The sequence below is a fragment of the Solanum dulcamara genome, chromosome 11, assembly GCF_947179165.1.
Source record: "Solanum dulcamara chromosome 11, daSolDulc1.2, whole genome shotgun sequence".
NCBI classification, from domain to species: domain Eukaryota; kingdom Viridiplantae; phylum Streptophyta; class Magnoliopsida; order Solanales; family Solanaceae; genus Solanum; species Solanum dulcamara.
Genome location: NC_077247.1, coordinates 51,811,822 through 51,870,201, shown reverse-complemented (window position 1 = coordinate 51,870,201; position 58,380 = coordinate 51,811,822). Strand labels below are relative to the sequence as shown.

Genomic DNA, 58,380 nt, shown 5'->3' with positions numbered 1-58,380 from the left:
CTTAATCTGATAAAGTTATTTTGTGTTTTCTTGAATATCTTATGGTGACTGGTTTGTTCTTAATGTTACTTGTAGGATTGGCCCGTCCTTCTCTTTATTGAGGATACTGTCGCGAATCTCTGGACTGGAAGTAACTCTGTCGGTGAGAGCAATTTTACTCAACATATTTATGCAACATCACTTAGGATTCATTGTATTTGATGTTATTTGTAAATGTAGCTTTGTCCACTTCACATTCTCTTTCTGTAGGCTGTAGCCACCCACCTGCCTCCCTGGGGGAACAAATTATGGAAGGTTGGTTTGGAAGAGAGAGTTGTTTATGCATCAGATGGTGCAACCAATTAATGTTCTTTTCCACTGTGCAGAAACTAGAGCTGCACGGAGACTGCAGCATTCTGCAAAAGCTACTCAGACTTCCACAGCAATCGTCCCATCAGTGTGATCAATCTTCTACTCAAAGTTGTGCTGACAGTGTATTAACTGATGAAAGGTAAAGTTATCAAATTTCTTGGGAGGATTAGCTCACTTTCCGATGTTATCTCAATCAAATATGTTAGTAACTCACACGACCTGATGTTTCTCTCTTCAGGTTACAAGCTCTAGTGGAGTGCACAAGTACACACGATGGGGTGTCAAAAGAAGGTAAACCATTCCTGCCATTTGTTCCTGACGTGAATAAGAGCTGAATTTTTCTACTGCATGTTTCAGTTAATTAGCCTCATTTCTCTCACCCACTTTTCAAGATTATCTTAGACTGCATTCTTATTAATCCTGAAAGCATTAGAGATTACAATGTCTCTTTCTAAGTCTCCTTGACCACATAGTCTCTTTCAAATTCCATCTTGTAATAGAATTGTCATGTCTGACATTTTTTTATTAAAAATTTCAGAATTTGCACCAACAAAAACTCAGTTTTTTAATTCTAGGATACAATGGAGGGACTTCCATCCAGAGATCACAGTTGAGTACCTTAGATATATCTCGGATGTTTTTGCAACTTCTCTATCTTGTTAAGATGATGGACTTTTACCCCTTCCAGTATGGACTTCACTTATTGCATCTTGCATTTTGTCGGTGGCGGGCGCAACACTTGCTATAATTAATCAGGACTATTCTTGCCTCAACATAGTCCATTATGGCCATTCATGGTTTCTCATGAATTCCTTATAATGCATTTATTTTAAACAATTGTTTCTCTTAGGGATGGTTTGGTTGGACTCGGTAGCAAATATAAATCAGCATAAACTTCGGCTTAAATAGTATAATATTTGTTGGCCACGTAAGAAAAAGTAATTTCTGCATAACTATGTAGCACTCAGTTATCTGCATTATATAGTCAAGGACAATGATATTTTGTTTGATTCTAGCATTTATCTTCATTAGACATTATGCTAATTGTAATGTTCTACAGCATGTTGCAGATGAGCAAATTTGTTTGGAAGAACAGTGTGAGAAGGTAATGATTGTCTAAAAACTCATTGACGTGTTATTTCAACTTGGAGTATGTAACAACAACAACATACCCAGTGAAATCCCACAAGTACTTGGAGTCTGTAACTTATTGAATTATCAGGTCCTATCTGGAAAAATGAGGACAACAACCTATCTTGATTCCGAGCAAGAATTGGTATGTTGATTTTGGTAATAGGTAACATTGAATTTGAGTCTTGTGGGACTCTTTATAATAGGTAACATTGATATTGAGTCTTTGACTATGCTTTTGCAGGTCATGCCTGAAATTGGTTACCAATTACTTCACAACTATGCTGACCAAATGCTGGGAGCTTTGTAAAGCTAGAGTTCACTTTCTCTGTAACATGTTTTTAATGGTGGCCAGCATTCCTAATGCTGAAGAATACAACAGTACTAATTTCTCAAAAAAACTATGCTGACCAAATTCAAAACTGGGGTTGGATCTGCAACATTCATTCACAAGCTTCAAGATCATTTGCCAGGTAAGTTACTATCTTTGTTTAGATTTTCATTACACAACCAGTCTGTGGAAGAAGGGGAGCCTTGGAGTAACTGGTAAAGTTGCTGCCATGTGACCAGGAGGTCACGGGTTCAAGCCTTGGAAACAGCCTCTGGCAGAAATGCAAGGTAAGGCTGCGTACAATAGACCCTTGTGGTCAGGCCCTTCCCCGGACCCTGCGCATAGCGGGAGCCTTAGTGCACCGGGCTGCCCTTTTTAACCAGTCTGTGGAACTTAATAAAATTGCCATTTACCAGAATCCATTGCACTAAATTTTGCAACATTCATTAAAGTTGAACCTAACTCTGAGCATGAAGTTTTATGTTTTGGTTAAAGCAGGAACTTAAATCTGATTCACAAGCAACCAACATATGTCACACTTCTTGCGGTAACATTCTCTAATATTTGTCTCTGTCATATATTCATTAAAATGGTTAAGTACATGTAAACCATTTGCAAATGAGTCTTAGTATTATAGTATTGATTGTAGTTGTTAATACAGGATTTAGGAAGTCACGTTAACTATTAGGAAATAAGAATTGGGATTAGGAATTATTGGGAATAAAGCTACGCTGAGTAGTATAAACACACAAGGGCTGGGAGAGATTGCTCACCTACATTCTTAAACCCTTTACTACACTTTATAACTTATCCTCTTCAACATTCATATTCCTTCCTCTGAAGGATATATGCCTGTCTAAATGTAGAAAACAAAACATGACAAGCACTTTTTCTCGGGCTAGTTATTCCATTCTGAGGTATCAATAGCACAGTTATCAGTTCTGTGCTCCATCTTGTTGAAAAGCAAGAAGGATTTTTGAGGGTTTAAGCTTTTCAAGTGTCATTTGTGCGCATTGTCTTATGTTTTAATTGGGTTAATTATAGAAAGTGAATTACGAATTGTAACGTCTAAAGGAAGAGCTTTTTTGTTCTAATACCATCACTAACAAGACAACGCTAGAGATTCTCTCTTTGAATTATAAGGCATTGAAGCTTGAATAGCTTCCAACTTAATTTGGAAAATCATTCATGACATCATTCTTGTTTTAGGAAATACTCCACTAGTTAACAAAATTCTCTTGCATGTGTTTCATAAGAAAATGATTGTTTTATTTATAATACATATTCCGTATATTTTGAGAGTTAATCTAACTGATGTGGATCTGTGTATTTTGGGAGTTAATCTAACTGATGTGGATCTGTTAGAATTTATTCAACAGGTTAGTCCATCGACACTAACTAGCTCTCATATTTTACTCCTCCATTTAACTCTAATCTTACTCATGGAATCTTGCTTATGTTCTTGCTTAAATGTCATGTCATGTTCTCTGAATAATGTATTTGCAACTCACAGCTTGCTGATACTGATGTATCATCAATAGTGCCCTCATCAGTGAATCGGCTCCTGAATAACAAGGCTTGCGAGAGTAAGTTATTATTTAATTTATGAATTTGGAGCTATCTTGATGCTCTCTCGCCTCACCCCCCACATAAGAGAAAGTGTAAGAATAGGGATATTAGAATCAAAAGTGATTTACGATATTTTTCGTTATTCCTGATGTCTTTGTTTTCATTTGTGTTGGGAACAATAACTCCGATCTTGATAGAGTGGAACAGATACAGAGCTGTGTTGGAACTATATTTGATGGTATGTTTAAGAGAGGAATTTCATATTATTAATGACTGCAATATCTTTTCATTTGTTAGTGTGCTCATGGACAATCAACTTTTGTCCCTCTTTTGCCAACTTGGGTGCTATGTATGGATCAAATTATTGACGGCAAGAGCTTTTTAGATCAAACTATTAATTGGGGGTATTTATGTTCAATTTTGTATAGTTCAAGGATATTTTTGACCTTTTTGGAATATAATTTTATTTTATTTTTGTGAAATCTACTTCAGTAGCTTGTAGGATATTGATGATGCAAGAACAGAATAACTTAGGGTGGCCTCATTTCAATAAAATCTAGGATATAATTATGAATAGAGGTCTAGATCATTTGTATTAGACAAAATTTAATCTGTAGGTGCTAAGATGAGTTATTTAAAAACGTTTGAGGATTAGAGAGACAAAAGTATATTTGTTCTACATATAAAGATGAAGCTTTTCAAAAAAAATAATTATGGGACAAAATTAAGACCACACTTTGGGGAACATCTTGTGTAATTTCCTGTAACATAGTTACGAAGCAGTTCGTGATAAAAGCTAACCCAAAAATCAATCCATGAAGCAGTCCAATCCAATAATTATTCAAACATGCATAGCAACATGTTGGACAATTAATAATCTATTTATTAACTCACTTCATCGTTATGACGGTTGAGTTTGCATATACTCTACCTTTTTCAATGGATGACTCTGTACAATTTTATCTTATTTCATCATGCATTTGTCACCTTTGATTTTACTAGACGTATGTGAATGGACTAAATTCCTAAGATATCGTGTCTGTCTTAATTTTAGGAATGCGTCTAATTATGAATTAAAATTCATGATCTTTTGTCTTATATTTGATTTTCTTGAAAAATAAATTAAATTACTTTATTGACCGATTCTTTCAATTTGTGTCAAAAAGAAAAGAACAAAAAGGGAAATACATGAGGAACATTATAGTTTTGACCTGTTATTTCATCCATATTATATTACCGACAAAACGTATACTAAATTAAATAAGGAAACAAAACAAACTATCTTCCAAGTTTCTATGCTCATGCATGCATCATTTACTATTCCAATCATACCGTGTTTTCATATATTCTCTTCATTTTTCAATTTATGTAGCGATATTTGATTCAGCGTAAAAAGTAAAAAAAAAAAGTTTTAAAATTTATATGATTTTAAATCTGTCATAATTAATATTTAAAAAAGAGATTTAAAATTTATATGATTTTAAATCTGTCATAATTAATATTTTTGTGGCCGCAAAAATAAAACGTTTAGGGTAAAATAAGAATTTCAAATTAAAATAATTTCCAAATGTAAGAAATTATAAAAAGAACTAACGAAAAATAATATCTACATAAAATACATCGTACGAAGAGATCCAGTTAATCATATTCTTGACTGGTTCACCTGATGACGATTAATATAATCACTTGAGACTTCTTTTTTGTCTTATAAATACAAAGTTTTAACTGATTAATTAATTTTTACAATTAATTTATCTTTTTTTCCTTAATAATAAATAAATTGGCAACTAGATTCTCTACCAAGTCAAAGTCCACAAGAAGAATAAGAATCAAGAGAATTATTAGATGTCTACTAAAAATATATAAACAATAAAGTAATAGTTATCGATATTTGACTATATATTTAAAAAGCCTTTTCATAAAATAGTCCATACCTAAATGAAAAGGCAAATAATTGCTACTCTTTCTTTACTCAATCAAATTCAAGTCTCCACCTTTGGTGAAAAGGCAACATTAATTGTCAACATATACTATAAAGTTTAAAACAACTATATATAGTCAAATCTTATTGTCCCAAGCAAGTAATATAGCCTAAAGCACACATATATGATAACTTAGCAATTACCCTAAATTTCGTAAATAAAAATGTCTTATGATCGATGTTTAACTTTCGTGCACTAACAATTTTTTCAAAAAAAATAATGAAATGCAATATCAAACAATTAAATATAAGAAAGAAAGTGTCGAGCTCAACTTTTAGTGTCACCCGAATATTCTTTTTGATGTCTTAGGGCAAAAATAATTAAATAATTTATCATTTTTCCTTACCATTAATTACCATTTCGATAAGTCAAATTTATACTATCCTTCTGTAATAAGCAAAATGGTGGAGATCGGAGTACGGTATACATAGTCAATTCATTTATTATTTTAATTTTAACTTGAAGTCGCAAGTCAATTACTAATTAATCTATTTTTAAATAAGTATATGAATAATAACTGTATACATTACAATCCTCCTCTATTCTTCAAAAATTAAGAAAAAATATCTAAAAGATCGTAGTTGAAGAGAAACTGATCATCAATTTTTAGAAAATGTAGCGTCAAATAAAGATGTCAAATTACTTTAGAGGATATTTGTTCAATAATGCACAATACCATCATAAAGACAAGATAAAAAAAGGGCAGTTCGGTGCACTAAATTTTTTGCTATGCGCGAAGTCCGAGAAAAAATCTGACCACAAAGGTCTATTGTACGCAGCCTTACATTGCATTTCTGAGATTAATAAAAAAAAACATGTAGATGTTATGAAGGACACATGGCATACTTCTTAGAGAGAATTCGTGCTCTATACAAAAATAAAATAAAATATTGGGGGTGATCCATTTGGTTAGTTTCATAGTTGCTTATGGCAGACAAAAGATTTCACTTGTCTACAAATTATTTATTGATAGAATAATAAATCTGTTGGCTAAATTTTTTTTCGTATACAGTGATATGATTCATGCAACTTGAAATTAACAACGTAAAAAATAAAATAAGTGTACCTTTTAACAACATGCATTTCACTAATTAATATTCTTGTTTATGTTAATGGTTTACTATTATTAAGAACATGTCAAAATCTAAATTAAGTAGAGGATAAAAATTACAAATTAGAGGATAATATCGACAAACTTTAAAAGAAAAAGACTTGGGGTAAGAGCTTATCCATTTAAACTTATATATATGCCGCCTTTTTTGTATAATAAAACGAAAAATATAACATTCCACGTTACAAGTTGGCCATGTCTTGTAATTTTGAAAAGGTCAAATAGGACTCACTTTTATTTTCATTTTTCCATATTAATAATTTGATGAAGTATGTCAGCTACCATGTGCAATTACATCCATTTAATTCTCTCACGTTTTCATCAACATAAAAAAATCGACTTCCAAAAATAGAATGGAATATCATCCATCTTACAAAGTTACACTATCCCAATATGTTATAATCTGTTTTTCAAACTTCAAATGAAATTTGAAATTTTTATGATTAATCACTAATTTTTATATAAAATTAAAAATTATCATGAAATAAAATACAAATAATTCTTATGATTAAACGGTACTACTCTGATAAGTACGTATTAAATTCTCCGTTGACGCCACTAATTAGGCTTTGCCAAGTGGAGCATTAAACATTCACGTTCACGAGACAAATTGTGGAGATCTTCACTTCCTATAATAAACTAAGGTAAGTCAAGTCAACAACTAACAAGTAGTAAATGCCTCTTTCATAGTAGCTTGTTTGGTGTAATAAGATATAATTACATTGTCTGACATATTTGATTAGTCATTTAAATTATTTGATCAACAAGTAATTAGGTATAACCGACATAAGTTAATTATACTTTTCAATAAACAAGGGAAGACCGTGAATTATTGATAATTATATGGTGTAATTATAATTTGGTTATTTTTTATTTTCTTTCTTTTATTTCATTTTCATTTTAATTTATTTTTTACTTTTACTATTTTTTTATTATTTTAAATAATTAACATTTATTTTTAATATTACCTTATGATTACACGTTTGCAACCAAACAATACATTTGTAATTATATTGTGACAAAAAAAGTCATCATAATTACTAAGTTCTATAATTATTAAGCTGATAATAATTACAATTACAATTATCAAGTGCCTTTTCAAACAGATCGTACGAGTTATGATTATGTTTTTTAATTTCATGTCAATTTATGACTAATTAGCCCCCTTAATAGGGGAGATTAAGTATTCGGGGGTGAATCTAAAAGAGAGCAAGAGTATTTATTCGAATTCCTTTGATAAAAAATTATATTATATATATAAAGTATATAAAAAAGAATTTAACGCATGTAATTTAAGGTATTAAAAATTGATTGTGAGCTATGAAATTCACATCTCATACAATTTTTAATTCCCTCTTTAAGTTCTACCGTCGCAAAGATTTAATAAAATGGTGGACTTATTCTATTGTCCTCTCAACGACGTGAGAAATTATACCAACTTGTCTAAAGATTATCTGTGAAATTCGTGTTTCTTTCTTTATGCTTGATGGTCAGATACTACCTACCAAGTCATAACTACTAGCAATTCTATAAACTTCCCTTTCACCTCCATAATTTATACGACTGCTTACAACTCAGTTTTCTTATCTATAAATGCATGTCTTTTTGCAATTTCTTGATTCTTGAGAGTCCAAAGTCAGAATCTTTTGTGGATTTTAGCAGGAACCCATTTGTTTTCTTGAGTTTTTTCATACATCTAAAGCTGAAATTCTGTGTTTCGGATAGTGAAATTTTGTTGTATTGAGGGTTAGTAATGGCAGGTGGGGGTGATGGTACATCAAGGCAACTTGGTCAAACACCAACTTGGGCTGTGGCTGGTGTTTGTGCAGTTATTATCCTCATATCTATTGCCTTAGAGAAGATTCTCCACAAACTTGGCGTGGTATGTTTTGATAAAAACTGTCTTTCTTTCTTTCTTTCTTTCTTTACCCCTGTTCGTTGACCCTCTTGTTTTGCTCTAAGGAACAGCAATTCTTGAATTTTGTGTTTCTATTTCTGCGAAAGATCCTGGTTTTAGTGAAAAGATGTTATCTTTAATTAGTTGTTACTTTTTCACCCTTAATTTGTTGTTCTTTATTGAGAGCTTTTATTGAAGTGGGACCTGTAGTAGTTCTCTTTCTTATTTCCTTGTTTTGGAAATCAAGGGTTTAATTTTCAGCTGTATATGTTGATAATTGACTTCTTAATTTGCAACCTAAAGCAACATCATTTGTCTGTGGAAGTCTTGCCTTGCCAAATTGGAAGTGAAATCTTGTTCTTGCTCCAACTATAAACTCTACAACCTACAAACTGTTCTTGATTGCTCAGATGCTTGTTGCCAAATATTGTGTCCTCTTTATAATGATGGTGGCCGAACCTGTTTGCGCGCATCTTGACTATCACACCGTGTATTGGCTATTAAGAAAATTCACGATGGAGTTATCACGAGCGTGAGAATTATGGGAGTATATACTCACTCCTTCGCGGTAATCATGGGATTACAATGGATATTCACGTTGAGCTCGTGTTTGTTTGCGAGTTAGCCATTAGTGAATCCTTAATTTGTCATAAAAGATATATGATTGAACAAAGGAGTGAGTGGATCCAAATGAAGCGGCATTGATACTGACGATTCATATAGCCAAACCAGTCTAGAGAGGTGGTAATTATTGTGTTTATGTTATTTTATCTGCTGGTGTAATAGTAACTATCGAATCTATTGCTTTTAAGAAAGATTTGGTCTTTATATGTGTGTTGCCGAGATAATTTGCTTTAGTACTATTGCTTCCTCTGTTGCATATCCAAAAAGAATGAAGAATACGGTTTTCTCACTTGGTTGGAATTATTTGTGCACCTTTAAGTTGTTTTACGCATATTGGTTCCTTGGACAACTTCGCTTTCTGATTGTTGTAATTGGATGGTCTTTTTCCTTGCATTTATCTTAAAGTGAAAAATGTCTTATTTAATTTTGACCAATAAACGAGGGACAAGAGTGACAAATAGTTCAATGTTTGTGTTATGCCTTCTGAACTTATTCATTTGTGCTGCAGAAAATATCAATGATATTGACTTCGGATTCATTTTTCGTCCTTTCATTTAATTGTAATAACTTGCTCCTTTTTCTTCTTTTTCCCTTTTTGGGCTTTTGGACAGCATTTTATAACCAAATTTGCTCTGATATTACACTGATATTGAAGTTTGTTGTCTAAAGTTTTTTACTTTTCACAACTTATTTTGATTGCATGAGTTGATGTGGTATCTCAGCTCATTTGTTGGTTCCTTGAATGACTACTGCTCTAGAAAATATTAATATTGACACAATGAAATCTTTGCTCAGTGGTTGACTGACAGGCATAAAAAAGCTCTCTTTGAGGCCTTGGAGAAGGTTAAGGCCGGTAAGATTTTTTGTTCTCTTCTTATCATTTTTTTTGAGGGTTGACTTGGTTCCATTTTGATTGAATCCTCTAATTATTGCAGAGTTGATGATTCTCGGTTTCATCTCGTTAACCCTTGTATTTAGTCAATATTACATTGCTGGAATTTGTATCCCCCCAAGTGTAGCTGATACAATGCTTCCATGCCCTGCTGTGCACAAAAATGCTGAAAAGGAGGAGGAACACCGTAGGAAGCTTTTATGGTATGAGCGTAGAATTTTGGCTGGTGCAGAGCCTAAATGCAAAGAGGTAATGTGTACATGACCCTTTATAATATGGGTAAAACTTCACTTATGTATTTAGTTGTATTAATGAGTGCTGATGGCAAAAATGGCTCTGGCAGAGTTGTGCTTTTGGTAATTTACTAATACTTTTCTTGAATTAGATATGGTGACATTACTAAATGTTTTTCACTTCTATCAATTCACCTAGACAATGATATAGTTTGAGCAAACCTACTAAAAGTTCTTGTGAACTGCCTTGGGATTTTTGAAGCTTCAATTCAAATAAATGGACATTTCAAATAAGATGGTGTCGTCACTAAAAGGAACTGCAAAGAAATTTTACACGAAGCATCTTCATTCTGTTAGGTTGTATGACAAGTGATGGACTCATGTAGCCTAATTGAAGATGAGGAAGCATTTATCTTTTTCCCATCACTGTTTTATTCTTAGGTTGTCCTGTCTGACATAGGAAGAAAGAATTGAGATAACTAGCTGATATAGGTAAGATCCATCTTGAAACAACCTAAATGGTTCATTAAAATATTGAATGTCCATCACTTCAATGATGAAATGCTTGGGCTAGTCATATGAGTAGCTATATCTTGCGTATAGATAAGCTAAGGAGAGTTTGTTCTGGACGAAAATAAGAATTCTGTTCATCCCATCAAATTGAACGGGTGTGACTTGCAGTGGATATAACAAGAGTGGACGACTAAATCGTGTCTTCATAGATCAGTTGTAGCTTCCACCAAAACAGCATCATGTATGTGCTTCAAATGTCTTAGACTACAAGCTTCTAAAAGTTGTTAGGTCAGCTTAGGTTTTGGGTAAATCTTTCATGTAAAATTAATATTTGAAGTTAAAGTTGTTGTTCTACCAGATGCAGAATCCTTGCATTCTATTAGCACTGTGTTCTGGCCCTTCTTTTTCAGCGTTATTTTGGACCTTTTATGTGGTACTTCATTTTAGCATTAACAGCATGATTTCCTTTCTTCGCTAAACTAATCTAATGTATTCCTAACAGGGACGTGTACCTCTCGTTACTGTTGAAGCACTGCATCAAATACACATCCTTATTTTCTTTTTGGCAGTCCTTCATGTCTTATACAGTGCGATTACCATGTGGTTGGGAAGACTTAAGGTAATTCATTATATACTTTATTTAGTTAGTCGTCTACTATGCTTTAGTTGCCATCTATACTTCTTCTTAGGTAATCCGGGAATGTATTGACTGCGTTTTTAGTAGGTTTTCAATTAACTCACAAGATCAATCAAATTTTCATGGTGATTCAATACCCGGTGGTATTAATGGAAGGATGCTAAAAGCTATATGTTTTCTGCTTCATATCGGATCGTTTCTCTAATCTTACTTGGTTGACACATTCAAACATGATAGGAAACTAAGTTGCATGACAAATTGGTCTTGGTATGATAAGAAGTGTTCAACTTCAAATAATTTATGGCAGTTAATTGTTTGGATCATTCGAACTATTTCCCCCTAAAATTGCTGCTGTTATACTCCTAGCTATAATTGACCAGCTACCAAGGCTCAAAATTGTTGCTGGGACTGACCACTTGTCTAGAGTGATTAACTATTTTAGGATGCTTTTATGGTATAAATCCATTTGCTAAATGCCTGAAACTTTGTTCTCCAGATTCGTGGCTGGAAAGGTTGGGAGCAAGAGACTTCAACGCATAGTTACGAGTTTTCAAATGGTATACATTTGCTTGTTGTGTAAAGTCAGAACTTTGGATTGTTATTTGCTCTCTGTGTTTATTGCTCATTTGGTTTTGAATCTGTCACTATGTTTTCAACTTGGGACTTGCAGATCCTTCAAGATTTAGACTTACTCATGAGACATCTTTTGTCAGAGCGCATACTAGTTTCTGGACAAGGATACCAATCTTCTTTTACATTGTGAGAAATTAATACAATGTGAATTCATAGTTTTATAGCACAAGGCCAAACTAGTGCTAAGGAGACTGATTGTTGCAACTTAATTCATGCAGGGATGCTTCTTCAGACAATTTTTCAAGTCTGTCAGTAAGTCAGACTACTTGGCCCTGCGCAATGGTTTCATCAGTGTGAGCGTTCTTTGTGCTTTGTTCTGCATTGGTAATTCTTTGTTTCCAATGAAACTGAAAATCCTCCTTGTGCAGGTTCATCTAGCTCCTGGAAGTAAATTTAACTTCCAAAAGTATATCAAGAGGTCTTTAGAGGATGACTTCAAGGTAGTTGTCGGTGTCAGGTAGCTAGATGTTCTATTTGCTCTCTCAATTTTTTCAGCGTATTTATGTGTGCATGTGCGTAATTAGCATAAATCTCCTTGCTCACTGATTGGCTTTTTACTTGTTTTTTTTTTCCGGCAGTCCAGTTTTATGGGGAACATTTGTGCTTTTCTTGCTTCTGAATGTTAGTGGTAAGTCATGTTCTGTGGCCGGATCCATTTCTGGAAATTGTTTAGTTCTTCCGTTTTAGTCGCTACCTACTACAGTTTTCATAGTCTGAATTATCTGACCCATTGCAGGGTGGCAAGCATTGTTCTGGGCATCCTTAATTCCTCTGATTGTAAGATTCTTTTCCATCGTTCATCTTCCTGAGTTACTTTTAGGGGAAATTCTTATTAATGTGAAAGCTTCTCAGATCATTTTAGCTGTTGGAACAAAGCTTCAGGCTATTTTGATTAGGATGGCCCTTGACATCACAGAGAGACATGCAGTAGTTCAAGGAATCCCTCTTGTACAAGCCTCAGACAAATATTTTTGGTTTGGTCGACCACGACTGGTTCTTCACCTCATCCATTTTGCCTTGTTTCAGGTTTGCATTTCCAATTTGCAGAATTCTTAATGAAGTGTTATTGGTAAACCAGTCATTTGGGTTCAACTTTGCAAGTACATAAAAGGGCAGCCCGGTGCATTAAAGCTCCCGCTATGCGCAGGGTCCGGGGAAGGGCCCGACCACAAGGGTCTAATGTACGCAGCCTTACCTTGCATTTTTGCTAGAGGCTGTTTTCTAGGCTTGAACCCGTAACCTCCTGGTCACATGGCAGCAACTTTGCCAGTTATTCCAAGGCTCCCCTTCTTTGCAAGTACATAGTTTCCATAAAATAAAATCACAAAAGTGGTGCACGGAATAGATTGCTTTTCATATCTTAATCTCTATATATTCCCTTGGCTAAACTTTCTTTTTTGTGCTTATCTAATGTTAATATATCTTTTAACTTTTTGCAGAATGCGTTCCAGATAACATATTTTCTGTGGATATGGGTAATGTTTCTTCTCCCTGTATCAAAGATCATATTCTGATATAAGATATTCTTTTTGTTTTTTCTTAATGGCCATAAAACTATGATAGAGATGAGGATTCTACTTTTTCTGTAGTATGAGTATGGGCTAAAATCTTGCTTCCACGAGGCGTTTGAGCTGGTCATTGCAAAAATTGTTATAGGGTATGTTTCTTGCTACAGAGACTCACTTTGGTATATTCATTATCTTAGTTTTTAAGCTTCACGAATCCAGCTTGCTCTCATTGAATCAAATCTTTTCATTGTATTACAGGGTGGGAGTCTTATTCCTATGCAGTTATATCACTCTTCCGCTGTATGCCCTTATAACTCAGGTACTATCATAATCTCATCTCTCGAACCAATAGCATAATTGTATCTACGTTTTATTTCATGCCATGTTACTATAGACATTTACTATTGCTTCGTTGAACGATGAATGTTCGCCACATAAAACTACTGAAAATTCTAGCCTTTATAGCATGATTGTTGTTAAGTTAGATAAAGCATTGGCCTTTCTGCAGATGGGATCCCATATGAAAAAATCCATCTTTGATGAGCAAACCTCCAAGGCACTAAAGAAGTGGCATATGGCTGTGAAGAAGCGGACAGGAGCGAGGGGAGACAGGTCCCCTACCCGAACGCTGGGTAATGCAAGTCCAAGGTCCACAATGAGCTCACCTGTGCACCCATCAGGCCCTGGTCTTCATCGATACAAAACTACCGGTCACTCATCGCGTTTTCAGGGCTACAGCGATCAAGAAGCATCAGACCTTGAAAATGATCCAACAACCCCGATGACTCACGCAGAGATTGCAACTACACATATTGATCATGATGACACAGAAATTCATGTGCATGTTCCTCCAAATGGAGAATCTACTAGGAATGAAGATGACTTCTCATTTGTGAAGCCTGCTCCTCAAAGGTGAAAAGGAAGTAGGTAGCCAACTAGCTTGTTACCACTTTTTTCTCCTTTTCCTTTCCCCCCCTTTTCCCTCAAGTCATATCAATGTGCTTATACCTTTTAAGTATATCATATAAGCAGTTTTCAGTTCCTTGGCACATATAGGTGAATGAATTCCTTGTATATTTTTACTTGAAATTGCCATGTAATGATCTCTAATCCACTGTGTAATTGCTTGCCTTTATAAGATTTTTTTATTGATGGTTACCAAGTTTAATAAGGTATCTTGAAAAGAATGTTCTAGGTCACAAGCACTAGGTGATTCTTTTCATTTTCCTAAACCTTGATTGGTAGAGGTACTTAATATCAGGGTCAAAGCTAGAGGGGAGGAATGGAAAGGTCAATTTTTTCTTTTATTGTATATATAGTAGACGACTCCATAGGTGAAATTTTGTCTCCGTCAATAATAGGTACAAGCAAGTTGATCCGAATACCATCCTTTATCAAAAAAGGGGAGGAAAAAATCTCCTAGGTCACATGCAAAAGGGTCTTTTGGATTTCCAACAAGGAGAAAAAGCAAGTAAATGAGTTAGAATCAATCATTTTCCACTATCCCCCACCTCTAGTTTTTTTTTTTTTTCTCTTTAGCTTAGTAGTGTTGATAACATGAAGGATGACAAGCATCTGATCTTTTAGCAATGGTACAGAAGCAAAACACATGGAGCACTAAGCAATTTTATGAATTGAAAACTGCTTTTAGGGATTTTCTTCTAATTATAGAAAGTCTTTTTTTTCTTCATAGGATCTTTGAGTTTGTTTTAAGTTGGGATTGGGAATTGAATCGTCCAATAATTGAATAAACCATTTTTATTCTGTTACCTGCATTGCAGTTCAAGCTAGACTTACCTCTCTTTTCCTTGGAACAATACACTTGGCAAAGTTTTGGACCACTATAAAATTACTCTCTTCGTCTCAATTTATATGGCACACTTTACTTTTTTAGTCTCTGTCAAAAGAAAATATCACCTTTTTATAATCAGAAACTACTTTAACTTTAAAATTTATCTTTTACCCTTAATGAAATGATTTATGATCACTCAAATGTCTGAAGTTTGTTTTGGATCACAAATTTCAGAAGTCTTTCTTAAAAAAAAAGTATATGCTAAATTAAACGGTGCCACATAAATGAAAACAAAGGGAATATAAAAGTAAAATTATGGCAAAACTTTTTCATATCTGTTTGATTCCTGACCCAGAGTGAAGGACTTGTTATAAAGAAGAAAGAATATAAGGTATACATACTGAAAGGGTGAATAATTTTTACATCCTACATATTATAGGAAGTAACAATATTAGTGTAAGCAAAATAAACCAAAAGAAAAAGAAAAAGAGCTTAACATGGTTGTGACCGAGTGAGTTATTTTCACTTAACTTTTAAGATTAGAGTTAAACTTCGAATTTTTAAAATTTTGCATCAGAGTTAGACTCATCATTGATTCTTGATTTATGTAATGATTAAGCGAAATTTTCTCTATATCAAGTAGAAGCTACTGAGATTCTAACATATAATATATACGTACACATAAAAAAAATATTGATTTAAATAATATTATTATTATTATTTTCTAGGCCTTTAGACAAGGATGGCTCCGCCACGGACCCATTGAAGTCTATGTTTTTTAAGAAAAGAAGAAACAAAACAAGTGGGACAGAAGGTTGGTCATGGGTTTGCACGAAAACATTGAAGAAAATAAGAAACAATTCACATGTAGTTGGCATGGCCTATCAGCCAAACAAAGAAGATGCAACCATTGTTGTCCCGGTTGTCTCAATTTATTAAAAATATCAAAGAAAAAATCTAAATCTTTTTAAAATTATTATTTCTCTAAAATAAAATAATGGTTTGGTATAATATAAATATATAATCCCCAATTTATATGAATATTTTGGCGTATGAGGAGCTAAGCACCTAAATTTGATGTGAATTCAAGTTTTAGTATTTTTTTAACTTTTGAAACAAAATTTATATATTTAAAAATTATATAAAAATATTATAATTTAAATAATTAATAATTCAAATAGAATATATGGCTCAAAGAAAAAATTACTCTACAAATTATAAAATATTCATATAAAATGAAATGGCGAGAGAATCAATCTTATCCACTTGAACAAATATTAAATTGAAGTAATTATCTGTTTGCATTTTCTTTCTCACTAACTTTTTCTTATTTTTAATTTTTAAAAAGGAGGTAAGAAGCCATGTCAGGAATCCTTTAAAAAAGACCAACATAGGTTGCGGTAAAATTATTGGGATTTCTCTAAGATTTTAAATATGACTTACGAAAATAAAAAAAGATCTTTAATTTATAATTTAAAATTAATTTGAGTACAATATAAATATCGAACAGTGAATAAAAGAAAATAAGGGTCTTCTAAAGGTGAAAGAGGAGAATCTTTTCTTTTTAAATTAATGGTTGTTCTCCCTCTAGTTTTAGAATAGAAAAATTATCACGAACATAATCATACATTACTTGGTATAATCAACTTTTTAATTATTGGAGACAAAACAAAAATTTATTATTAATTATAGCCACAAAGTACGGACATGCCACTTGTTCTTGGATAATAATACACTTTATAAAAAAAAAAATTGTCACGCAAAATCAATGTACAACGAACATGTTGCCCATCTAATCCTCAACTTTTTAATGTTACTTTGTCTTTCACAAAAAGCAACAACAAAGTAATATTTCACTTTAGCATCCTTAATCTCCACTCCATAAGTCTACTATTACAGTTAGAAGTAGGAGTGTATAAAGTAAATCGAATTTTTATTAGATATAATATATAAGTATGTTATTCAATTTAGTTACTAGTTGATATTTATATTCTTTAATTTTAAATATACATAAATAAATATTTAAATTTATATAAAATTAAATAAATAAATACGTATATTTTACGTATAAGTTCATCCCAAATGATATTCAAACACAAACAATACTATTTTCCCTAAAAAAAAAAAATTATGAAGAAGGATACTAGTTTGGAATCCAAAGGGGGCAAAAGTGGTTTTCTATGGCCGCCCTCAGTTTCTTTGAATACAAACAGATTCAGACAACTTTACATGCCTTTGTTCCTTCTAATAAACAAAAGGATCGGGATCAATTTTATTTCCGATAATTTACGCGTATCTCGATTATTTTATTAAATATTAATTTATATATTGAAAGTTATTTTTTATAAAAGAAAAAAATTACTTCTGATAGAGAGTATATATTTTTGATGAAGAAATAAGTACTTTGAAATAATAACAGAAATTGATTTTTTTTTAAGTTATCGTATCATAAATTCATGTTTATTAAATTATTTAGTTGCAACTTACTCTCTCTTTTTTTGTAATTTGAGAGTACTAAAAAACACTTTCTAAAAAATTGATCAAATACATACTATTAACAAATAGACTTTTCAAATAATTTAATCAAATACAAATTGTTACTTTTAAAAAATATTAATTTTGATAACAATACTTAAAAATAAATTGATTGCGATAGTTCGGCCAAAGAGGCAAATAAAAAAGAAAATCACGTAGCGACTTCTCGTGTCTACTTAAATTTGACTTGAAGTCTACCATATCAAAAAGATGCTAATCAAGATTTAACCCTACATGATTATTCTAAACCGCTAATTATTTTCTTCATTATCATTTAAAACAAAATGAAACGTGTCTGCTTGTGATATCTTTGTACAATATTTAATTATAGTATGTACTTAAAAATAGTAGGGACCTCTACAATTATATGTTCTGTGCACCACATGTGTTATCTTCAATTCCTTCCATTCAACATTCCACGAGATTTTACTCACGTTTAATTAGATATTTTGGATTTGAATATTTTTAAATATCGAAATTTTATATATTTTAATTAAAAATTTTGAATTTAAATTTTTTCTAATAAGAAATTAATTTTATTAAAAAGTATTTTATTTTTAATGTGTAACTTATCGATATGAATTTAAATTTAATCTTGCTCCAATTTAGTTATTAAAAAAGAAGAGATTTTACATCTATATCCGGATATAAGGTGATCAAGTTAGTTGAACGGATGAGCTTTCAAATAGAGGGTTTAAATTTGAAGTCCCTTGTTTGTTTTTTAATCAAATTTATCCCCTGAAATTTGCCTAATATGATTTAACTTTTTGTGCAGTTTAAAAATAGTGGAGCGAAATTTACCTGGTGCGGATTCCCACGTTAACAACAACAATAAAAACAAAATATATCTATATATATATATACACAGGTCTGAGAGTTGTGAAATTTTCATATATGTTTCACATCACTTGCAGACAGTTCAACACCATTGGTCCCCTTTCCTCTATATTGTTAAATTTGATTTTCAATTATGACTCGTCATGCTAGATTTCTGCTTAGCACCAATTCTTCTTCAACGCCGGCGGCGGAGCCACCGTCGACGGTGACAGTGGAGTCTGATTTCGTTGTAATACTAGCTGCGTTGCTCTGTGCGCTGATTTGCGTAGTAGGTCTCATCGCCGTTGCCAGATGTGCGTGGCTCCGGCGAGGAATCGGCGCCGCCGGTGGCGGTGGTAGTCAACCGTCGGCGAATAAAGGGTTGAAGAAAAAAGTGTTGCAGTCGTTGCCCAAATTCACCTACGATCCAAGCAGTACGGCTAATGGTTCGCCGTTCACGGCGGAGTGTGCCATTTGTCTGGCGGAGTACGCCGTCGGAGATGAGATCCGCTTGCTGCCGCAGTGTGGCCATAGTTTCCATCTTCAGTGTATTGATACTTGGCTGGGTTCACACTCTTCATGCCCTTCTTGTCGTCAAATTCTCGTCGTTGCTCGGTGCCGGAAGTGTGGTGAATTCCCCGCAGTTTCCTGCAAATCTGACGGTACTCCGGTTACAACTCCGGCCGAATCTAGTTCATGTGGTACATCTACTAGCTCAAATAATTTCTTGGTCTAGAATAACCAAAAAAAAAAAAAGGGAAAGAGGTAATTAACTTTAAGTAATATACACGGACAACAGTGTAAAAAATCCGATGTAATTTACACCATCAGTGCAGTAGTTTTACCTGTTGTAACATATCAGTTACTGTGTTATGCAGCTTAGGGTACTCATTAGGGAAGTTACATGTAATTAATCTTGAATTACATCTTTGAAATGACCTGTGTAATAGCCGGTTTGGATTGACTTATTTCTAAATAGCTTATAAGTTGAAAATTGCTTATAAGTTTTAAAAAAAAATAGGTGCATGCCAATTTATTTATTTTTTACTTATAAGCTGTTTTCAACTTATAAACTGCTTAAAATAAGTTCATCCAAATAAATTCAACTATTTATTAGGGCTTATTTTAAACACAAAATAACTTTAAGTTGGTCAGTCAAATATTCAAAAAAAATTAAAAACAGCTTATAAGTCAATCCAAACGACCTCTAAATCTTTTTTTAATTACATTTTTACTATATATTGTAGTTAAACTTACATTGAAGTAAAAGATAGTCCAATGTACTAAGCGTCAGATGAAGGATCAATTTTACGTAGCCTTATTCTATAAGAGGATTGTGATCTCTTCGTCTCACGACAACAGCTTAAGCGGTTACGTCAAATCTTCATTTCGGAACTTACGAAGTAGTAAAATAGCAAATAGTTTCTTCCTTTTCTGTTTATAACTTTGTCAAGTAGCTAACTATAGAGGAAGAGATTAAAAAAAGAAGCATCATGCTTGTGATGTGAATGAGTAGAAGATGACAAACGTGAAATGATAGTCTTTGTTGGCTTCTTTCTTGTTTGGGAGAGGAAGGTGGTGGGCCAAATTGATTAGTAGTCCAAATTGGAGGGCATCCTTAATTTGCTTCAACATTTTGTTTCTCTAATTTTCTTTTCACATTAATTTGGTATTTGTGATTATTATTCTCCTAATTAATTTGGATTTAACATGGTGGGAAAGTGTTTCCTTTCAAAGATTTTTCTATTTCTTTAAGGTTCAAACCCAAACTTGTTAGAATTATATCCTCTAATTTGATGGTGTTTCAAAAACATAATAGTAGGAAAATAAAGTTGGGCGAATCATTTCTCTAAAGCTAATTTGTTGATCCATCGGTGAATTTCTTTTGTTTTAGTTAAGAAATTCACTGTCAAAAATCAAAATTTAAACAGTATCATATAAATGGAATAATAGCTTATTTGGACTAGCTTCCTACCATGAGAAGAATCTTCAATATCATACTATTAGTTATTCTTAATATCGAGTGTTGTGTTATTTGCAAAAGAAGTGGAAAATTGGCCCTGGTTTCCTTAATAAAATAGCCACCCCTCTATTTGAAGGTGGATATGGTAGCTAATATAGGAGAAGAAAATGACAAAAATGGTCCTTGTACTTTTGGATAAGTTTAGCATAGTCCCTCACGTATACTTTTGGACAGTTTCTTCGTTTAACATACCACCTTCTTGTGGAAATCTTTTTTGTTGAGTTTTAGTAAGGTGTAAATTGAGAAATGAAAATTAGGAAATACGGGAGAATAAGTGATGTAATTAATTGATAATTTTTTATACACAAGTTTTTGTCAATCTTCAAAAGTTTTTGTCAATCTCATTAATTTGTTCGTTGAATTATTTGTTTATTAATGGAAAAAGGGTCAAAATGTCTTTAAACTATTTGAAATGAATAAAAATATTCTCCGTTTATATTTTGGTCCAAAAATGCTTTTGTCATCAATATTTTAGTCCAGAAATACCCTTATTGTTATTTAATAGATAAAAAATGTCATTTTTTAAATAAATATATTATTTATTTTCTTTTTGAACACATTTTTTCCTGATAATATTTCTTTTATTAGCAAATGTTTATTCTACTTCAATTAGAAAAAAATTTAAAAAATTTAAAAAAATTCATTATATCGTTATTTGAATAAAAATTAATAATGAATTTATTATGATATTTTATATATGACATATATTATCCGTTAAAATATAGAGTACATGAAATTATTATTTTTTAATTGATAAAATGAGATTACGAATAATAAAATAATTTTCTACATTTTTATTACTTAAAGTGGTTTAAAAAGAAAGAAAGCAAGAATAGAGTTTCTTAAAAGTAATATTTTTATAAGGAACAAGATTTGTTTTTCTTAAAAAAAATATATTTTCGAAAAAGGGCATTTTTGACCCATTTTGTTATAATAGGGGCATTTTTGACCCATTAAATAACAATAGGGGCATTTCTGGACTAAAGTATTGACGGCAATGATATTTTTGGACTAAACTATAAACGAAGGACATTTTTATTCATTTCAAATAGTTTGAGGACATTTTTTTACCCTTTTTTCTTTATTAATTAACTTGTGAGCGGAACGAAATAATCTAAAATACGCAGAAATGTTTCGAAAAGGACATGTTCTTTTCAAACAGACAATTTTTTTTTCCAAAAGACACCATGTCTGTTCTGAACATGTAAGTTTGCAACTATTGTTGGCTATAAATAAAGAGGTCTCCTCTCAATTTTCTGTATTGAATTTTCTCGTTCTTCTGCTAAATTTTCTTTCAAATAAAGTTGAGACTTTCTCTGTCCCCTCACCTGACACCTATTGCTAGGCAGAAATTCCTGCTTTCATTGAGGAAAACTTATTGAAATTTGAAATTTACTTTAAATTCTTTGGAATTAGACAAAGGCTTTTGTGTGATTTCGTAAGTGACTTTTGAGTTTGTTGTCTTTAATAGGTATGTTCGTTTTATCTTGGGAGAAAAATAATCTACAATCTCAAGTGTAGTGAAGAGATTAAATTCTTTAAAGACACACAATAAATTTTGTGGACTCAAATATTTATTTATTATATTTCAACTTTCTATTTTTCTTTGTTCTTCTAATATTTTTATTGAGCACAAACCCATCATTTTTCTCAACCAAAAAAACAACTTTTAAAGTAACTGGATTAATATAACTATTTTCTAAGATTAAGGGTTGCTGTCATGCTTGATCTTAGTATACGTTTGTATTTGTATTTGTACTTTTATTTTTATTTAATTTTACACATGCATACATAACTCAGAGTTAAAAGCAACCGATTAGTTGAAATGTACACTAAGGTCATTTCTTCATTGTTCAAAAATGAATTCTAGTACTGTTTTCGTTTTAATTTATATGTCTGATTTTAATCAGACATGAAATTTAAGAAAATAAAAAAATAATAATTTAAATTTCAACTCTTATAATTATAAACTAAAAAAATATAAAATGTATCAAAATAATCTTATGATTATAAATATTTCAAGTAGAAAGTCAAAATTAAAAAATTATCAAAAAAATATTCTTTTTTAAACCATAAAAAAAGGACAAACTAATAAAAAAAAAATACTATAGATCAAAAGATACTTTTGGGGCAAGTAGTGATAGTGGGAAAAGAAGGATGACAAAACCATAAAAACAGACTTCATCTTCCTTTTACAACTAATTAAACAACCATATATTATCCGGTTGTCGCACCCAGTGCTCAACTAGGAAAACAAGAGACTTTTCAAGGCATTTTAACTGAGCACGAATTTTTTTTAAAAAAGAGATATTTTGAACTATTAGCATCCTTTTTCTTTTATATATATAGAAGTAGTAGCACTTTGATTAGTGCAACATCTTTTTATGTCGAATTATCCATTAATTTCAACTAAATTCATTAATTCTGACTCAAAATATCAAAAATATATATGTTAAATAAGATCATACTCATTCTACATCTAAATCATCTATTGAATCAAAGATCTTGGATTTGGAATTGCCTATGATATCATCCATGCCACAGTACCTTGAAAGCAATTTCCAATTTCCTCCTCAAAAGGAGGAACATCTCCAAAAGAGAAAAGTAATCAATACAATTAAAGCTAGACAGATACTAAGAGTGGATACAAATTAACATTTCTTTATTGCAAGCAACTTGTGTTCTATAAGCCACAAAATAAACACTTGAAAAGAAAAAGAAAAAAAAAACTAAAGATCTCTTTTGCAAAAGAAATACTATAAAAAATAATAATATTATTAATGATGTGATGGAAAAGGGGAGAAGAATATCAACCTAAGTGCCTTTTATTTAGAGATTTATACTTAAATTAGTAGTTTTAGGAGACGATATATATGCTAAGTACCTTTTGACTAATAACTACCATTCTTTTCTTAGAAAGGTTTGGCTAATGTTGGCCGGAAATTAAAGCATCGCCACTTAATAGGTATTGTAGTGTGCCACGATATTCAAATTAATGCCTACAACTTAATGACGTGTCAAATCGATAATTTGACACATCAAAACAGGTTAAGTTAATGAATAAACGCTTATTGATCCATTTAAAAATTACTTGAGTTAAAATAAATTTAATTAAAATGTGGCTCATAACTCAATTCGCTCAATCCGTACTAAGTTTTGATTATTTATTTGTTTTTTTATAATTATTTTTAGTACTTAATAAAATTATTATTTTTTATTATGCTTATATATAACATATCAAATAAAAAATATTTTATTAAAAAAAATATGTTAACAAAATTTGTCATGAATCAATTTAAGTTACATATCAATCTAATTTTTAATAATCTAAAGTGGATTGAGCTAGAAATAAGCAGATATTGACTTATCCAAACTTAAGTGAATTATACTTTTCATGGGCTAATTTAACACTTCTATTGAACGTAGCCTCAAAACGTTGGACTTTTTGGACATGATTGTGTAATTATTTACTATTAATACTTTCAAAATGTCCTCCTTAGATTGGAGCAACACAATAATATGAATAGATCGCTCCACGACATAAACCTACCGCTAGGGATGGTAATGGGGAGGAGCGATTGCGGAGCAAAATCCGCAAACACTCCAACTCACCTCGTTCTGTCTTACATAGTAAATTATTCTATTTTCAATTTACTCTGTTCAGTCTCGCATAAATTTGTCCCATATAAATTTATCTAATATAATTTTTTTATATTACATAAATGACATTTTTTATTATTAGGTAAACATGAATTCAATAATTTGATATTATTAAATTTAAATAAAAATCAAGATGATAAAAGTATACAATACAATAACCGAAATTTCCACTTTACACTGGATAACTCAATAATATAATGTTATGAGAATTCTAGCTATAACACTAAATAATAGTATAGCTACAATAGTTTTGCAATTTTTTCAACTTAAATTCAAAGTTTTCACTTATGAATAATAACTGGGCGTTACCAAAAAAAATAAATGAAAAATCCAACCCGCAAACCTGCCCTTTCCCGCCTGATTTTTAAAAATATTTGAACCCGCTCCGTACCACAAATATTATAGCTCGCCCCCCCCTCCTGCCCCGCCTTGCATTCGTTATGTTCCATTGTCATCCCTATCTATCACCTTGACAGCAAAATATCAGTCGAAATAGAGTTTGGAGTAAACTTAGATCTTGTTTGGTATTGTTGTTACGAGGTCAAAATCACTTATTTTTGATAAAAAAATATTTTTTTTATGAAAAATGAAAGTGTTTTGTTAATCAGTAAATCTGCTTTTAAATGAAAACAGAAGTAGTTTTTCTGTTGTTGGGAAGAAGCTAAAAAAAATTACTTCTTAAGAAAAGCAGAAGCAGAAAATTATTATTTTTCAAGACCAAAATATCCTTGTCATATATACATATTTATCAATATATCTCTTATATTTATTTATTTTTGTGGTGAGTTTTTCTTAGGTAGTGATTTAATTTGTAGATTGATTTTAAATTTATTTTGCTTGATACTTTTAATTATATTTAAATCATCATGTTAATATTATATCAATATTAAATTATTTTTTATTTATTTATCTATTTATAATATTGATTTAAATTTTCAATATGTATATTTTAATTTAATAAAAATAAATTCATTTAATTTTTAATTATATATATTTAAAATAATTTCTCTCTATGAAATAATTTTAATATTAAAAGTGCATTAATTTTTGTCCCTTTTTTATAATTTGATTCTCAAAAGCATTTTTTTAAAAAAAAAAATTAGCCAAATACAATATGTTTATCAAAAGCATTTTTCATATGAATTAGTCAAATACAAATTACTTTTATTCAAAAGCACTTTTCTAAAAAATTATTTTTAAAAAATACTTCTAAAAATATACATTTTTAACCTCAATTCTAAACAGGCTCTTCCAGGGCCTTAAAAGCTCTAATAATTACGCAACTTAATAAATTCAAAGATATGTTTGTTAGTCATTAACATGATTGTTGTGTAATTCTTAACATCACGTTTGATTGCATTCATGTATCACTCTAGGCGATTCCACACTGACAAAATAAGAGATGCTTCATATATAAGAAAATAAGTCTTAAATCCTAATAATGTATTTTAAATATATATGTCGTTCTAATTTCAAAATGGACAATATCATTAATGAAATAAGTTTTTTTTTTCAAAAATATGATCAACATAATGTTTAATGATTAACAAGTATGCGTGTATTTAAGATATATTAAATATTATTCATTTGAAAGTATACATTTTAATTTTAAGAATATCTCGAATATAATTTCTTCATGTAATTACAATAATTTTTTTGAAAAATATAATGTATATTACTTTAATTACAATCTATCCAAAAAAAATATTGGCGTAACTCTTAACTTCATATATCACATCTCCAACTTAACACTTAAATATCATTATTTATCTTTAGCATTTAAAAGTTTCATTCAAACACTAGTATATTTGTTAACATTATTATTAATGATTTTTATAAATATTTTTCTTCTCTACTACTTTTATTATATGGATCATATTAATGACAAAATTAAAAAAATCACAAAATCCTTTTTTAAAAACAAAACAAAAAAAGAAACAGGGGAAAGCTTTAAAAGAAAAGTAGTGCGCATTATTTATTTAACGTCAATCGTCATTGACGTAATGTAATATACCTTCCAACTTTTGCAGCCTCAGAGATGCTTCGACACAGGAAGCAACTTTTTTTTAGTTTCGCGTCCTTATTTATATTGAAGTTTAACTAATTTAAAATTTTAGGCGATATAAAATCTATTTAGAATAGTATTTTTTTTATTAATAATTTTTTTTTAAAAATTCAAAATCCCTATATAAGAAAAAAAACAAAACAATATGTACAGCATCCTTTGGCGGTGACACGGGGAGCAACTTGTTGAGTCAAAACTGGCAAAAAGTTACATAACCCATTATTACTTAAATGGATAGAGATAAATATAAAATAAAATAAACCACCACTATAACCAAAACCTTTATTGTTGGGTTAAAAATAAATGGAAGGTGAATACACAAATCCCCACCAACTTGTGTAGGCAAAGGGGAAGGTAAATAGATATTAATTCATATCCGATATTTGATATTTATATCAAATTAAATAATTTATAAAAATCAAATTAAGAATGCAAATTACTCAAATTGCATGATGATTTAATGATAAATTTGTATATAAAAAATATTTATTTTATATTTATTGATTTAATTTAAGCATCAAATAAGAGTAATTTTTTGGGATAATTATTGTTATACCCCAAAAACAAAAACTATTTATCATTGAATATTCCATTATTTTCATGCCCCTTATTTTTAATTATTGCGCGCATTTAATACCATGAGAATATATAATATATTCTGATGGTATCAAACAGTTTCGCTGAAGCACTGTTTTTTCCTTCTTGTTATCATCAGAGTATCAAAGTATATTATACTCTGATGGTATCAAAAAGAAACTGTTTGATAAAATGTTTGATACCATCAAAGTATAATATACTCTGATGTTATCAAAGATGAACAAGAGAAGGGGCACTGACATAAATACACGTTTGATACCATGAGAATATATATACTTTGATGGTATCAAGAAGGAAGAGACAGTGCTTCAGCGAAACTACTTGATTCCATCAGAGTATATCAAGAAGAAACTGTTTGATACCATCAAAGTATATTATACTCTGATGGTATCAAAGAGAAGTAATGATGATGACGTCAGCATGACGTCATGGGCGAAATTAAAAGAAAAAAATAAAGTGAGAGCGTAAATATTTTGAATTATGGGTCTATTAAAGACAAATAATTTGGATTAAGTATAATTTAGATAAATAGTTTATTTTCCCTAAAAAAGTTTTTGTGAAAGGTGGCATCATTACTAAGGAAATTCCCAATTAGCTAATGATGACAGGTAGGATTAGGAGTAGATATTTTGCTCTTCGTAGGTAAATCCAGAAAATATATGCTAGGATTATCTAAAGCTTATTTTATTTAGAAGGAGCCGCAAATATCTGTTTCCATGACAAGGAAAAGTGCAAAAGATAAACTTCAATCTTCCCACTTAAAAATCATGATTACATACTGTTTAATTATGATTAACTGCTAAATTTATATTAAAATGATATATTTCATATTTATTAATTTAATATAAATACAACAACAACAATAACAACCCAGTGTAATCCCACAATATGGGGTCTGGAGAGGGTAAATTGTACGCAGACCTTACTCCTATAAAGTAGGACAACTGTTTATTTAATTTAATATAAATATCGAAAAATATAGATGAATATTCCAATTTCTAATGTAGACAATAAGGAATAGATATTTTGCTCTACAAAGATACTCCCTCGGATCCATATTATATGGTGCTTTAACTTGAGTTAGGGATGGACATGGTACGGTATGGTATGGTATTTGAAATTTTGGTACGGTAATGTCAGTATTTGGTTTTTAAAATTATTATACCATTATCATATTAATTTAATTCGGTATGTTTCGGTATTTTAAAGTTCGGTATTTTGCGGTATGGTAAATCGGTAATCATAGTTTGTTCAACTTTGACTAATATATACTCGTATAATAGAGTATTAAGACAATTCAAAAAAAGATCTCAATTGTATCATATTAACACATTACACATGTAGAAATATATATATTCAAAAGAAAGTAGAAACAACTCCTTTTCTTAATCAATTAAAATGTAATTGATTAACAAATCAGTTGAGCTAAAAAAGGAATTATGTATCCGGGTGCATTAATTCGGATACATTAATTAACAAATCAGTTGAGCTAAAAAAGAAAAAGAGAATAGCAATTATTCGGATACATTAATTCAGATACATTAATTTAAAAAATAACCCATCCGGATACATCCTGTGTATCCGAATATATTAATTCGGATAAAGAGAGTAGCAATTATGTATCCGGAAAAATGAGTTTTGGGTGTAAAAGAAGGAATTTTTAAAATATTTTGAAATGATATGAAGTATTTAAGATATGGTAAATAAAATAGTGTGTATAGATAATTTTTTCTATTTTTTTTGGTTATGTAAAAACCTATTTGTCTAAATAAGGATTAGTTTGTAAAACTAATTAATATCTTCTTATTAAAGACTTTAATAATAAATAATGGAGTAGCAAAGTATCTATGGATTTAAGCATTCATTATTATACTATATTTAATCAACAAATTGCCTATGCAAAAAAATATTTATTTTGAATTAAATATAAAAGACTAAAAACACCATATTGTAGTTTATTTAATCAACAGATTACCTATGCAAAAAGTGATTTACTTTGAATTAAATATAAAAGCTAAAGACACCATTATAATATGAATGGAAGGAAATAAAATAAAGAAATTATCTATTTTCGATGACATGAAAAAGTGCGGAAGATATTTAAATTTTTGAGATAAAAGATGATGATTAATAAGGCCACTTACAAATTCCAAGGATCTATCCGAAAGATACTTAGGAAGTTGTAGATCCACATGAATACGACATCCATTAACATTGTTTTCATTGCTTATTCCATTGTCATTTTACGTGACACTATAAATTTATTTTTAAATTTTTCAGTAAGTTGGCATCAAATGAAGTGAAGATAAGAAACGTTTAGGTCATGTTGCATTATCTTACAATAAAAATAATATTTACTGACCACTGTTTTTATCTTAAAAATAAAAAAAACTATTATTCCAGAGTTTCATTTGTATATCTTGAAACCTCATGATAGTAGCTATTTTTTTAATTATAAGGATTGAAAAGTGGTTACTTGTGAAATTTTCCCTTACGCTATCCAATTACAAATTTCGTTGGCTGTGTTTATCTTCCAGTTTTGAGTATCTTATCGGATAGTTATAAGTACCCATAGGTGTGAGATGTACCTTGTGGGGTGTGGGGGGAGTTCCTGGACATAGTCCTTTCAGGCAATGGCAATTGCCTTTATGAAGAGGACTGTTGACTGGAACCAACACTTTTTTAAGTTCATAATTCAAATGAAGGGAGATAGATTATGTGAGTGTATCAATAAAATGTTACAAAAACTAGCATCATAAAGTGCCTTTAAGACAAATTTGAGCTAAATTCATGATGGAAGCAAACAGAAAAACTAATTGAAACCTCTTCTGACAATAATCCAGTTAAGTGGTTTTATCTTTCTTCAGAGCATCCTTTTCTTAGTTTTACCGCGAAGCACCTTCAGTCATGATAGAAGAAAGGTTTATCACATAGCATACCTCACATTCAGCAAGGATAATTAGACAAAATTCAACATCTTCAGTGTGTTTATTCTTTTCCAGGTTGCTTAGCACCAACAGCAAAGAATTCTGTAATGACTTCAAGGGGCATGCCTTTTGTTTCAGGAACCTTGAGGAAAACAAAGACCCAAGCAATGGCACATACTATAGCATAGATGCCAAAGACGCCAGCAAGTCCGATGGAGTTGAGCATAACGGGGAGTGAGTAAGTGACAATAATGTCTCCAATCCAAAATGTGAGAGCACATATAGCGATACAAATGCCACGAACACTGGTGGGGAATATCTCGGAGCAGAGGATGTTAGGGATTGGACCAAAGCCCGTGACAAAGCAACAGAAGTAGATGACAACACTAATGGTGGAGATCACAGCATGTGTGACGACACCCATGTTGATTACATTGCCTAGGACTAGTACGATCAGTGACATCAACAGGACAGGCAAAGTAGTCAGCAGAAGCAACCTGGAGAAGTCTTACATTATTCAAAAGTGTAAAGTAATAGTACTACTTGTTAAAATTGAAATGAACAAGTGTGACTAGAGTTAGCATCAAACTTGAAAAAAGTCTGACACTCTTCTTAATTTGTGAAATCCAAGGCATGAATGTTTCAGTAAAACCTAATTTATATACAAGGAATCCAAGTGTATGTTTAAATGAGTAAATGATATAGCAAAGCTTAATATTTTTGCTATTTCAGGATTTCATTGAGATTATGGGAATAAGCGAACTAGTGTTACCTTCTGCCAGCGATGTCCATCAGTCTCATTGCAATGCCTATACTTGGAAGCATTAACAACGTTGTGACACCACTTATGAGGAAAGATGCAGAGTCTGAACCAATACCTAAATTTGATAGCAGAACTCCTACTCCTGCTTGTTCAAGAATTTGGGGAGTGTAATACAGAACCCCATTTATACCAGAAAACTGATCAAGAAACAAAACAGATGTGAGTAGCCGCGTGATCATCAACAACAACAGTAACAATTCTCCTCAATCCAAAACAAGTTGACTCAGCTATATGGATATTCTATATACATTTACTCTATTTGGACACAACTCACTCTACCACTCAATAAGTTATCTTCTAATACAAATTTGGGGTTCTCCAAAACTCGAAGTTTTCTAAATCTCACATTTATCCCTGCACAAACATATAAATATCTTAAATAACTAAATAGGCTCCTAACAAACACTAAGACTACGTGATCTTCACCCCCACCTAGTTGATATTTGCTTATACTAATCTTTTCTTTCATTCTCTTATGTTCTTTGCTTAGGCCTCATGGGAGAAAAGTTTGATTTTATCACAAGACATGGAGGTAAAACAAGATCTTAGCAGAAAGTTAATAAACTAAGAAAAATTGCCGACACAGCCAAGTGGAAGGCTTCCTTTCATTGATGACTAAGCAATTGCTAGTATATGTGAATCTGGTAAACCCAATCGACCAACGGAAAGTAAATTGTATTTCATATAAAAAGGTAAACTTGGTGGACCTCCAATAATGTCTGTTATGTCAACATTGGTACAACCATTAGTGGCCGCAGAAAGAGTAATCAGACAAGACAAATATACATGGTCGCCTTTTATTGGGGTTCAAAGTGGCAAAGAGAGATCGCAACAGATACTCGTAATGCAGTCATGCAGAGCAAGGAAAGTATTCCTAACACACATCAAGTTTGATCCTGAAGCTTCAAACTACTTCTCCTGATGGTTCTAGCCTTCTAGGTCTATAATTGCTCAATACATTCACAAGCATTAGATAGAGAACAATGACAGTCTAACTAAAGAAAACTACAGTAGTGAGATATCAGGGTTTTCAGCTAAAGCATGTAGCAACAGTGACGTTGTGAAGAAAAACCTCCATTTTGCCCTATCTAAAAGTATGTCAATCAAAAGGGAGAGTACAGATTAACTATTAAGCAACAATTTTTCATCGTTGTCTCAATGCTCAATTTGTAATGAACTGAGCTAAATGGTGATTGGTATTTCATTTCACCCGCTAGATGCCAATTTTTACCTGCACTTCACATACTTCCTGGTTTGCGCATGCAAGTAGTATAGGTAAAGTTTGGGGTCAAGCCATTTCCTAACAGAAGAAGAAGCCAATTCCTTGACAAGTCATCTATGGAAAAAGACCAATGTCATGTGATTCTCTTTTACATGTCAATGATTATGCAGTAAATAGATCTCAACATTGATTCCACATAACTGTGTTTCTTCTTAATTAGAACCAAGCTAAAATAAGGTAAAATCTCTGATGGTTCTATTCATATTTCGGAGATATCATAAGATCAAACATACGCCCTTTACCTGCTGCAGTATTTGAATTCCAACTCCAACAATGAGAGCATGCTTGACTCCCGGCTCAAAAAGAGCTCTCCAGCCTGGCCCCTTTGTAATAGGTCCAGATTGTTTCTCTACTGCTTCCTCAATAGTCTGTTGAGCCAAGATGCTCTCTGTTCGAAGAACGGACTGACTCACTAAAGCAGCAGCATGTATGGTCTCACCTTCTGCAGGAGCATCACAACCTGGAAGGGACATAATGGAACCACGCCGTGATCCAACACCAGCCTCCTGATGCAAATAAATCCTTTTGAGTGTTCCTTCCTTTTTCTCATCTTTTCTGTATGCTAGCTGCCAACCACCACCTATACCCATACTGGCATGTTCTCCCGCATTTGCAGTATTGTAATTGCTACCCTGTCTCATGCTTAATGAGGTTGGAGGCCCTTCTGTACCTGTCCCTTGCCGTGAGAGCAATGGGCTCCTCAGATTGTCATCAGATTCTGCCCCAGAAGCATCAGAATGCTTGTCACCATCCTTTTGACTTTCTTCATCCCAGTTTTCGTGTTTTACTTGATTCTCTGATATATTGAACATGCTGCCAAAATTTGAAAAAAGCATGCTGCGCATGCTTCCCATCTCTGGTAGCTGCTCATGAACACTGCCAAATAGAGTGACCATAGGATCCATAAGAGCACTTTGGTTTGCTACACTCCCGTGATGGGAGACCAGACCAAGAGTACTTTGTCCAGTAACAGGTTTGGCTATCCATGAAAGACCCTCTTCAGCTCCATATAGCTTGATCCGATCCTTCTCTACTGCATGCTCCTGGTTATCATCAAGTTCATTATCTGGACTGATTATGTACTCCTCAATAGACACTTCACCTCCAGTGCCTAAACCTTCCATCAGCAAGGCCATTTCACCTGCAAGCGGAAAGGATTCTCGTGCACATTAGAATTCTAGTTACTTCAAGTGTTAAAAACCACTTAGAACCTTTCAAGTTTGGAAAATCCTTGAATCACCTATCACCTATCACCAAACCTTAATATTTTCAAGAAATAAAATACTTTTGTTCATAAATTAGAGATACTTGTTTTCCTGTAAAACTTGACTTCTGTCTGTAAGTTCTTTTCAAAAAAAATTGCATTCAGAAAAAGTAATGGCTGCTTTCATATAGAATTAAGTGACACGTGACAATGGACAAATACTTTGATCTGGATTTCATGAAAGTTTATTTCCTGAAATACAGTAGGCAAATTAATTGAGCAGAATTGAACAAAAGAGGTTCTGCAAGAACTCAATTAAATGAAATGAATCAATGTGGCAGAATGACATCTAATATGTTTACACCGGTTGCATTTAAATCAATTTGAAGCTCGAGAAAAGAACGAAGAACATGTTTAGGAGATTGACTTTAGTCTTTACTAAATCAACTGCAAATTTGAGCTTAAAGCTTGCAACAATCTACTTGTGAATAGTTGATATTTCTACTACAAGCTTGAACTAAATTTGCATATAGGGAAAGGATAGGCAGTGGGAGGGGGGGACTGCTTTGAAAGAAGAAACGATTTGGTCTCAATTAAAGAGCATATGAAAAGAAAAGAAAATGAAATGGAAAGTTCCCTGGTTCAAGAGTTAGATCAAACTCTTGTAAGACTACACCGAGGAGCAAACTTACAGAACTTAAGAAGAGTAAATTGTTTCTGTAAGGAAAAATGGTAGCTGGAGGCATACCTGAGACGTCGTCCCTGCCACGTAGTCTCTGTAAAACTTTTTTAGCCTCTTTCATCCGACCTTTACTAACAAGCCACCTCGGAGATTCAGGCAAATAAAACAAAGCCAAAAAGAAATAAGCAAGAGAAGGAATCGAGAGAACCCCAAGCATTAGTCTCCAACTAGGTGACTTTGTCAACGACATCGAAAAGACCATACAGTATGAGAGAAACATTCCAACACTTCCAGTGAACTGAGGAAAGGTATTAAGACGTCCTCTTATTTCTGGTGGGGCAGTCTCAGATATATAAACAGGAACAAGTGTTACAGAAAGACCAATACCAAATCCATCCAACATCCTCGCTAGAAGCAACACATTAACACTTGGAGACCACAACATTACTAATCCACTGAGAAAATAAAGGACAGATGAAATAATAAGCATTGGACGCCGACCAAACATATCAGATACAGGTCCAGAGCATGTTGTGATCACAGTCGCTCCAATTAGCGACGTAGCAACAATTAGCCCTTCTATTCTTGGCTGGGTTTGCAAATTGAATTCCTGCTTGATGTAAAGAACAGCTCCTGAAACATATCACAAACAAAAAAAATTCTCAAAAAAGAGTACCATGTCTTAGGATTAGTATGTCCAGATCTTGGCAAAGTTGGATCATGCATGTAGCTAAAAAGATGTGAAGTTGGAGTCCTGATGGCCATACTAGAAATCACTGTAAAGTATAAATTCCCTAAACCGTCAACAGCTAAGTCTCAATCACAAGCAAGACAGACAGCTATATGAATTCGCACTATCCATGTCGCTCCATTTGAAGTCATTTTAATCCAGATATTATAAAAGTAAAAGTAGAAATAGAAACATAGAGGCACTAGAATTTCTCTATATCTTCTATTAGCACGTAGATCTCTGGCATGACAAAAACTGTGAAAGATAATTTTACTAGAGAACAGAAAAACACAGAATAACCACATAATTTTTCTAGAGAACAGAAAAACACACACAAAAAAAAAATAGAACAAGGAACAAGAGATTAAGCAGAAAATACCTGCTATTGTTGCATTGTCCCATCCTTGCAACAAGTTGCCAATGGCAGCAGTAAGTGCAACTAGCACAGCTCCGTCCATCCGTAATAAATCAAATCTTTTGCTTTATGTGGAAAAATTGAATCCCCAACTTCTCCTAATTGCAGAAGCACCTAAAATCAGAACATATACAAGATAATAGCAATAAGAACAAACATATAAAAATCAAAGACATAACCCCAATTGTTCAATGCTTAAAACAGGATCATATTATATAACAGGAAGAAAGATCCTATAAAATGCTTCAAGAATCCTAGATGTGAATTGCCTGTACTACATTTGGATCCAATACAAACAACTCCTAGCAAAATTTCAGACCCCCACAACATAACTATAAATAAGGGCAGTCCGGTGCAATAAGCTCTCGCTATATGCGGGGTTCAGGAAACGGCTGGACAACAAGGGTCTATTGTACTGCAAGGAGTTTCTTCTAAACCCCTCTAATGCGCCGCCGGGACTACTGGGGTCGTTACCCGTGCGCAACACCGCCCATGCGCGCATCGCCAAGGCGACATGCCAAGCGCCCCAGGCAGCGCACCGCCCGTGCGCCACCGGCAGCGCCCTGCGCGCACTTTCCTCACGCTACGTATCGATTTTCACTACTTCTACGTTTTATACGATATTTAAACACCTTTCGTACTGCATTATTCGTAATATGTACTCTATCATTACTTGGGTAAAAAATTGACCCTCAAATCTACATTACAGAATTACCTTTAAATCACTTGAATTGATCAAGAAATAAGCAATTTAGCCTTGGTCCGAGCCGTGTATGAGACGTGTATGGATTGTATATGAGGTGTATATGGGCGAAGTAAGAATAACGAAGGGTTGACCTGGGAGGTCAAAGAAGAGATGGAAAAGAAATATTTGTATGTGCACATCTTATAGATACGTATACGGGTCCAGGTCGGACTCCAGTCGTGGCCCACGGGATTGAGACGTGACAAAAGATCTGTCGCTTAAGCGGCTAGGAGTGGAGCCCCAGCCGCCTTCGCGGAGCTTTGGGCAGTTGGCTTCCGTGTTCACGAAGGTCTGCCAAGTCTTTCTCTGGGCGTGCGGGCAAGGGGCCGTGGCGACGCAATAGGAATTAGGCAATTTTGCCAGTTTTTCTTGTGTGTTAGCCCACGGATTTTTTAGGTTTCGGAGGTTCGGGTCGAATTTTCTTGGATTCTTTCGACCTGGACCCCCAGCACCTAAAATATCTGTGGGCATTACACACGAAAAACATGTAAAATCGCCAAATTCTTGTTGCATCGCCAATAAAATGCTCCTAGATCGGCCAGCGTCCGGAGCGCACAGATGCCTAAGCACGCCGGAGGCGCGCGCTGCCTACCACAATCGGGGAGACGGCGTTCCACGGGCGTATCGAGAGCCCGGGCTTTGGCCGCCCCCCAATCCACGCTGGTCCACGCCCCGAGTCGATCGGCGGAACGTCCTCACGGATGCCAAGTCAACAAGGCGCCCAAGCTCAAACTAAGGGTGGCCAACGCAGCAACTGAATCTATGCTGTTCATGGTAGGAAAGATATGGATTAGACACCAGATGTGTTCATGTTTCCACGGCTCGAATCTGTGCCTCCTGAATCACATCACAATAACTTTACAAGTTACGTCAAAAGCATAACTATAAAGGAACCCAATTCCATAAAGATTAAAATCATCATAAACATATAATCAGGAAAGAACACAAAGAGGATATCCATTTTGCATATTCCCAAACAGCTAAAATAGAAAGACCCTTTGGATCAAAACAACTTTAGTAAAATATTTAATCATGATTGATTCACTGAAACACTGCAATATGAATAAAATGTCATAACCTTATATTCCAATTAATCTGGTGAAAAATAAAACTAAAAATTCTGTTTTTATTTGTACCCACAAAGAAAACTAATCACAGGACAGAAATGAGTGAATGATTAAAAAAACAGAGGAGATACCTGGGAGACACAATAAAAGTGAAAAATGTGGACAAATTAAAAGTTTTCTGAAAAGTAGCTCCAGATGGAAAGCTCTAAAACGCCATACAAATCAAGGCTATAAATATATGAAAGAAACAAACTTTTTTTTTATTTTTATTTTTTAAATCCCAATATTTAATTTCTCTTTGTTATTATTGGTTGGGAAAGAAAAGAAATGGAGTTAATGTAGTACAGACAATGATACCATATTCATATGTTTATGTGCGTGAGAGAGACAGAAATCGCAGACAACAGAGAGAGAGAGAAATTAGATCTGTTCTTTAGGCTTACCTCATTATTCTATTCTTCCATTCATATTAATTCACCTCTCATCTTACACTTGTCGCTTCAACTATTTATACATATTCCTTTCTTTTTCTCTTTCTACATTTGTCTCCCGGATTCAGTATTTTGAATTTCTTCGTATTTGTATATAAAATTTAAACTTGTTCTGTTTATTTAGTTAAGATGTATAGGTTCTAATCTATTTATTCATAATTTTTTATTAAAAAAAATAGTTAACGATGTCTTGCATGATAAAAAAGTTTTAAGAAAATATACCCCACAATAAAGTTCAAACTTCTATTCCTATGGTGGTAAACCTAAGCTTTAACCGCTTCACCACAAGACTCATTATTTCTAAAGATATCACGTTTAATACCTATATTTTCCTTGTAAATATATATAAATATACGCGTATATACAGATTTTCAACCGATACCACAGGGTGGCATGGCACCCCTTGAATGCACATAGACCCCCCCCCCCCCCCCCAGTTTGTGTCAACTTATCTACAATTTCTATAGAAAATTTTAACACATACTTGTTACGGTATATTGTTCCCCTAATGATCGTAGTACCAAGTACTTCTTAGTGAGCTCTATTATGATCCGATTTATAAGTAAGCATTTTTTGTATATCAAATCTATTATGAAATTACATTTGATATGTTGTTAATAATGTCCGATATGAAATGAAATGAAATTGATAGTATTTTATTTGCAAAATAATGAACTTTACGTTGGTGCATGAAAATTATTTCTATAAAATCAGAAGATCTGATACTTTATTAAATGTTTTAAATACTCGGATACTAATTGTATAATAGAGACGTTCTATTATATAATTTCTTGCCCTTTTAGATCCCACATGATTCTCTGTGTAACTCATGCATATATGAATTATTAATTAAATTAAATAATGTTCAATAGATAGTATATGCTTTAGGTCTTCCTTTTTTCTCAAAAAAAAAAAGAAGCATATCTTAGGAGTTTGTTACCATTTATCGAAGAAACTAGACTTGAGACCTATGTCAGCATGGGCGTAATACATGTTACTCTTTCAATCTCAATTTATGATACAATTAAAATTTAGATGTTATATAAATTTTCATATAGTTATTTTAAAAAAATATTTTAAATTGTTAATTAATATAATTTATAGTACCTTTTATATAATTTTCAAATAATATATGTTATTTCTTTTATCCCAATTCATGTGGCACTAAAAAAAAATTCAAAAGTCAATTAATTTTTTATATGACTCTTAAAATTTAAATATTTAAAATTATTGATAATCTTAATTCACAGTATCTTTTAATGTAATTTTTAAATCCTAAAGACAAATAATAATAAGATAAATAAATAAAAATGAAGAAAATATAAAAATTACATAAGTACCCTCGCATAGAAGCAGGCATGTCGACGAAGAGATGTTTGTTTCTAGACTTCTTTATATAGTGGAGTAGTAATTACTAGTTACTTTGTCCGTTCACTTTTATTTGTCATATTTGGATTTGACACATTAATTAAAAAAAAAATTGACGTGACTATTTGATTTTAGAAAATAATTTGAAAAATAAGTAATTAATATCAAGGGACAAAACATAAAAAAATTTTATCTTTTCTTACTATGCTAAAAGTGAGAAATAAAAATAAAATTTTATTTTTAAAATAGTGAACAAATAAAAATAAATACATGAGTAACTATGAACTAATCACATTTTGTCTTGTCTTGTGTTATTTTCATTTTCTTGACCGACAATAGACATATTTATAAGGTAGTACATGCATGTCATGTTCATATAACGTGAGAGATCACGACAAATAGTGATCGAGGAGTCTCTTTCTTTTGCAAATCTTGTTATTATTATTATTAGTGATACTAATTATTGAATCTTGACCAATGTTCAAGTACATGTGTATCTCAACAATGCGTACAATATGAGATGGCAAAGAGGATTCACTTTGTACATTGTGTTACATGAGGATTCACTCAATTCATGACGGTCTAAGAAGCAAAGAGTTGTAACTCGTTCATCATGAGTAAAAGCCGAGTATAGCAATGTCATATTTGACTAGTTGCAAATCTAGTTAAGAAAAATATCGACGTTGATTATCACTTTATTCGTTCATCTGACATTATTAGTACAATTATTTGGCTACATCCTCACATATATCTGTCAAAATCTAGAAGAAGAAACAGGAAGGAAAACAAGGGGAATCTGAACTATATCATAAACGAAGGAGAACAGACACATACATTCTCCTAGCAGTGAACTAGTAGCAGAAATCACGCAATTGTCAATTGTGATTAACTTAACAATAGGAGGGATGTGGGGCATGCTTGGTATAGCGTTTGTTTTGGGTACAAAATGAGAGGTTTAAGGCAAAACATCAATGGATTTAAAAGGCAAACCCACTAAATCAGGTCCGCAAATGTTTCAAAAGAAGACATTACCCTGTGAAACAAAGATCATTCATATTGCCAATAGCAGCAATGAAACTGTAATCTCTTAGTGGCTTCTAAGTTGGAGCTGTAAAGATGCGTCAGGGCTAATGTGCTTAGCGTCCAAAGTTTTTGCTGATGACAGTAAAGATTAGATGATACACAGGAGTCATTTGCGGCACTCTTTTCATGATTACCAGATAGTCATGTGGTTCACTAGCATATGTACATTACCGCAACAAAATGAAACTACTCCACCCCCTCTTTAGTTTGAACAGGACTGCTCAGTACTCGACTGTGGCTGCTGCACCTGGGCTCTGTCATTACTGAGCACATTTGGATAAATTCTATTAGAAGTGAGAAAAACAATCATATTTAGCAGAAGAGACGAAGGCTCAAAATTTTCAGGACAAGAAGCAAATGCAATATTTGGACTTCTTAGCAGAAACTAATCTGATAAAAGAGATTCCAATTTCACCATATAACTGTCACTATCTGAAGAATTCATCAAGTTATGTGCATATTAAAGAATTTGTAATAGTGCAAGAGTCGAAATGGTAATGGTGTAGAAGGAAGGAACAGAAAGAAGTTCAAATCTCAACTACTAATAACATAGAGAAGCAGCTAATTAGCTAGTTTGTGCATTACTCAACTAACATAGGAATCTAAATGAATTATTCTACTCACCATTCAAGTTCCTTTAGATCAGCTACAGCATTCTTCAGTGCATATAAAGCCATCTTCTTCACCTAATACAGACAGTGAACATGAAAAGTTATTCTCCCATAGCCAATACTCGAAACAAACTTCATAAACAAAAAGGAAGAGTTTTAAGCCACAAAATAAAAAGGTATAAGTTGTACTTTAATTCCCCTCTTTTTTCCTCTCTTTTTTTCAGTTTTGCGACTTCTCGATCAATTCACCACCTAATTTCACTTTACAACGTTCTTCTATGGTCAGGTCAGCAAACAGCAAAATTTGTCCTACCCACTATCTTAATTTGTATTTCAGTCTATTCTCATCTAGGCTGCATAACCTCTTCCATACAACTAAGACTAATAGATTGATTAACTCAACTACTACTAAAACATTTATACACTTGATAGGTCTAAATATATGTAAATGATTCAGATCTTCCACCAACACCATCAGATAACACCATTACTGCCAGCCACCAACGTCAACCGCCACCACACGCCAGTTGCCTCCAATCACCTCCACCATCACTGCAACCACCGCCTGTTATCTTTTAATAAAGCTAAATTTTAAGTATTCAAAGGTTGAAAAAACAATCTTAACCATTGAGTATTTCGATCTACATAAAACATCTTAATATCCAAATGTATATTTAGATTCAACAATTTTAATCCAAATAAAACAAAGTGGCTCCTAACCATGTGAAACTTACAACCTTTGCAAGATCTTTTTTTTTTAAAAAAAAAACATTAAAACTTGGCAGAATCTTTTAGGTTCAGCAAAACGATGTAAGATAAATGGGACACAAGGACAAGCTAACGAGAAAGAAACATAGTTATTTTCCTACATAACACCTAAATTACCGATTCACTCGTGTATGAACCTACTATGGCTAGTGAGGAAACGATTGACACTTCTGCTTCTCCTACTAAACATTGTTCTAGCCATTATGAAGGAAGAGTCACAAAGATCTTATCACTATTGCAAACTAAAATCATTTAAGCATTAAGCAATCTTTTCTAAATTTGTGTGTAAAACAAAATGTAGTTAAAAGAGAAGCTAACAGCAAGAAACATCGTTAATGAGATGTCATACAATCACAGTATAGGAGAGAGCACACAGTCCACTTTATATAGAACAAGACTGCACTTCTACAAAATCATACCCCAGACACACTTCCATATTCAAGTGAATCCTAACATAGAAAAAGAAAAGGAGAAGAAGCAGAGGTGGGGATGCCAGAGCTTATCTTGGATTTCAACCATACCAACAAAATTCCTATCATAGCTCATTTATGCATTCACAAACAGGACCAACAAAGGCTTAAACAACTCGGAAAATTACAAGATCACGAAATGAGTTAAGGATTTAAAGTGTCAAATCCCATGAGACCGTCCATTCTTTTAAAAATGGAAATAATAAAAAAAACAGCTTGCAATTCCCGGTTTCGCATGTATGTAGAGGATTCAAGCTTACAACAACGCACATATCACCAAAGATTTCCCCTTCTTTTTTCGAATTTGTAATAACACTTGTTGAGTTGCCATGACACCATTGAAGGAGTATCATATCAACAACCATTTTCTCAAGGTTTCTTGTCCAGAACTCAAAATTTAAAGAGTTACTGAAGATCATCAACAGAAGTATTTAGCATGTCTCTAGAATCAAGAAATAGAGCTCACCTCCAACTTATCCTCTTTAGCCCTGTGATTTTGGGGAAGAATACGAAATTCCTCGGACAAGCGAATGCATTCGCCCACATTTTCAGGTGAAACAAAATCAAGAGCAACCTTTATACAAGACTTAAATGCCAAAAAAAAAAGGAGACAGATGAGATAGAATGGGAAAACAGAATCATGATATAGAATGAAGTAGAGAGATTGATAAATTTATTCACATGTCTTCTAGTGTGTAATACCCAAGATCACGAAAAATCCACCATACTACACTCCCTGTGCAACATGCTAGTTGAAATAGCAAGGAACAGTTCACAGTTGTAACTTACAAGTTTATGTAAGAGTTCTATCGTGGTGATATGCCCTTTAATAGTTCAAGCAATGTAATGCAATTGATTGCACACAAGTAGAAAGTAGCCAAGAAAAATGAGTTACAAGAAACAACATTCGTAGGTGTTACTAGGTACATAACATTTGCTATGAACCAAGAGATGTGGTGACTGTATGCAAGCTCCATCTTTGACATTTTGCATATAAAAGGAGGTTCCTACTCTAAAATTCCAAAAGAGATCAGATGATTATAGGCAGACATTCATGTAGCATGAAGATGAGAGGATAAACCCCATATAGTTGTCTAATGAAATCTATCATACAAGACCCATAGTGAAAGAAAAATCAATTTTCCAATCTTTTCTTATGCCTAGGTTCATTTTCCCCTATTTCTTTGTTCATGACTGGATCTTTTTAACAGGTTGGGGGCTGCTGGCGAAACAAGCAATATGGTACATGTGAACTCAACTTCTACAATTAGGTTCATGATTAAGAAGTATATGGCATAAAAGTAACAAAAGATTATTGTACCTTCAGATTTCTAACTTGATGGGGACACCCAGCAGGTATGAGAACTGCTTCTCCAAGTTTTTGTACAAATGTCCACGGTTCAATGCCTACAGTATCAAAATAAGTTACTAAGGTAAATACAAAATAAATTACATCTAAATAGGTATCACACTAACCAAACTCTTGCTTGAGTTTCTTCTTGTGATATGCAGTTAAGTAGAAAACTTGATCATGAATTGGGTGAACAACCTACAAAGTTAAATTAGCAAAACAACAATCATTAACTATTAACATTTCAATTAGATAAAATCTTAAGAAATTTGGCAGCATCAGAATGTGTGCGCACTATTTAAGAAAAAACAAATAGACAAGAGGACAGTTAAAGAATTTGATGGACAACAAAATTCTTGCACCTACATAATGCAGTTTACAGGTTAATAAACAGCAAAGTAAGCAAGATAACACAACTATCACCAGCCAATGTGCACTGGCATGCAAATAATGCTCCTAAGCTCTCTATAATACTGTACTTTGTTTCTTGTTTTTTGATGGATGTTCATTTGTTTATATGATGGAGGATAAAAACACTGCATATTATTTATTTATTTATTATAACTATGGTATCCGGCAAACAGCCTCTGGCAGAAATGCAAGGTAAGGTTGCGTACAATAGACCCTTGTGGTCGGGCCCTTCTCCGGACCCTGCGCATAACGGGAGCTTAAGTGCACCGGACTGCCCTTTTTATCCGGGCCAGCTTGCATACACCTCAACTAATTCCACGAGATACCTGTCACCTCCCACCAATATCAGGTCTCAGGTAACTTTGGCTAAAACAAATAGATAGGAAGAAATCACCTAGTGTTTTTGTCTCTACTGGGATTTGAACCTAAGACCTCATGATTTTCAATCCACTTCATTGACCACTAGGTTACACCCCTAGGTGCAATCATCATATTCCATATTGTATTTTGCTTGTGTCTCTCCCCAACGGCATCCTAAATAAGTAACTAAAGTTGAGTCAATACTGCAGCTCTTCACTATTACAGATATGAATGTACAGGGGAAATTAAGAAGACTTTTTCTTTCTGTCCTTTGCTAGTCCTTCCATATTGTTCACATCTCCCACCAATCATATTTCTTTACGTTTATTCTCAGATCCAAGACAACTTTCAATAATGGCAATATGTTCTTTAGATTTGAAGTCGTTCCGTCTCCACAACGCACTTCACAAGCGTATCATCTGAGTACCAGGTGTCTCACCTGTACTTGTTCCCTATCTATTGCGGCATTGCCTTTTAGATACTCACCCGTCGCTGATATATTCGTCATCTTGCTAAGGGCTTCAACTACCGGTATGAAGCATGTTCCATAGATCCCCATGTTGCAAACCCCTTGTACTTGTGAAAAAACATGTTGAGTTCCCATGTGACCTATTTTGCTCTTTTGGCTCCATAGTACTTTATCTCTTTCTTTAAATGATAAGTTTCTCTCTGTCCAACAATTCAAATAAATGCAACTAAACGCTACCATCAAAATTGACATGACATCTTACAATTATCTATCCACTTTTTTACATTACAAACTACTATTTCATATTTCTCTACCAAACTATCAATATAATATTAATTTGGAATTATTTACTCTAAATAATAGCGCAGCTCAAAGTAGGACACATTAATGGATTGAAGAAATATATTCTTTCTTCACACTTATGCAAATGCTTCACATTAATGAGGGGTATGCACCTGGTCCACTGGAGAACCAAGTGTATGCTTGAATTCCTTGTGGTGCTCTTTAAGATATTCCTCGAGCTTGGGAACATCCTGTCTCCTAAAGATATCCCAGACTGCACCACCATTTTCTTCCTCTGGTCCATCAAACTTGTTTTCAAGATCAACCACCTGATCAGAAGATAAACCGCCCTCCAATTGCACATTCGGGTCAGAGGAAAAAACACCACTTGCTTTGTCTTGTTTTGCAGATGCAAAATCACTCTTAAGAACTAGATGGTCATCTGTATCAGTGATATGGAGTTCATTTCGATCATCTGTATCAAAAGTGTTCTTTTCCTTCAGCTTATGAATTTTTGAAAGCTGCCACTTAGCAATAGTAACATCAGCAGTATGCATTAAAACATTCACCTGCAACATCAAGAAAATAGCAAGTTAATTTTTACAATTAAAATAAAACTGGAAAAGGTGTGAAATTATATTAAAATGCATTTTTAAGTTCTTCGGAATTTACAAACAAATACCACCAGGTTTAGGAAAAGGAAATCCCAAGGATAATTAATGGCATCAAAGGTCAAGGCCTAAGGGTAATTAATGTGCTGGAAACCAACAATTCAACTCATAATGCATACCGCATCAGACATATCACAATGAAGCTTTGTCACAGAATCTCCATGTCCAAGTTCTTCAGCAAATCCATATGCTATATATGTTTTTGGACCCAGATCTGGCTTCAGTATATCATTTGGAAGTTTGGAAGCAACATTAAGAATACCAGAAACCGGATGTGTGTATTCTTTGTACGGCAAGGCTCTAATGAATTCTGCTCCATGGCGTGGCAACCGCTTCTCAAATTCTGTAGATGGGGGCCAGTCCTTAAGCTTAAGCAATTCGGGCCAGAAATTTTGGTGCATTCGACCTTCAACATAACCCGTAAAAAATTGACGAATATTTATATCCACCTGAAAGATATGAAGATAAAAGAGAAGTTTATCTCAGCATTGACTGAAGACACATTTTAATCAGTTAGATTAGAGCCATGGGGATTCCATCAACCAAGTATCATGAAATCCCTGAACTAACAATATCATATTTCAAGTGAGCCTAGCATGAATTCTCGGGTGATCTTTTTATAGGTAGACCATTAAATGGTATAATTTTCCATCTCTCCAACAAACATCTCCTTCCCATTTGATGCATCAACTCTCAATTTGGGACATCCCAATATGTTAGATACTTTAATTTTGATTACTGGTAGGCAATAAAAGGCTAACAAACCGTATTTAAACATTTGATGAGATGCTCTTTCTGCTCTTACCATATGAAGCTTTAGAGGTAAAAACTTTAAATTAGTGGATCAGTTCATTGATAACGGAGTATTATCTCACCTCAAGTTTATACATATCAATTTCAGCTAAAATTAGATCAGACAACAGCCAGGCTACGACATTTGAAAGCTACATTGGATTCAGTAAATATCATTGTGTGGCATCAACATGTAAGGTATAGCTAATTGCATCCAAGGAATAAGTCACGAACTCAAAACACTAATTGATGTAGTGCGCATGAAATGAAACCAACTACCAGACAGCACTGCAAATCATAGCAATAACACATGGAATATATGAGACTCTTCAAAGACCTGGAAACTAAACGAGAAAAAGAATTACATGATTGTAACTGGGTTACTCATAGACACGAAAATATCTCTCATAGAAAAAACTGCACTTACACAATATAATGCTGTAATTCCAGAAAATACTACTCATTTTGGTTATGTCCTGCTTGAACTCTTAATGTTTTGTAGATTAGAAAATTAAGAACAAGTTCTAATAAAAGATTACGACTTCCAGTAAGACAGGAATTAAAAGAGAAGGGACCATCAAAGATGATGCACCTCACACCAATCAAGACAATCAACTGCTGTCACCACCAAATCTGATGAGCCCTCCTTGATTAATATATTACGAAACGCACGCCACATCACCATTGGTTCCCAGCTTAATCCAGATGTTAATTCAAGAACATTGCTTACAATGACAGGTTCTCCCATTCTCCAATGTGTCTGGAAGTGTTCCAGGTGCCCTTCCTGTATGTCACTTGAAGGGCAGAACAAAAAATTGTCATCAGAATCTGATCTGGAAGCTGCTTTTCTTCTGTTTTTAGAGTTACAGGGACACTGTTCTTCAACGGAGCGGGTCTCACTGGCAGATGAATTTGCTTTGACCAAGTTCTCAACTTCCCTCATTAGCTGTTCAACCCACTTTTCACCAAAGACACACTTAAGCTCCAGGTGGCTATTTCCACAGCCATCTCTTTCCTTTGGTGGGCAAGGTATTTCACCAGTTTCTGTTGCTATCCATTCAGGGAGCCTTCTATCTTCATCTGCATTATTGATCAAACTAGAAGAAGTTTTACAAGGTGAACATGACACAAGAGATTTCCTCATTGCAGGTAAAGTTTTCATCTATTATGAAACTAAACAAGTACCACTATCGCACCTCCTAGAAAACAACCTTCTCGAATTTCCTGACAGCAGGTCAGACAGAGATCATAAGAACAAGTTGTACAATTTCTATGGAGATCAACAATGGAGGTGTTGCAGTTGTTGCTGCCATAAAAGATAGATAGTAAGGCAATGGGGAAGACAACCAGAACCAAGGGAGAAATTCTGCAAGTCAAAGAATGGGGCATACCAATAAACACGCTCATCCTTATAAAGGGCAGCTTCTGGTATTGTTAACTGTGTCACTGACAATCCTGCACCATAGCCACCACTTTAACTGAATAAATGGGTAACTACTTTGTAAAGTAAGAAAATTCACCAGAAAATAGCAGCAGAATAGCGAGTTAAAACCAACACATTACAGGAAGTTCCCCACCTACAGAAAAGATCAAAAATTCTTTTACATCATGTAACTAAATCCACCACACGCTTAAGCCCTAAGGAAACAGGAATTATGCTTTGTATCAAGCTGACTAAGACATATTAATGCAAGAAAATAATTTTTCAAGTGAAGTCGCATTATATTGTAGTTATTACAAAGAAAAGTATCTCCGGCATTGCTAAAATACTGCAGCCTATTCGAAAGGCTCCCCAACTATTTGCTAATAAATCAGACTCCTTATAAAGGTGATAAGATTTAGTAAAATGAATTCATGTTACTGCCCAATGGACTTTGGTCTGGCCTCTTAATATTTCTTCAAGCTGAAAATGCCTCCACAATAAGCATGATGACAAAAAACTTGTGTGCAAAGTTCAATCCAAGAAAGACCAAATAATATGTCAGAACAAAGTGGTTGTGCACAAATAGCAGCAGATGGAAGGCAAAAGTCACTAAAAGGCTACACACATATCACCAGGAGACCATTTATGTACAGGAAAAAGAACAGTATGCATAATACCTTTAATTGATGCCTCCATCTCCTTTTCAATGGTTTGATCATGGATAAATGTTTTCAAAAATGGATAAAGTGCATTCACAACATACTTCAAGCAATTAATTTTTTTGTTGTTTCCCTGTGGTATTCCTAAATATTTTGGTTCCTGTAGTATAAGGAGAAGTTAATGCATCAGCATGCCGCAATCACAATTCACAAACCCAGAGGTCTGTAGCGGAAAGTGGAATGTAGTAAAATAAATGTGGCAAAATCTAACCTTAGGGATAATATTTTTGCGTAAACAATCTTTGCAATTGCAATTCTCACGACAAACAGGGCATTTCTCGGCAATTGCTTCCTCTGACAGATGAGGGTACCTACATTCGTGATTCGAAGAAAAATAAGTTTGCAAATAGATCATTCACCAACAAAAAAACATATGTGTGTGTGTGGCTGTAGGTTTGCAACTGTATATTAGCCAACAGATTCTAAGTTCAGATGGGGCTTGTTCAGCAGTACTTCTTTTGTTATTAATTATAATTTCAAACAAAAAGAGGCCCCCAACTAGCTTTACCTAATTCATCAACAAATTCATAATGTAGTTGATGGAAAGGAGATGAGAAAAATAGCAGCTAACAAGTCTGATCCATCTTTCAAGCTAGTCAGTAGGAGGTGGATTCAAGAATAGATAACGCCAATACCACCCTGCGGTGAAAAGATAATTATTGGCATTCTACTAAGCATTTCTCCACATGCATCCCCTCAGTAAACACTAAAATATCCGGTGACGGAACAGCTGATTATCTTGCCAGTTAGGCCATTCAGCTGGGCAAGATATTCTCTATTGTGGATCAACTTCCACTAGATATAGTGTATAACTGTGTAAAAGATAAAGCCTCATATCCACAGAATAAATCCTCCATCCCACACCACAACATTAATGTTGGCATGGATATTAATGTGGTTATGTTGTGCATAAACAATAGCACTACTTAGAAGGAATGACACCAACTAAATGACAGCAGAAAACTCATAACACCAAAAAATTGATCTATCTAATCATTCAAAAACAAAGAGCAAAGTAAAATGTTGTAATTTTCCATGTGTAATTTGCACCTTTGAAACAAGTGCTATCATCGGGTATTCCAATTCTATGTAACCCTACCAACCAAAGCCCAAGCACACACTAATAAGAAATACGGAACATAAGCCACTAAAAAGGAACACAAGTGAAATATGAGATGACACCAAATATAAGCTTCTTTAACTTTAAAAAACAGATTTCAGTAGCCAAGAATAGTGAGAAACACACAAAAGGTAAAACCAACAAACTATTACCATCTTTGAATACATGGGCTACAATAGCGTTTACCGCATCTCTTTTCACCGGTAACAACCTTTTCACACTTAACAACACTTTCACACCTAACAACCTTTCGATCACTTTTCATGCACTGATGGCACATCTGGCAATCATCATATGGGACCTGCTTAGTAAAATGATGTCAGGTTACGCTCAGTAATTACAGACTACAACAGAAAGATTAAATCTGGAGTAGAGCAAATGAACTCACGTCAGTACTGAAATGCTTTCTCCTTAGGTCAACCTTTATGTTTTTACCCTTATCACTTCTTCTAGTGACTTCACCATTCTTCTTGTCCTTTGGATTTGTGCAGTTATTTTGGTCACCATCATCCTGCTTTTCCAAAGCAACTTCTACTTTTTTAAGTAAAGACCCATTTTCAACACCTTTTGCAATAGGTTCCCGCGATTTGGCTGAATGTTTCCTCTTTGAATCATAAAAATTACCACAATTATTCTCCTCATCACTTTGAATATTCTTCCCCTTTAACCTTGATTTCTTAAAATCACATCCAACCCCTTTCTTAACCACTCTACTAACCCTCTCACCATCCCCATGTTCTTCCTCTTGCGAAATCATTTTTATTCCTTTCATTCTATCCTTTCCCTTGGAAGAAGAACATTCAGTCTTGGCACACTTTTCAGTAGATTTGATCAAATTAGAATAAGGTTTCTCCTCATTGCCACGTTTTTTCTTTACCCGAAACCCCTCATTGTACATATATTTCTTCTTGTCACCCTCACCCCCTACTTTCGTTGGATTACCTAAACTATCTTTCATCATCCTCAGCGAAGTAACAGTCTCATTCTCCTTCCTACCTTTTCCCTTTCTCCTGATTTTCGTCTCAGGAGGCTTGTCTTCCTCTGGTTCACTTAAATCATCAGCCTTGTTCACATTTTTTTTAACCAAACTCCCAGTCTCACCAGAATCACTCATCTCGCTTCTCGCAATGTATTTTCTTCGCCGTTTCTTATCCGGTTCCTCTTCTCTCCTTTCCGTCCTCTTGACGACAGAAACACGACTAGCGGATAAATGGTTCTCACAAAAGGATTTACCTTCGACCTTATAGCCTTTGCATCTCCACTGCTTGCCGTCTGATCTATTGCAACGGAGTTTGATCGGCGGTACCGACTCCTTTTCCTTCCGCGGCGTCATTGATCTCCGTTGTGGTTTAGGTTGGCGTATAGCCTTTGTTGAAAATGAGTTTTAGAGGGAAAAGCGAAAAGGGAGAAGTTTCATATTTGTGTGTTTTTTTTGTTTTTTTTTGGTTTTCGTGTGTAGTGGGGATTTACAAGGAGAACATTCGGATGTAAGGTTTTGGAATTCGGTTCCATATTTCTCTTTGGACCTGAACGAATATTTTTTTAAAAAAAGGAAAAAATTATTTATAGGTGATATATCGGGAAGTCGAATACGTAATGTAACAAAAAAAAAGAAATTTTGGGTAATTTTTAAAACAATAGGAATAGAGTATAATTGGAAGAATCAAAATTTTGGTAAAAATTTTTTTTTTTAAAATAAGTAGTGATTTAATAGCTAATATTTGTCTTACTTTTCTTCTAAATAATATGTTATATATTTTAAAATTATATTATAAATCACGAGATTTAACAACTTAAAATATTTGGTTATATATTAAAAGGTGATATAAATCACAATAATTATTACTTAAAATATGGTTAAAATATCTATTAAAAATTAATTTAATCTTAAAATTTTATCAGTACCACAAAAATTAAGACAAAAGAATTAAAAATACTATTTGAAAATTATGTAAAAAGTATTATAAATCACAATAATTAATAATTTAAAATATTTTAAAACCTATACAAATTTTAATAAAAACGAATAAATATTTTAAAGCAATATTTTTATCAAGAATAAGATGTGTTTGAAAAAAGAAATAATATATTTACTTGAAAAAAGATACTTTTTATTTATTTAGTAACAATAAAGTATTTTTCAATCAAACTATTAATGGTAGGGACAAATTTGAACCAACTTATTAAGGCAGAAATATTTTTAGATCAAAATATTAACATAATATATTTTTATTCAAAGTTTACATAGTTTAAAAATATATTTTATCCTAAATGAACATATCTCTTTTTAAACTCGAAATAATTACTGTCGGTATACAAGGTAAGTTCAATTCTATATGTCAAATGCATATGAACATTTTTTAGTCAATATTATGTCAGTATCTGCTTATATGTAAATCAATCATCACGTCCATTCCAAAAAGTCATTTTTAATTTTTTTCAAGATACTCTAAAACGTACGATTTAGTCGGTTATATTTCAACTCAAACATCAAAAATTTACATTAAATTTGATGTCAGCACTATTTTATAAATCAATTATAATTCGCTTCATCAAATTTTATATTAAAAAAAGGAAAAAAAATTCTCTTTGTTATTATATTATTATTACTTATTTTATTTATATTTTCTTATTTCACAAAATAAAATTCTTTCTAAAACATTCAGCATATAATATTTTTAATATTGTTTTTTTATAGTTGTTTGATATAAAATTATTTTATATCATAATTTTTTAAATAATCTAGCAAATATTAAATATTATACATAATAATAAATAACACAAATAAAATTGAAATCATTAATAAAATATAATTAAATAAACACTACACAATTGAAAATTTTATTTTAAATTCTACATAAATATTCAACTTTCAAGATCACTACCATGCTCCATAAATATTCTATTAATGCATTACGTAGTTTAAAATGAGTTTATTTATCCTTAATTTTTTTATGTCGAGCAAAAAATTATTGAAATCGATAATATAAATTTAATTTTTAAAAATTCATTTATAGAAAAGTAATTCATAAAAAAATTAGCTTTTTAATCTAAAATTAATATTATAAAAATATTATATAAAAATAATGAAATATTTAATTAAAACATATAATTTATATAATATTTAATTAAAAATATTATATAATAAAATAATATTAAAATATTTAAAAAGTAAAATTGATATGATAAAATTTGGTGTTGAGCTGAAGCATTAAAACACCAAATTTTATAACAAATATAAAATTTGACGTTGGATTGGAGATGGTAAGGAAGCAACTGTTCCCCTATGCATCATACATTACGGTGTCAAGCAATACCGTACACGTGGAACGATTAACCTTTAATTATAACTGACTAAATTGTATGCTCTAGAGTAACTTTTAAAAAGTTAAAAATGACTTTCTCGAATTAACCTAATGATCAGTTTATAAATATATGTAGTGAACGTGTCTCATTTCAAATTTAATATAGTACTATTGTTGTGTCTGTATAGGACAAATTCTTCTCTGTTTAAATACAGTTGAAGTTGAACATTTTTAATTTATAGCTTTTATAGAAAATAAAAATATTGTTTCTCTTCCTTTTAAACACATTTTTTTCAATTATAGTATCATGTTAAAAAAATTTATTTCTCTTAAAATCAGTTTAATTAATAAATATGTGGAAAGTAACTTTGTTTCTTCTTAATATTATTTTTATCAATTAAAATAGAACAATCACATATACTTTTATCAATTAAAATGGACATTTTAAAAAATCAAATGAAAAATGGGAAGGAGAATCATTATTTTTCAAAATTGAAGAAAAAATTTAATTTTTAAAGCAAAATGAGGGGTACAAATAATTTTTACCCTTAATGAATGTCTTCTTTAAAATCAAAATAATTATTATCGATATACATCGTAAGTTGGATTCTATATGTCAGGTGACGAAAAGATTTTAGTCATTGATTATGTCAGCAATTGTTTATAGCAAAACCAATCATCATGTTAATTAAACTTATGTTTTTTTAACTTTTTTGAGTTACTCTAAAACTTATAATTTAGGTTTTTCAACAGCTTTTTAGGGAGTTTCTAAGACAGTTCTTATTTATTTTGGCATTTAAGGGAATAATAAAATAATTTATTTAATTTATTTGTGACTTTATATTGATAATCTCATGTAATAAACCTATTTAATTTATTTATGATTTCAAATATGGTATTTTCATTGTGATTGTGCATGATTGTGCATATTGCTTGTGATTGTTGGTTGACTCGGGACCACACCTGGTATGAAAATACTAATGATTGGCTTGGGTACCATTCTGGTACGGAAATACTAACGATTGACTCAGACACTACGCTTGATATGGATACTATTTGGTTAGCTCAAGTACCACACCGGTACATATTTTGATGTTATTTGTTTGTATTGGTTCCTTTAGGGAATCAGGTTGTTTGTGATCATGTGGGATATGATGCATGTGCTGTTAAGTCAAGATTTGTGACTAGAAGTTTATTTATATCGTTGACTTATTGATGTATACCTGTTTACATTCATATTTTTTTAACAGGTCGATGTACACTGTAGTTATGTACTGATACTGCACATGCTTTTTTTTGTTGAGTAAAGGGCATATCTAGGCAGTTGCTACGAGACCTCAATTGTGAGTCGTGAGACATCTGAATCCAAGGGTAAGCTACTTCTTTTGGGTGGTCATGGATTCTTCTTTATCTCTTTGTCCATCTGTCCGGATTCAAATATTTTTCTACTCTTAGACTTTTATATTTCTTGTTTGAGGGTGCATCTCTACTATTGACTTTTTAGATGTTTTGATATTAGTATCAAATTTTTTGGGGAATAATTCCGCATGTGTTCATGGCAAATGATTAGTTTATGGGAGCTTAATCTTATTTGTTGTAAACTGTTATTTTATGTCACGACCCAATCCCGTAGGCCGCGACTAGTGTCCTAATTGAGCACCCAAACGTACTCTTATCCCAAATTAGCCATTTTAACCGAATAAATATAGGTAGTGATTATAAGAAATTGCTAAACAAATCATAAAAGTAGATATAGGCACGAGGGCTGATAGGCCGTCACAAACACACAAAACCCAAACCATATATACGAAACCCACAATATAACTCTGTCTACATACCTCTACAGATGATAGCATAGTCATATGACGGGACAGGGCCCCGTCGTACCCCTGACCAATATATCCAAATATACAGAGATAAAGTCAATACCAAAATACAAGCTCCGAACAAGGGAGCACTGTCAACGACGCAGCAAATGTCCTAAATAGGTGGATCAGCAAATTGAACTTCGGTACCTACGGGCATGTAACGCAGCCCCCGAAAAAAGGGGGTCAGTACGAAAAATGTACCGAATATGTAAAGCATGGACTGTAATAATTAAAACCATAATCTGAATAGTGGGTGCAGAAAACGAACTAAATGTTCAGAATATCAAAATGCTTATCATAATCACAAATCATATATGCAAATACATATGCCATATCCGGCCCCATTTCGTGGGACTCGGTGAACAAAACGTGGTCACCCTCCCGTCATTGGCGCCACAGCACATCATAACACCAGAGTAGGAAATATCTCCGTAACAAATCATATCATATCAGATGGCCATATCAAATCAAATCATATCATATCATATATGTACATGGCACAACATAACTCCATGGCATAACATACACCACAACCCATGTACATGTCATACCTGCCCCCTCACATCGAGGCACGGCGAAAAATGTAGAGAAATACGCACGAAAACATATCCTGGCCCAGGCTCAGTGAAAGAGTGGTTACGGTATACACGAGTGGAGTAGTGAGAGACTAAATGCAATTTAAAATACAAAATATTTATACAGACTCGATTGCATAATTTCGATAACAAATCATATATAAAAATACTTGAATAATAATAATAGTGCAAGTCTTTTCAATGTCCTGATAGTCTATGTCAAAATAATTTTCTGAAATTGTTTCCATATTTCAGAATATATTATGAGACTTGACGGAATAATTAGTCATATGATATTTAGAAGAGTAGCAAAGAGCTTCCTTTAAATTCTAACTAATATAAGTCAAACGGAATGACAAAGAAAAATTCGAAATAGTGGGGCCCACCTCGGACAAATGAGGTGGCGTATCGAAATTATAGGTGTTAACATTCATAACATTATTTATAAGAGTTTCAAGATAGTCGGGTCCTATTTGTACAAATTCTAGAAGTTTAGATAATTTTTCAAAAATATTCATAAATACTTAATTCAATTCTACTGAATAGAAAAGGGTCAAATTTAGGTGTCGATTCCTAAGAGTAGAGTTATTTCCGAGGCTTGTATCCACTCCTATTACATCTAGGACATGCCAAGTGAAGAAAAGGTAAAACTTTACGTACCTTATCGATCTTTTACGGTTGTCCAAATTCAATTCTACAATTGATCACATTTACCAATTACTATTCATAAAACTTTAAGAATTCAATTCTACCAATACTTGTCTACAAAAATTTCGGCAGCATCTCCCCTATATATATGACAACCTCGAGATTTCAACTCGGCCACAATGTCAACAACCAAGCCAACAACAACACCAATACCATCAACAATCAATTTAAAACGCATCATAACATAAATTGATTTCTTTTTCAAATAGTACAACAACTTTCAACCCAACTTTGCATTTCCAAATAAATATGAATATTTCATGTTCATAATTAATTTCAACTCATTCCAACATAAGTGAAAAATATTCCAAGTAAACTATCCAATATTCATCAATTCCATATTTCACCCAAAAATTCTATAAATGCAACAAAACTATTATAATTCATTTTCTTCTTTCAACTTCATAATCAACAACAATAATCCATACTTTAACAACTTTATTTTCATAATATTACAAAATCATCCTTTAAGGGCATAATTTCTACAAATCATTTTAATACCAACTTACACCATATAAACTTCATTTATATCCCCAAAATCATAACAACAACTAACAAACTATACAAACTTAATTTTTTCCATTTCATCACCTAACCCATATTTCCAACTTCAATAAATTCATTCAACTTCCAATTCCAACATAAAATTTTTACCATAACTACTACTCCATAACTACTACTAAGAATTACTTAACTTACGGAATAGGCCGGTTGACCAAAATGAGGATCCCAAATTGCATGAGCAATATACTATACAAAAATTCAAGTCTTCTTGCCAACAATCTTACATACACATAACTTATTCATATGCCAAAATCCAACCATATAACTTCCATATTTCAATGGATTCTACACATCTCTACTTACTACAACATAAACAAACTTCATAACATAATGAAATTGGATTAATTCTTACCTTTTCCTTCCAACTTCTTCACTTCACCAAGACACCCAATCAACCAAACAAGACTCCTATCTTCCAAAATAACTTCATCATATTGTAGAGGACCCTTGAATTAGTAGGAATACTAGGAGAAAATAATTTTTGGAACAAGATTTCAAGGAACAAAATTTCCCTAGGCTTGTCCGATCTTCTGTCTATGTTTTTTCTTCTTTCTTTTGTTTTTCTCCTTCTATCTTCTTCTTGAATATTCTAGGAGTGGAAGATCCCCTAGGTGAAATTACCATTTTGCCCCTCACATTTTCTAATATTTCCAAGTTGAAATTCCAATTTTGTCCTTAACCTTTTATAGTATTTCCACATGTGAAATTCCAATTTTGTCCTTAACCTTTTATAGTAATTCCAAATCCCAATTTAGTCATAAGAATTATGTATCCAACAAAATCAAACATAGCCTTGCCCTTGACTTGTTACCGTTATCCCAAAAATGTCCTATTGTGAAAAAAAAAATAAAAAAATAATAATATGGGATATAACATTTTAGTTGTTTATTTGATGAATTGTTCTTAAAAATGGTTTGATGGGTTAAGTTTGGGGTTGGTAGTTAGTTCTCCCATCGAAGGGTTAATGTAGATGTCACTCACGGCGGGCTGGATCGTGACAATGTATGACTTATATTATCAGTTTAAAAAGTCCATAAGTTATTCTATTTTAATTGATAAAAAAATTATTTTTCACTTAGTTAATGAGATTTTAAAAGAAAAAAAATAAGAAAAGATTCTTTAAAAACAATATTTTATTAAGAAAAGAATGTGTTAAAAAACAACATGTTTATTAGAAAAAGGACATATCTTTGACGCAATTAAGTAATAATATAAGCATTTTTGGGTCAAACAATTAACAAAAAATATTTTTGGACCAAATTATTAACAGACACATTTTTATTCAATTTTATATAGTGTAATTTCTTTTAAAAGCTTTTCCATTGCTTTTAAAATTATACATGGACCTTTTTTTCCCCTTCCTTTCAACTCTCTGGTTGCTCACTTGTTTGGTGATTTAAGTGGTTTATGCAAAGTGTCAAGTGTGTTACAGTGAAATAACCAAGTTTTGATCAGTTGTTGCATAAAGAGAAAATAGACCAGGAAAATTGTAGTCCGTTGAAAAATTACAACTACAAATTGTCTTCATTTGGAGGACAATAAATGACATCCGAAAAGAGAAAAAAATAATAAATATTTAGAGATGTTTCCCAGGAAGCAATTTTTTTTTTGCCTGTTTTAATTGCAAGGCAATTTGTTGCCACTACTGGACATAATAGTTTGGTCAAACTCAAATATTAGTTGTAATTTACTTACGAGATTAATTTTCTTTTCGTTATTATGTAGAAGAAGTAATTAAAGAAGGGAAAAAGGAATTAATACATTTTAACTTCAAATATTTTCACAAGACCTTCAATATCATAAACACAGTTTGGGTTAACTGAAAATGAAATTTATTTCATTTAATTATAAAAGAATCCATTCAAAGATTGATAAATGAATGTAATCTTCTCACCATCGCGCATTAATTATTTTGGTCTTTCAAAACCATTTTTCTCATGTATAAAAGGACACAACTATATGACTCTTAACACATCAACTCAATTGAGTGATTCAGAGAGAAGCATCACTCCACTCTAAGTCACTCAATACCCCTCCCCCCCCCCCCCCCCCCCCCTTCCCTTTTTTCAATGGATTGGCCTGAATTCCTCGAAAGTTCAAATCCTCAAGGGCCAAGGTTTGATCTGTACAGTGCATCACATCACGATAATCGTGAGGTTACTGTACAGACAGATAGATGGACTCCTGAAGAGAAAC

The 58,380-nt window shown here is 32.8% G+C and overlaps 4 protein-coding genes and 1 pseudogene across 6 annotated transcripts; 3 read left to right on the top strand and 2 right to left on the bottom strand.

Moving 5' to 3' along the window:
• The first annotated feature begins 322 nt into the window (after positions 1 to 322).
• On the top strand, positions 323 to 3,863 carry LOC129871956 (uncharacterized). Its single transcript, XM_055946778.1, has 8 exons — positions 323 to 490; positions 590 to 642; positions 890 to 960; positions 1,412 to 1,456; positions 1,574 to 1,627; positions 1,727 to 1,955; positions 2,312 to 2,360; positions 3,327 to 3,863. Exons 1-6 carry the CDS (start codon positions 345 to 347, stop codon positions 1,790 to 1,792), a joined length of 435 nt encoding a protein of 144 aa, XP_055802753.1. The 5' UTR covers positions 323 to 344; the 3' UTR covers positions 1,793 to 1,955; positions 2,312 to 2,360; positions 3,327 to 3,863.
• A 4,015-nt stretch (positions 3,864 to 7,878) lies between these two features.
• Positions 7,879 to 14,570, top strand: LOC129872935 (MLO-like protein 8). Of its 2 annotated transcripts, none has more exons than XM_055947890.1 (15): positions 7,879 to 8,357; positions 9,792 to 9,849; positions 9,932 to 10,137; positions 11,137 to 11,253; positions 11,768 to 11,828; positions 11,942 to 12,030; positions 12,123 to 12,197; positions 12,273 to 12,361; positions 12,483 to 12,532; positions 12,641 to 12,681; positions 12,757 to 12,930; positions 13,344 to 13,379; positions 13,494 to 13,561; positions 13,671 to 13,731; positions 13,921 to 14,570. In XM_055947890.1, exons 1-15 carry the CDS (start codon positions 8,229 to 8,231, stop codon positions 14,326 to 14,328), a joined length of 1,662 nt encoding a protein of 553 aa, XP_055803865.1. In that variant the 5' UTR covers positions 7,879 to 8,228; the 3' UTR covers positions 14,329 to 14,570. The 2 variants fall into 2 exon arrangements, with proteins under 2 accessions (XP_055803865.1, XP_055803866.1); XM_055947891.1 differs by lacking the exon at positions 7,879 to 8,357 and adding an exon at positions 8,614 to 9,113.
• Positions 14,571 to 18,432: 3,862 nt separating this feature from the next.
• LOC129873257 (RING-H2 finger protein ATL8-like) lies at positions 18,433 to 19,523 on the top strand. The gene has a single exon (XM_055948312.1). It carries the CDS (start codon positions 18,710 to 18,712, stop codon positions 19,289 to 19,291), a length of 582 nt encoding a protein of 193 aa, XP_055804287.1. The 5' UTR covers positions 18,433 to 18,709; the 3' UTR covers positions 19,292 to 19,523.
• Positions 19,524 to 29,506: 9,983 nt separating this feature from the next.
• On the bottom strand, positions 29,507 to 36,990 carry LOC129873549 (monosaccharide-sensing protein 2-like). 2 transcript variants are annotated; one of them, XM_055948662.1, is made up of 6 exons: positions 36,907 to 36,990; positions 34,928 to 35,061; positions 33,885 to 34,451; positions 32,175 to 33,073; positions 30,600 to 30,787; positions 29,507 to 30,324 (listed from the first exon to the last, which is right to left on the bottom strand). In XM_055948662.1, exons 2-6 carry the CDS (start codon positions 35,004 to 35,006, stop codon positions 29,889 to 29,891), a joined length of 2,169 nt encoding a protein of 722 aa, XP_055804637.1. In that variant the 5' UTR covers positions 35,007 to 35,061; positions 36,907 to 36,990; the 3' UTR covers positions 29,507 to 29,888. The 2 variants fall into 2 exon arrangements, with proteins under 2 accessions (XP_055804637.1, XP_055804636.1); XM_055948661.1 differs by having other exon boundaries at positions 34,928 to 35,077; positions 36,907 to 36,986.
• Positions 36,991 to 39,489: 2,499 nt separating this feature from the next.
• LOC129874636 (lysine-specific demethylase JMJ26-like) lies at positions 39,490 to 50,632 on the bottom strand (annotated as a pseudogene).
• Between the last annotated feature and the right edge of the window lie 7,748 nt (positions 50,633 to 58,380).

What these genes read in the sequence shown, in the direction of transcription:
- LOC129871956 (XM_055946778.1), top strand. Translation starts at nt 345, where the DNA reads ATGTTCTTTTCCACTGTGCAGAAACTAGAGCTGCACGGAGACTGCAGC. An exon ending in AGTGTATTAACTGATGAAAG is followed by an intron (nt 491 to 589) that starts GTAAAGTTATCA and finishes TTCTCTCTTCAG; the next exon opens with GTTACAAGCTCTAGTGGAGT. An exon ending in CGATGGGGTGTCAAAAGAAG is followed by an intron (nt 643 to 889) that starts GTAAACCATTCC and finishes TAAAAATTTCAG; the next exon opens with AATTTGCACCAACAAAAACT.
- LOC129872935 (XM_055947890.1), top strand. Translation starts at nt 8,229, where the DNA reads ATGGCAGGTGGGGGTGATGGTACATCAAGGCAACTTGGTCAAACACCA. An exon ending in CTTGCTTCTGAATGTTAGTG is followed by an intron (nt 12,533 to 12,640) that starts GTAAGTCATGTT and finishes GACCCATTGCAG; the next exon opens with GGTGGCAAGCATTGTTCTGG. An exon ending in TGTATGCCCTTATAACTCAG is followed by an intron (nt 13,732 to 13,920) that starts GTACTATCATAA and finishes GCCTTTCTGCAG; the next exon opens with ATGGGATCCCATATGAAAAA.
- LOC129873257 (XM_055948312.1), top strand. Translation starts at nt 18,710, where the DNA reads ATGACTCGTCATGCTAGATTTCTGCTTAGCACCAATTCTTCTTCAACG.
- LOC129873549 (XM_055948662.1), bottom strand. Translation starts at nt 35,006, where the DNA reads ATGGACGGAGCTGTGCTAGTTGCACTTACTGCTGCCATTGGCAACTTG. An exon ending in GGACAATGCAACAATAGCAG is followed by an intron (nt 34,452 to 34,927) that starts GTATTTTCTGCT and finishes GATATGTTTCAG; the next exon opens with GAGCTGTTCTTTACATCAAG. An exon ending in GAATTCAAATACTGCAGCAG is followed by an intron (nt 30,788 to 32,174) that starts GTAAAGGGCGTA and finishes TTTCTTGATCAG; the next exon opens with TTTTCTGGTATAAATGGGGT.